At 34.7% G+C, this 55,326-nt stretch overlaps 3 long non-coding RNA genes and 1 pseudogene across 4 annotated transcripts; 2 read left to right on the top strand and 2 right to left on the bottom strand.

The window, feature by feature from the left end:
- Positions 1-4,838: 4,838 nt before the first annotated feature.
- LOC128207893 (uncharacterized) lies at positions 4,839-12,928 on the bottom strand. Of its 2 annotated transcripts, none has more exons than XR_008256772.1 (4): positions 12,743-12,928; positions 9,577-9,688; positions 9,155-9,278; positions 4,839-7,567 (listed from the first exon to the last, which is right to left on the bottom strand). It is a non-coding gene; the product is annotated as an uncharacterized LOC128207893 (long non-coding RNA). The 2 variants fall into 2 exon arrangements; XR_008256773.1 differs by having other exon boundaries at positions 9,606-9,688; positions 12,743-12,927.
- A 2,375-nt stretch (positions 12,929-15,303) lies between these two features.
- On the bottom strand, positions 15,304-16,813 carry LOC128207894 (uncharacterized). Its single transcript, XR_008256774.1, has 2 exons — positions 16,641-16,813; positions 15,304-15,767 (listed from the first exon to the last, which is right to left on the bottom strand). It is a non-coding gene; the product is annotated as an uncharacterized LOC128207894 (long non-coding RNA).
- Positions 16,814-16,829: 16 nt separating this feature from the next.
- LOC128207892 (uncharacterized) lies at positions 16,830-26,451 on the top strand. The gene is made up of 5 exons (XR_008256771.1): positions 16,830-16,971; positions 18,052-18,128; positions 18,462-18,543; positions 19,333-19,463; positions 20,511-26,451. It is a non-coding gene; the product is annotated as an uncharacterized LOC128207892 (long non-coding RNA).
- A 1,388-nt stretch (positions 26,452-27,839) lies between these two features.
- On the top strand, positions 27,840-42,779 carry LOC128208517 (uncharacterized; annotated as a pseudogene).
- The last annotated feature ends 12,547 nt before the right edge of the window (positions 42,780-55,326 follow it).

Genomic DNA, 55,326 nt, shown 5'->3' with positions numbered 1-55,326 from the left:
GAATTAAAATTATTGCACATTAAAATTAAGGTCTAATATTTCTGGCCAAACTTGGATTTGTATTCCGTCTACCCATGACCTCCCTTGGTCAATGGGGATAAACAGGACATACATCAACTGCTTATCTCCGGACGAGGCAGGGCTAGTCACATATGCCTGGCCATCAACGGACCTTGATATTGCAAAGTTGCAATCATTTAATATAGTCGTATACGATAAGTAATACAACACTGTGAGAGTATAAATTAACTTATAAGCGTCTATGTCATTCGAACTTAGTTATAAAATCTTTCAAATGGTAAAATAATGAAATTTTAAAAGTTAAACCTAAACCAATAATTGTAGTTTGTATTTTTTCACAAATTATAGAAAATTTCTTAAATATTTTAAGTTGTTTTTAAATTTATGACATTTTCACACACCTTTTCAGTGTTCGTATAATGAGGATATAAATAGAAGAGGTAATGTAAATTCTCTCAGCTATGTACCAATCGTAACAACTCGGCCATCTCCGGCAAGCTTCGGGATAGACAATTACAATTATATGATGCATAATTATGTCCTTAGTAATTGCAAATAAGTTTAAGATCATAAGCTCTATAGTGCTGTTTGCAGATGGACAATTATGTAAAGCACATGGTTAAGTCATTCGGAACTCCTCGGCCATTTTTTTCAAAAACAACCTCGGATGTATTTGGACGGTTTACATACTAAAAAAGTGGTACGTTTAAGTCCGCTGCAAGTAGATCGCGTAGTAATTTTATTTAGCAGTTAAACTTTGTGACTTAACTCTTGTGATATTTAATTATGTTTGCAATAATACAATTCAATGGCAATCAATTTAAACTTAGATCAATAAATACAACTCTAACACACTACATTTAATTAATGATATAATTCAAAATTTTACGAACTACTTCAACTGATATACCTGCATACATCCGAGGTTGTTTTTGAAAAAAATGGCCGAGGAGTTCCGAATGATGGTTAAGTCAGTAGCGGATCGGTGTTTTATACATGTACACAATTTTGGGGGTCGTATCAAAGTTGATATAACCTGTCACAAAAATGACCTTTTTTGGATTTGAGCGAATTTGGTGTTTATTAGACATCTAATTGCGTGCACATGAAGTAGATCAATTAAAAAATAATCATTTAGCAACTGCCCAAATTTGATGGAATGTCTTATGAATGTAGGACTAAGTGAACTATTCCCAAGTGAACCAGGACTGAGTGAACCACTTGGTCGAAAGTAGTGAACCATCTATATGGTTATATAGGGAATATTGTCTAAATGTTGTATTATATTTCAGAGTTTTTCTTGATTATAAATGATTAAAAGGTGATATGAATACATTGTTACTCTTATCATGATATAACAATATTTTGATTTTTTTAAATCTGTGTTTGTTATTTACACCTCAATCATGTCATAAAAACAAATAAGTCTGGATAAACAAATAAGTCTGGATGTAAACTACTGTATTTAAACGGTGATAATTACTAGTGAGTATCTACTACTATACTGTATATGTGGTTCACTTGGTCCTAAAATGGTCCTGAATAGGACACTGTGACTTGACATTTAAGAATTATGTTGAATTTAATCCTAAGGCAAAGCAACTGAATGTATAAAAATATAAATAAAAAAGGAAGACATAAACAGAAAAATAAAATATTTGTCAGTGATTTTAAATTTCCTCTTCTTGTTAGTTATTTGTTAACAATACTTATGTATACACATGCTGTTAATACATCAGCATATATACAGATACAGGAAAAGGATTGAAGAGATAAAGCTTAGAACATCTTCTCTCCTTAGGTTGATATTAAGGTGATAATCATTATGTTGACTGTTGTATTTTTCCTGTTTACACCTATATTGGTAATTATCATTTATTCTGTCAAACCACTTTTAAGATAAAAAAACACAATGTAGAATCAGGCTGTCAACTAACTTATTGCCCAAATCATAAATATAGAAGTTACCTATAACTTGCATACATACAAAATGAAAAAAGTATACAGTGATGTTTCATGCAAACAATGAATGAAAGACTATTTTTTGTGTTAACGGCATTAATTGTGCAAACCAGAAATGGAAACAAATTCAAACTATAGTATTATATAGTATAATACAAGATGAATGTTGCATGATACTGATACAAAATGCTGTAAAATGCTATACACTCAATATTTATGCGAAAAGCTACAGAAACAAGCTCAGCAGCATAAAGTTTAAACATAACCCCGGTTTAATGGCACTGTGTAAACGCCAGAGACATAGAACATAAAAAACAAATCACAAACAAGAAACATGGAAGAACAGCACAAAACTCCACAAACAGCAAAGTGCATACATACTATATATATATATATATATATATATATATATTATGTCTTCCTCTCCCTTTTCAAACTGTCGCCCTCTTAATATTGGTTTCCATTTTTGACCTCTTCCCCTGTCAGGACCTCTTCCTCTTTCAGCCCCCTTCCTCTACCCCCCCCCCCCTCTTCCAGCCCCGGCCACTTTCTCATCACTCACAGAGGTTGGTTATTCCTTTAACAAAATAATCATGTTGTGTATTTCCAGAACAAAGACTCCGTCACATTAGAAATTCCAAATACTTAGCTCAATGTTGAAAACTGCTCAGATATATTGAGCATAATAACTAATATATTCAAATATATTAAACAAAGTCTTCAGGTTAAGATGTTTTATAAGTTTTCCATCATGTCTATGAATTCAGATAGTATATTGTTTTCAATAGTTCTATCAAAACTGCAAGTCCACGTTTGATAATATATGAAAACTCCAAGTACATGTTTAAAAAATGTAGAGTGCACAAATAGTTATTCTTTTATGTTGATACTACAGAGAAATCGATTATAATAATGATCTAAAACTTGGGCCACTATAAAATGTTCATTGCCAAATCTAGTTTCTAAAACCACATGACCCATCCTGGTTCAAAGTATTTCATTATGAATATGCTGTAGCAAAAGAAATAGTTCCAACATCGAGACTACAAGTACAAAAATCACTATCTCTATGTGCTACATTTGAAATAAAAATATTTCATTTACTGAATAGTTTGTAAAATTTAAAATGATAACATTGTATTTTTATACTGGTCTGCAAGAATGTTAGCATGAACTTGAGAAAATTGTTTACCTTAGTTTCATATTCTTCCAACTCCAATGACAATCGAGAACGTTTACGTCTAAGTTGCCTTGTAGACCTTGGCTGTTCCACTTCTTAAGATATACACTATAATAAGTAATTGATAAACAATTGGCAGAATATTTAGTTTGTGGAATAAAAAGTCTATATTTCACAGAATCTAAGTAATATTGATCAATATGGGTGATGTCCATTCTTTACTTGTTTGAAATAATAGTATGGTCAATTCTGCAGCAACACATATATAAAATTAACTAAATGGAATGAGTAGTTTTGACATTTAAAGCATTTCAGCACTGAAAACTCAAACTTCATGTACAATTATTTTTTTTCAAAATGTTTTGAAATGGCCCCTTAACTTGAATAACGCTACAAATTGTTACAAATGCACACGATAGCAACATTTTCAGAAGAAAATAATTGGAAATTTTCTTAGTATCTTTTACTGTGAATAAAAACACACATGCAAAAAAGAAACAATAGAAAACATCAAGTAAAACCAATGGTGCTCGTCACATTGCCTGGATACAGTTTTTTTTATAAAAAAAATATTATTTTTTTTATTTTAATTATTATTTATTTTGGTCAAAATAGTGAATATATGTCATTTAAAAAATTATTCCACAATTTTTCATGAAAGAAAATTAGTATTATATATAAATAAATATAAGGTAAACATGTGCAAAAAATCATCGATTCCAAACGGACCAAATCAATAGAGCATAGTTCCTAAAATAACTGAAACAGTGAATTATTTGAATCTAGAAAAAAATATTAAATCTAGAATGCTTAGACCAAGTTGAGATTGAGATCTTAGATGTCAACGCAGTGCATAGACCTATACACTATATGGATATGGACGATATACCGTGACAGTACGTACATTGGCGTTATATTCTATACCAGTATATACTGTGCACTATATTCTATTCATTTTCAGAGGTGTTGAGTGCTTCAACACCCCTGTTCTCTATACAATGTATACAGCCAGAGATTTTGAAGATTTACTTCAACTCCTCTGTTATAGTCTATATACATTGTGGAAGCGTGCACTATACTCTATTCATTGTTAAGAGGTGTTGAAGCAGTGCTTCAACACCCCTGTTCTCTATACAATGTATACAGCCAGAGATTTTGAAGATTTACTTCAACTCCTCTGTTATAGTCTATATACATTGTGGAAGCGTGCACTATACTCTATTCATTGTCAAGAGGTGTTGAAGCAGTGCTTCAACACCCCTGTTCTCTATACAATGTATACAGCCAGAGATTTTGAAGATTTACTTCAACTCCTCTGTTATAGTCTATATACATTGTGGTAGCGTGCGCTATACTCTATTCATTCTCAGAGGTGTTGAAGCAGTGCTTCAACACCTCTGTTCTCTATGCAATGTAGATTTTGAAACTTTACTTCAACTCCTCTGTTATAGTCTATATACATTGTGGTAGCGTGGACTATTCTCTATCTGTAGATTTGAACCCCTGTTATAGTCTATATACATGGTGGTGACGTGCACTATTCTCAATTTGAATAGAGAGGTGTTGAAGCAGAGTTTCAACACCTCATCACCTCTATTTATTCTTTGTCCAGTGAAAATGAAAAATGGGAGAAAAATGCTTAGATTTTTTTTTGTTGGTTTTGTGTTATATCAGACACCACATTTAATATACTATAAGTATAATACAATCACATTGTACAAAATATAATTTTTGGGCAAAATGTTTTAAAAGTTAAATGAAAATGAGAATTTCTGGACTTAGCCAAATTTTGCAATAAAATTACCAAAATAACTTTTTAAAACAGATATTATATAACATTATAAGATACTTGAAATATACAAACTATGTATTTTGTAAAATATGATTTTTAGGTAAATTTGTTAGAAAAAAAATGAAAAATTCTGCATTTTGCCAATTACTTTGTCAAATTTTGCAATAAAATTACCAGAATTACTGTTTTTAAATATATTTTATATTACAGTATAATAGACCTTAAGTAAAAAAACTACATACTTATGTGAAATGTGCTTTTGGGGCACAATGTTTGACAAATGAAATGAAATTTGGTCACCTAGGCATCAATGAATTTTAAGTTTTTATATTGCAGATATTTACCAGTCACGCAAAATGCACAATTGCAAACAACATGCAAAAGCACTTTGTAACCAATATAATGAGACAGGCGCTTTGGTTTGCCAAGCCTTGCCTTGCAAACATCTACATAAGCCTAAAAATGTCTGTCTGAGATACCAGGCGTGAAGCTGCATATAACACTAGTATGCGGATGAATCCACATGATTCTGATAAAAACATAAAAAAATCAGCCAAAGTTGCAGTTTGCGTACTTGACTACATGATCCTTTAAATGCCATTTTTATTTTCCAGTACAAAATAAAGCACCTCAAAACGCCCAGAATGCACCATGTTTTTCAAAATATTCTGAGGGGGCATGCCCCGAGACCCACCTAGCAATTATGAATCCACATATAAAGGGCTAGCTAAGCCCCTTACTTCTGTATGCAAAACAAGACTACATGCTCATCTTTTCTCTACCTATTCTGCCTGTTAATTTGCTTGTAAGCTTATGTTAGTCAACAATATAATAACATTAGCTGGGCCAAAATACAAAAGTCTCTTCTTATGTTGAGAAAAATTCGAAAAATTCCGTTACTGTTTAATTTCTGTGAATGTTTATTATTCTTTTGCAGAGGTATGCAATTATGATTGCCGGGTTTATATGAAAATACGATATCAGGAATGGTCTGAAACAGGCCTAAAACACACAAAAGCCTTAAATGAAACAAACATATATTATATATTAAAGAGAATTGGAGTACTGTCTATAAAACATACACCTTAAAACACAATCTATGAACAGTTTTTGCAAATGTCTCTTATAAAAAAAAGCTACAACAAAAATATCGCTGGAAGTGATGGTACTTCCCATATGCCTGTTTTCTTTGAAAAAGCAGAACTTGTAATTCAATGTGCTAGTAGAAGGTAAATTGTTGTTGCATTATTATACACAGTTGGAAATACCATTTTTAATAATTGTTTTCATTGTTAATGCTGCACTCTCACAGATATATGAATTTTTATTATTTTTAACTTGGAATGAAAAACTTTTGTGCACATGTCTGATAACAGTTATATGAGACTGCATACAAAATCACAGTTTTTCCTATTACCATTTAAAACTCTATGTTTAATGGTTAGTAATGCTTGAGAAGAAATGAAAATTTTGGCAGTTTTTCAGACAATTGAATTCTGTTTCATTGAGAGTTATCTTATATGACTGGATTGAAGGCATTCATGCAAAAGTCAGACTATTTTAATTATTTTTTTTCAAAGCAAATGTGAAAACTATTAATCAGTGACAGTGCAGCTTTAACATCCTTTTAGATTTAATCACTATGATTTCAAAATTATCAGACAAACATGATACTAGATGTATACTGTCTTGTTTGGAATTCTTCCCCTTATTCAGTATTGGTTCAATCATAGCAGTATTTATTTGAACTGCCTCTAGGTTAAAGTGTGATAAAATTCATAAGATGTCAAATACATAATTATATAAGATTCACAATTCTCTGAAGGAATGAACTCCTGCTTACATGTCATATGACAAATTATGGACAAATACAGAACCTAATCCTAATAGTTTTTCTCCAGAATTATCAAAGGAGTCACTCTTAACAAAGATCTAGTATAAACTTAATAATAATTTCTTTAGTTTAACAATGTTATAAAATCTTGAAAGGCCATAGGCAGGTAGTTTTACGTTCATACCCTTCAAAACCTTTGACAAGAGGCATGTCTATCAAATATAATTATGAATTACTGGTGTAAATGGGTAGTGGGTAATGCACATGTCAATTGTAACCACCACCACCCCCGTCTGGGGGTATACTGGGTGTGAATGCGGTGGTTTTGTCTTACCAATGGTATGTTGGATGCGGGGGAATTTGGCAGGGATTTTAGTTCAGGATCAGTTCAGGGAATTTAACCTGGGGTAGGCTGGACCAAAAGTCAAAAGTCCCCGGACCTGGGCGCGGGATGTGGTTACAATTGACTGGTGCATTATGCTATTCATTTTGTTGCCCACTCTTTTGTTTTTCTTTGATAATCCATTGCACACAACTATAGATCAGGATCTCAAATACTATATATGTTGAAAATTGACAACTTTTGACATCAATGTTTTAGTTATAGTTATGAATAATGAGCGTTCATTCATTGCTTTTTTATCAAATCACAATCATAAGTGTTAGCAAAGCACACCACTTTGTGCAGTAATGTTTAATGCTGTGGCTCCTCTTATCAACCAAGCACTTGGGCTGTTGGTGGATAACCATTTCCCTAGTTTCCTCCCTGTCTGGTCACCTGTTTGAAAATTAAAACATTGATAATATATAATAATGACAAAACTTGAAAGTATCCAGAATTGTACACTATGTTTATACATTTGCTGAATTAAATGAATAAGCTAAGGAAATGTACATTCAAAACAAAAGGGCCAGCATGGCCCTTAATTGATCACCTGATTAAAATGACCATGAACAAGTCAGTCAGGTAACAACTGGTTATGAAAGGTGTTGCTATTTGCTTAGCAGGTTAGTGGTTGCTGTGTTATTTGATGGTTGATAAGGACTCCTCAAAGAAGGCTGCTCTTTGTTAACAGAAATGAGAAGTATGGTAAGCTGGTTGTTCCCATGGTCAATGGATGTTACGGTAATGAACCAGAATGTTGCTATGGAAGTAAATGATTACTTAAGGAAGTAATTGGTTGCTATGAATGTTGGCTGTTGCTCAGGAAAAAAGTGGTTGCTAAATAAGGCATTGGTGCCTATAAAGGTAGTTAATGGATGCGTTGGAAGGAATTGGATGCTAAGGAAGTCATTGGTTGAATGGGAATTCATTTGTTGCTATGGATGAAGGTAGTTGCTAAGGCAATCATTGGTTGATAAAGAAGCCAAGGATTGTTTAGGAAGTCATCATTTTTTATGGAAGTCATTGGCTGCTGTAAATGAAGTATTTGATAAGGATGTCCTTGGTTTCTTATAAAGTGGTTGTTAAGGAAGACATTGTGAGTTTGGATTGTAGGCACTAAGTCAGACAAGTGGGTTCCTTAAGGGTACTACGAGGTCTACGATTTCCTCAACAAGGCAAAACCTTGCTTAACATCCTGCCAAAAGGTGATTATTATATTGTTGTAACAACTTGTTTCATAATCTTTGAAACTAAATACCTTTTAGTTTAGACATCAGTTTCTAAGGAATTCATACATTACTGCAGAAGTCATTGCCTGATTTGAATGTGTATCAATTTTTGTTCTAGAAGTCTATCAGTAACAGGGGAACTCTGGTTGGGACAACTTTGACCCCAAGGACGAAACTTGAACAACATTCATAAAAAAAACACTTAACAACAATCAGTGATTTTTTATGAATTCTTTTTACTGCCTGTACAATGTACCTCGCAAATTCGGTAAAAAGTCAACTTTGGGAAAAATACAAAATCAGGCTAAAATTGCTTATATAATGGCAAATATACATTTTTTAACTTTTTTATGCATACCTTATGCTGTGAAAGAGTAAGACTTGTCAAGATTTTGTTTATAATTCAAGAAATTCATTGCTATTTTAATCCGGAATGTAATGTAATTTTTTTTAATTTTGGGGAAAATGGAGTTTTTCACAATAAAAAAATCACTGACAATGAACTACAAACTCCAACATATAAACACCACATACACAAAAACAAATTGATTACATATATAAATTACTGAATATTCACATGGTCTTATGATATTATTGATGAATATTATAATGTTATTTTTAGATACCAGTTACGGGTAGTAGTAATGAAGAATACCAGATTACAAAATCAAAGTGGAAATTGGAACTATTAGAGAATCACTTTATTTGTGGGTAGGTCACTTAAATATTCATTGAGGTGAAAAGAAATTACCATATGATGTATTGCATATGTTTAACCGCTGTTGCACAATCATCATTTCCAAGTGACTGTCTTCATGTCCAGTACTAGCTTACATAATCCCTTTCTAGATAGTCAAAGACTTCATCTGATGCATCTTAAAAAGGAAGAATACAACACAATCATGAACACAATAAATGCAAATAATGTTGGGTATGCTTTAAACATGATTCAAATGCAAAACATCTTGGCAATTATTTCTAGAGCAATCTAAATGTCCTACATGAGATTTATTCTCTTATGAAAAAGTGATGTTTATGTACAAGCCAAATATACTAGAAATGTGTCAAGTGGACATTAAGTCTTGTGTTGCTTGGTGAATTGCATATACTGTGAATGAACATTATTAACAAAAAAACAGGTATTTCTCATAATATGACAAAGTTTTTTTTTACCAAGTTTGGTAAAGATTATTGAGCCATACAATGTTTTTATCTGGACTGCATCGTCTTTTATTCTGGGCAGCATAATATGGAAATCCAGGCCATGTATACATCTGGGTTTTATCTGTAATGGACCACATTTTCCAAAATGTATGTAGGCAAATGAGTTACATGGAAATAAAAACTATCTATACATAATAATAAGTGATTTGTATACATGTCTTTACCCTGGTATTATATACCCATAGATATATTATATGACATAATATTGGGTTAATACAAAAAAAAATGAAATAATATATAATTAGGTTAATGATAAATCAAGCAAATTTAAACTAACACAAACAATTATATGTATATATTTACATTATTTCACAGTAAAATATAATAGAAATTTATAAAAATTGGCATAATGCTTAAATCAGGTATCTATTTCAAGGCAGTTGTCATTAAATCATAAAATTTAAAGCTGCACTCTCACAGATATACCATTTTTACAACTTTTTTATTTTTTGTCTTGGAAAGAGCAAATTTTTGCATAAATATCTGCAAACCAATGATATATGATTGCTGCCAAAAAATCAGATCGTAGATTTCCATATTTCCGTTCGAAAATTAATGTTTTATGGCTTAAACCATTACTAATGGTTTAAGAAAAATGCATAAAACATTACTTTTTAAACTTAAATATAAAAATCTGCTATCTAATTTTTTGTCAGCTGTCTTAAATAACTGGTTTCCATGGATTTTCGCAAAAATTGCCTCATTCCAAGACAAAAAAATTGTCAAAACGTTCAATCTGTGAGAGTGCACCTTTAAGGTCAAAACAACTAGAAAATGGAACTTTAAACAATAAACTTAAAAACCATGAATTATGGTACAAGTATTTCCACATCGGAGCGGCTGGTTCTTACACACTGACAGTGACACACAATACACTCCACTCCTCTCCATTAACCCTTTATATATATATTACAGTCGAAACTCGTTGGCTCGATATCTCATGGCTCGATATCCTCGTTGGCTTGAACCAGATTAAAAGAACTGATTTTGTTTAACTCTTTGTTCATATAAATTTCAATGCATCCTGATATAACTAATAAGCTATGTTTTTGTTACCCACTGTTTAAAATTACTTGTTTGTTGTTTTCGCATAATTTTTATAATTAATAAAAACAATCAAATAATATTTTCTAAGTATCGAATAAGTGATGTTACGAACTTTACGAGGTGTAACTATGTCCAATTAATACTCTTCTCTTGCGGAGATAGCATAGCCAATAACAAACGAGGTAAACAAGACTTTTTGTAACGAATAATAAAAAAATAACATTCTGTAAGCAATCCCGCTTGGCTCGATATTCTCGAGGCTCGAAGTATTTTGGCTGGTCCCTAGAATATCGAGCCATCGAGTTTCGACTGTAGTTTAAAGCTGACGGAGGCACTCCTGCCATGTACCACTGCCACCATTTAAGTAAACCTGGGAGGAGAAGTGCCCCAGTGTGGAGCTTGAACCAACAACAACTGCTGGAACACTATCATGGCGCTGTAACCAACTGAGCTAACTGAACGGCTGGTTCTCATCGACACGATCTACATCTACAATAACTTTACAATGTACATGAATACATAAATAACTAAAGCATGAATGCAATGTATTCATGTACATTGTAAAGTTGATGTCTACTGTTCTACTTTAAAAGACACATGCATGTACCCCAAAATTAGTTTTGACAGGCATGACTCACTAATGCCAGTTGTGAGCTTGGTCCTAGCTTCGATCAAGATATTTCTGTCTGAAAATGACATTAAATACACTCTAAAGCCTAAAAGGCTGTAAAATATGCATTCAACATCTTGATAAGCAACTATCTTAAATAAATTAAAATATTAGGATACAGAATGATGTGAAAGAGACTTTAAAAATATCGCTGCATTGTTGGATGTTGGTGCTGTCATCTGATGATCTGTCAGCGGCAATGATTGAGGCAAGCATCAAGTATATTTAAATAAACATTGCACTTTAACAGATTAAATGTTTTGACAACTGTTTTATTTTTTGTCTTTATACAAGCCAATTAATGCATAAGTGCAAGAAAAACAGTGACACAAGACTGCTTAAAAAAACATTGGATTGCATATATATTTAAGTTAAAGCTTCACTCTCACAGATATACCATTTTTACAACTTTTTTATTTTTTGTCTTGGAAAGAGCAAATTTTTGTATAAATATCTGCAAACCAATGATATAGGATTGCTTACGAAAACCCAGATCATAGATTTTCATATTTCCGTTTGAAAATTTATGTTTTATGGCTAAAATCGTTAATAAACGTTTTAGAAAAATGAACAAAACATCAATTTTTGAACTGGTATATATAAAAATCTGTGATCTATATTTGTCAGCAGTCTTATAAATATATATACCGTGCTTTTATTTTAATAGACCAAGTGTGTTTAAACTTGTGCAACTATTGAACACTAGCAAGAAGACTTTGCTACACATATTATTAGATATTTATTCTTAAAGCAAATGAACATAGAGATGCTTATTTAAACGTTCCGGGATAAGAAATTTACTCTCATGAAAATTATGTTAAAATATGTACTCTAACTTTGCTAATATTTGCTCAATTGCTTTTTGTTTACTCCATTTATGTTATCATATGTATTGTATGTGCATGCATTACTAAATATTCCTAATGTTTATGATCATAAGCTGTATATGCTTGTATCTAAATAAATATTCTGTTCTGTTCTGTATAAAACTGCTTTCCATGGATTTTCGCCAAAATGAGTACATTCCAAGACAAAACATAAAAAAGTTGCCAAAATGTTCAATCTGTGAGAGTGCAGCTTTAAGAAAATGATGTTTTAAGCATTTTTCTTCCAACTGTTAGTAGCACTTTTAGCCATAAAACAATTCTTTTAACGGAATATGTAAATCTGCGATCTGATCTTTTGTCAGCAGGCTTATATCACTTATTTGCATATATTTACACAGAAACTGGCTCATTCAAACTACAAGACAAAAATAAAAAATAACAAAGTTGTCAAAATACATGTATGTGAGAGTGCAGCTTTAAGGAGTACTTCGTTATATCAATTAAATATACTCGTTAAACTGTGACCTTTGAACTAGAAAGTGTTATATTTTCAAAGAAAATAGCCATTTACCTCTGTTCAGTGTCGGTCTAGTCTAAAATATTAGACGTGTAATACGGGATTCTTCCAATCCCTTTGCCATATCAAAAATCTAAAAAAAATCCGTCAACGTACAATTATTTGGACTAAGTGTCGGTCAAATTCGATGTTTTGAATCTCTCTAGCGCGTGCTAAATACTAAATTCTCGACTTTCCAATAGACCATAATCCTTTGCGGCATGGTGACTTCCGGTTTATTTCCGGGTTATGACGAAGTACAATAACAGCGATAAATACGGACAATTTATCATTCCAGGTTTGTTATAATTTATTTATTTTTATTAGATTTGTCATTTTAATGAGTTTATATTACATTATTGTGATATTATTTGAATGTCATGAGCTATAAATCGCTCGACTGTTTACTTGGACAGTTAGTTCTGGTGGGTGGGGTAGATGGTTCAGAAAAGACTGCAGTTACTATTCTTATTGGAGTATTATAAACAACAAATTCTCATCTATTCTAAAACATTTGTTTTGAAAATTAACACAAATAATACATTAGTCTGTTTTACTATCTGACAGTCATAATCTAATGAGGAATCTGTATGTACATTACCAGGTATAACTAATAGTCTTATGAATGAACATAAATAAATCATCATCAATATAAATTATGATATTTATACTGCTGTGTGTATTTTATTACTATGTAATAAACATTTTACATAGAGTAATTATGTCATGCTGTCACCTGTGTAGTCTCCTGAATGATTTGTTATTTTCAAATATTATGATGGCCACCGGACTAGTCGCATACCCCCAGGCCTGGAATTAAATCGGTTTCCAGATTGTCTTAAAACCCATTCATAAATAAGTCTGAGAGTAACTTACTTTTTTATAAAAATATGCTTTTTATGTTCCATTCCTTTCTTTACAGATATGATTCAAATATGCTGATGTTACCTTCTGAGATCATTACTTTCAATGAAGAACATCACTACAATTGGTTGGGCTGCTAGATTGGTAGCAACGTGATGGACAGCTAGTACCTGACATGCTATTGTTGGTTTGGCATCTATTGCTTACTGGGCCGCTATATTGGATGGACCATACGTGTTGGTTGAACAATTATAAATGGTTGGACTGGAAGTGTTGGTTGGACCACCAGTGTTGTTTGGACTGCTTGTTGGACAGAATGTGTGATAGACAACTAGTGTTATTTGAATCACTGTTAGGTCATATTGGTTTGATTCCCATTGCTAGTACTTGTTGGATCTCTTTTGTTGGTTGAACTGTTGTTTTTTTACTGTTATTATTGATATTCATACATGTATAATATGTTAAGTGCTTAGTATTCAACACTTATTATTATTATTGTTATCATAAGAAATAGTATTACTAGTATTCAAAAATCATATAAATATATAAAATTAAATATTTTTTTATGTCCTTGTACTTTAGTTATGTTTTACATCTACAATGTGCATCATAATGTTTTATTATATGAACAACTCTTTTTATAGATATTTAAATAAACATTAATTCTGTACAACCATTTTTTGTTTCTTTTGCTACAATTTGTATGATAGTGTCAGACATTTTCTACAGAAATGATAAATTTGTCATATAAAAACACAGCAAAAAAATCAGAGCTCATGGTAACTTCTTTAAATGCTGATTCTCATCAAAATGAATAAGTTGAATTGCATCATTGAATGTATGATTCTTCATTAAATTTGATGAGATCTCCTGCCAATTGACCTTTAGGGACATGCACCTTTATAACTGCAATCTTACAGATTAACCGATTTTGATATCATTGCCTTCAATTCAGTCAGTCATATAAGATGATTCACAAAATAACAGATCTCAGTTGTTTGAAACACTGTCAAAAGACTCCATTTTCTTAAAGCGTTAGAAACGCTTTTTAACCATAAATATATCCATTTTCAAACAAAGATGCGTACAAATGTTATCTGATCTTCTATCAGCAATCTTTTATCACTGGTTTTCAGACTTTTTTTGTCAAAACGGTCAAGATAATTCTGTAAAAATGTTTTATGATCTTCCATCAGCAATCTTATATCACTGGTTTTCAGACATTTTTTGTCAAAATGGTCAGTCTGAGAATGCAGCTTTAAACTTGAGCACTGTATTTACAATGATGAACAATTTTAGTTATGAAAATTAAAATACATAGGAGCAGATGTATTGAATCATTCAAGTCTTGAAATATTATGTATGATCTTGCTGGACATGAGCCTATTGTTTCTGGAAATTTGCATGTGTACCAAGTTTCATTTAAATCTCAAGGCTGTTTGAATTTGGGCCAAGAAAATATTCGGCCTACAGTACTGCGCTAACGACACCTAGGCTTATTGACTATAACAATACTAAAGTAACATGATTGGAAAAAGCTCGAACCAAGGGCTGCCAGAAAAAGCACGGTGCTCCTACAAACTAAGTTAACCAGGTGGCTAGTTATTGCTCACAAACGTTGACTCGATTTTATGTCTTTTTAATATTAACCATGGGAGTTTACACAGTCATTGGAATAAAAAGATCATAGACAATCATATTAATAACAACGGTATTTTTTACAATTTAATAATAACATTAAACATGATATAATTCAAAAACAATAAATTGTCCTTGGTATGCAATAATCCCTTTAAAGGTTCATTTGCCAAGGGTTCAAAAACAAAATCTTGCTTCTTTTTGAAAAATCTCTTGTTGGACTTTTATTGGCGATAGTGTTGTTTCACATCCTGTGTCATAATTTTAAGTTCTACATGTCTACTTTTTGTACCAAACATTTAAATTTATGTCACTTGTGTGCATTTCTTTAGTCCTTGCAGTCAGGGAAAGTTTTCATTCATATTGACACACGTCATTTATTTTATCTCAGTTCTTGAACCGATTCCGTCTCTTGTGTTTTGCACAAATTTTTCTTGTAAAACCACTGATATAGCAGGTGCTATCAGATCAATGGTATCAACTGCCTACTCCTGTTGAGCATCAACTTGGCGGAATCAAACATCCAGAATGGACATCTCTGAAATAAAATAAATAGTTTTATCATCATCCAACTTAGCCAGAAAAAATAAAAATACAAAAGACTCTTAACTGTTAAAGCTGCACTCTCACAGATATACCGTTTTGACAACTTTTTTTATTTGTTGTCTTGGAAAGAGGCAATTTCTGCGTAAATATCTGCAAACCAGTGATATAAGCCTGCTGACAAAAAAATCAGATCACCGATTTTCATATCTCCATTTAAAAAATATTATTTTATGGCTAATTTTAACGGTTTAAGAAAAATGCATTAAAAATTATTATATTTACTTAAAAATGAAAATCTGCGATCCAATGTTTTGTCAGCAGTCTTATATCACTGGTTTTCTTGCACGTTTGCATAAATTGGCAGTCGAAGACAAAAAAAACAACAGTTGTCAAAATGTTTAATATGTGAGAGTGCAGCTTTAATATCAGTCAGATATTTAAATAGTTACAATTTACTAGTACAATATTAATAAGCTGTTATTTTAAGACCTGCATATTTGTTTACATACAGCACAGCAGTCAGTATTTAAATGCCCTTCTTAATCACATTTAAGCTTCATTTACTTGACTGTTTTGAAGTTGCAGATTTTAACAATTTCACACTAATTGCAACATATCATTCATTTAATTTAATAACAAACTCAACAAACCACAATTGAATGCATACTTTATAACAACCAATATGTATTTGAAGTCTTTGAGAACTACTATGAAAGTCTTTACCATAATATGTTATTTTACCCCACCCACTTAAATGTGTATTGAAGTTGGGTATAAACGTCAAAAACTTCATTGACATTTACAAAAAGCGGTAGATATTTATAGAAGAATGTATAACCTGATGTTCCTAACATGTTTTACTCACCTATCGATCTATTTTGCCAAGTATGCTCTTCCTTTCACTCGTATCGATAACTAGGAAATTGAATACGGAAATAAACCGGAAGTCACCTTTGTCGCAAAGCATTATGGGCTTCTGGAATAAGGGAAATGACGCAATGTTTTGGACTGGTCTTCATTTTCTTCGATACAGGCACATTCGAGCGTAAATATTAAGCGAGAAAGTCTAGTGGAACGATGCAGGGTTCATTGGGTTTGTTTACAAAAATTCAAGCATCCGGTTAAGAAGACGACAAATAAGAATGGTATTAAGTTGGTAGAATGGAACTCCTTCCTGATTCCTGCACATGTAAGTTGTAAGTATTGACTATATCGGGATACCATACAGGACACTCAAGTGTTATTTTATATTTTCTTAGTTATCATGCAAATGAAAATAATCACTATCATTTAAAAGTTATTCAGGGATAGTTGCAAATGGTTTGTTTACATTAATTAGTTTTATGAATTTAATTGAATACACAAATTTTTATTAGAGCTTTGCACCAAATTAAATTCAGTTCATTTTACGGGAGTAACCCACACTAGCGGATACAGAAAGGGGGTGGGACCCCCCCCCCCAAAAAAAAAAAAAAAAAATTCTGTAAAGAATCTCAGGACAATTATTCAAAAAATCTTTTGATCTTTGATATCATAATGGTAAAAAAAATTAACCAAAATGTAAAAAAAAATATCAAGTCAGAGAATGGGTTGGAACCGGTGTCGCCAAAATTGCAGTCCAGTGTTGTATCCACTGTGCTATGAAGGCTTATCCTAAACAGTTGGAATATTTAATCTTTATACCTAACTTGTAATATATTGGCGAATTTTTTTTATTGTAAATTATGTGGTACTTCAGTTAGTAAGTTTTAATGCATTGTACACATAGATACCAAGTTTATGTCAGTTTTCGTCAATTTTCTTTTTTTCCGCTATTTCATTAAACAGATTACAGCCCCTTTTAAACAAGTCTTTGGGAGGAACTGTTGGGGATTGTTATTCAAGCTGCATTTTCACAGATTTACCATTCTGACAACTTTTTTTTTCATCATGGAATGAATCATGCAATGTTAGTGCATAAATTATGTCCGTGAACTATGATTTAAAACTGCTGAAAAAATATCAGATAGCTGTTTTTCATATGTACGTTCATAATTGTTGTTCTGTGACTTAAATTTGAACACTTTCAGAAAAATGAAATAATAAGCAGATTTCTCAATACATGACATCTGTTTTATTGTTAGCAATTAAAGGCATTGATTCTCTGAGATAATAATAATGTTAAAACAGTCAATCTGTGAGAGTGCAGCTTTAAGACTCATTTTTCCTAAGATCAGCCAAGTTAGTATTATAGCTAATTTTAGCTTAAAAGTATGTGAATTTTATATTTATTTCAGACCAGATACTCTTGAGGGACCAATTTAAGGGCAAACAGACAAACGTTTTAATGCAAAGAAAGCATTGGATTTGAAAGGTAGATTTTTAACACATATTTACATGTACTCAATGTCATTTACTAGTATAACATAATGTATTCAAGTATAAGATATTTCAAGTATTTGGTCAGGTTGTTAGGTTTAATTGAAACTGTTAAGCAAATAAATGAAAGTCCATGCAATTTTGCATGCACATGTTTGTTGCATGCAGATTTTACTCAGATGGCATAGGGTACAGTTACTCTTGTAACTTGCTTAAAATAAATGCAAATAATTCTGCATGTGTCTGAAGTCATGTTTTATTTTTCTCTACAAATTGTTTTAAAAAATGCAATTGTTTGATTTCCTTTCTTATGTGTTATGCATTGCAGTTCCTATGGAGAAGAAAAATGGAGAGATTCTAAAAGTATGAAGATACTCCTGTGTATAATGAGGAAATCGTGTCAGTGAATGGTAAGTTCTCTTTGGATTAATTCTATGTATAACAATATAAATATGAGGTAAGCCAAGAAATGAGAATTAACATAATTATTCTGTTCAAACATACATTGACATATTAAATATAAAGACATATGTATGATTTGTCTCTGCTATTATACTCCTACAACTTGATGGTTAGGGTTCATTTGGACAAGTCTTCTTTTATCCATAATTCCAAATGCTTCTGAGATTTCTAACACATATTAAATATGTTGAGGAGAAGTGCTGTGCAAAAAACATTTTTGTTTATGGTATTTTAGAGTTATTGGTCTTTGATTATTTTTCTTTCACTTTTCTATGTTTTTGAGGTATTAACTTCAAACTTCATGCACATATTGGACGTGATAAGAAAAATAGCTGTGCATATGAATCATTAAATTGTGTATGGTAGTCAAAGAATTGTAAACCTTTGATAATTATCTTTATATTTTTTTTTTTTTTTTTTTTTTTCTTCTCTTCATAATTTTTTTTTTCATTTTTTACTTTAATTTAACAAAACACTACCTATTCTGTTTTTGGTATATTAAGGATTATTTTCTTATGTTTATTTTGTGCTTGGCAGTTTTAAAATTATTGCCTAATTGGTTACTGTATGCTTAAAAGCAAACATCACTCTCAGTGAAACCTCTTATTACAATAGGTGATAGCTGTAGTTTTTCATGGAAACAAGTGTTTGACAGTATGAGTAATTTTTTATTAGCAATATATTATGTACATTTAAGGTATAAGTTCTCTTTTGCTAATTGTTCAGTTGTTTTTCAGTTGTTGCAATTGTGGACCAGGCCAGAGTTGTACTAAACCAACTAAGACACAATGAGATACAGGAATGACACAATGAGAAACAGGAAACAGGAATGTGATGAATGATCGCCACCTGTTACAAATTCATCTAGGTACAGTTTTTATTCCAGATTATGTTCATCATGTTTGATTAAGACCGTGATGATGAGGACTAATCTATTGATTATCCCTTGCCAAAAGGCAAAGTGGATACAGTAATTGTGTAATTGTGCACGTGTGTGTGCGTGTGCACGGAATGTAATCTTGAGCATAAATCCCCCAGGTATTAACTTCAAACTTCATATACAGATAGATCCCTATTGAGAAGAAGTGCAGTGTTAAGGGACCATAACTCTGTTTACAGTTCTTTTTGTAATAACCCTTTGTTATATTTCATACTGAGTTTTTGTCTGCAGCAGAACTTGAAAAGTCTTTGAAGTGTTGATCTCAAACTTCAAATATGTACAGATAGATCTCATTTAGCAGAAGTGCAGTGCACAGAAACCATAACTCAAGATTTTTTTTGTAGTAGTTGCCCTTTGTTAGTTTTCAATGTTATCCTTTGGTGTAATGCACAGTTGTGATCATGCTCAAATATGCTCATTCACATTAAAATTAATTGTCCAGGTTCAAATCCTGTAATAGAAACAATTATTTTCTTTCTGTGTTTAGCAAAGTTTATATGAACTATCTATCTATCAATGTAAAATAAACTAAGATTTGTGTGTTTTTATCATTTCTTATTTATTTGTATATTTTTTGTTACATATTTTTATGTGCATATATATAAAATCTATATCACAAAAAGTGTGGCTAATTTTCAATATTAAGATATAATATGTATAAGAACTATCATATTTCAAAATCAACCATAGAGCTTTTGCAAGATAGATAATAACTTAATGTATCTGATGAACAATAATGTGATTTTGGGATGCCAGCAATAACTTTTCAAGGTGAAAATATGTTCTTGTCATTGATTTTACATATAAGTAATCAGTATGCAAAGCCCTTTCAAATGATACTTATATGGGGTAACTATCAAATTTTAACATTGAAGCCAATGGCACAAATGAATGAAAAGCTCCTTAATAGTTCAATATTTGAAGCCAACAATGGAACTGTGTTTATGTATTGCTTAATGTTCCTTTTTCTTTCAGAAAACTCCCCACATCCAACAAGAGACAATCTGACTTCAAAATCTTCATTGAAGGCAACTTAATGGACAAGACATCCGTCACATAAAGATTCACTAAAATTGGAATGATATACCAATTTTAACTTTTAACAGACAAATACATTATAAATTTGAAAATAGATCACCCTTAAATAAGTTGGATGATTAACATTTACCTCAACACAGTACAAAGTGCTCATGTTGAACTATTGTGATTGATCATAGTCTGTCCTTCATTTTTATTAACAGTTTCATACAGTGTTAACACTTTAGTATGGGGACTCATTTTTAGCTCAACTTTTCGAAGAATATGGAGAGCTATACTACTCACCCAAGCGTCGGCGTCACCCCTTGGTTAAGGGTTTGCGTGCAAGCACACATAGGTTAATATCTCAGCAACTACTTGAGGCATTGCATTGAGACTTTATACAATGGTACTCAACCATCCAACCTACTTAATTAACCAAGTTTGATAACTCTACTTTGCATTTAATGCCAATAATAGGCCTTTAATATTTGACTTAGAAATTCTGGTTAAGGTTTTGCATGCAAGCACACATAGGTTAATATCTCAGCAACTACTTGAGGTATTGCATTGAGACTTGATACAATGGTACTCAACCATCCAACCTACTTATTTAAACAAGTAAGATAACTCTAGTTTGCATTTAATGTAAATAATAGGCCTTTATTATTTGACTTAGAAATTCTGGTTAAGGTTTTGCATGCAAGCACACATAGGTTAATATCTCAGCAACTGCTTGAGGTATTGCATTGAGACTTGATACAATGGTACTCAACCATCCAACCTACTTAATTTTCCAAGTTATATAACTATAGTTTGCATTTAATGCAAATACTTGCCTTTATTATTTCACTCAGAAATTCTGGTTAAGGTTTTGCATGTAAGCACACATACATGTAGGTTAATATCTCAGCAAATACTGGATGAATTGCATTGAGACTTTATACAACCACCCAACCTAATTGAATAATCAAGTTAGATAAAAATTCTGGTTAAAATTTTGCATGTAACCACATTTATGTTAATATCTCGGCATGTATTGCATTGAAATCTAATCTAACAGTGATCCATGCATGTTTCGCCAAAACTTTTCAATCCTTACACTGAAAAGCAGCGGAATAGTCGAGAGCGCTGTCTCTGTGACAGCTCTTGTCTCTTTGGTCTTTATTTATACTGGCCAGAATATGTTTACCAAAAAAATCTTAGTAGAGATTGATAACTGTTCAGGTTGGACAAAAAGCATGTAGGTTGTTTGTTCTAATAATATAAACTGTAAATGCTTCAGAAACTATATATATAATTTTTCATGATATTTGTCAGTATTTATTCTCGTCAACATTTAAATAATATTAGGTGAAACTTGTTTATTGGTCAAAATGTGTTTGATTAGAGTGGCCTCAAGTTCCACTTCATATGAATGAAATTTGGTCAAGTTTTAGAAAAAAACTATGTTCTAGTTTTATAGGCCATATTCTCTTCCCAAGCTTTCCTTGAAGAATGAATGTAGGTAATATGAAACAGGAGTCACTAAGTCAAGTATTAAAAACCTTAAAAGTTGCTATTCATAGAGGTATTGTTTCCTCATCATAAATCACAACTTAGCCAGCAATACTTTTCAACAAACAAGGCATAACATGTAAAAAGTTAATACTTAGGCACATATTTTAGTGAATAAAAGCTTGTGAACATATTATTGAAACAAATAATGTGTCTGGTTCTGAGGGGAGCAATAAAGCACATTGCTTAGTAACAATTGAGCTAGCTCATTATTAAAAGTTTGTTTTAAACTTGAATTAAATGAATGCAAATCATATATTATTATTTTTAATCTATATTTTTTTTTTAGTTACCTTGTTCTGTTGTTAATTTCCATACTGACTTGGTCAATTATGGCTAATTGTCTTATTATATTTTAACTTCTAACCTAAATGTTTCATTGTACTTTTGAGTGTTCTGTTAACTATATTGCACATTACCCTATATGACAGTATAAATTCAATAAAACCATGGTTATTAAGTTCCATACATATTGGAGCACATGGTAAGCCTCTAGAAATGTCACTTCTTAAACCTAGATTCTTGATCTGTTCGCCACATTGTTTTGTTAATTTTTTGTTTATAAAAACAAATGATTGTTTAATGTCAAGGAAACCTTTTTAAAGTTAAAATGTAGATGTACATAGATAACTGTCAAATATTATTTACTATTTAATAACTGTCTAAAGGCAAAATTTCCATTCATTTTTAGCTCACCTGTCACATAGTGACAAGGTGAGCTTTTGTGATCACAATTTGTCCGGCGTCCGTCAGTCCGTCCGTCCGTAAACTTTTACTTTAAACGACATCTCCTCATAAACCGCTTAGCCAATTTCATCCAAACTTAACAGGAATGTTCCTTGGGTGGTCCCCCAATTGTTGAAAATTTTTCAAAGAATTGAATTCCATGCAGAACTCTGGTTGCCATGGCAACGGAAAGGAAAAACTTTAAAAATCTTCTTCTCCAAAACCACAAGGCCTAGAGCCTTAATATTTCGTATATAGCATCATCTAGTGGTCCTCTACCAAAATTGTTAAAACTATCCCCCTGGGGTCAAAAATGGCCCCGCCCCAGGGGTCACTTGTTTTACATAGACTTATATAGGGAAAAATTTAAAAATCTTCTTCTCAAAAACCACAAGGCCTAGAACCTTGAAAATTGGTACATGTGTATGTGTCATCATGTAGTGGTCCTCTACAAAATTTGTTCAAATTATTCTCCTGGGGTCAAAAATGGCCCCGCCCCAGGGGTCACTAGTTTTATTACATAGTGTTATATAGTAAATCTTTAAAAATCTTCTTCTCCGAAACTGTAAGGCCCAGGGCTTAGATATTTGGTATACAGCATCATCTAGTGGACCTCTACCAGATTTGTTCAAATTATTGCCACAGGGTCAAAATTGACCCCGCCTAGGGGATCCTTGTTTTTACGTAGTGTTATATAGTAAGTCTTTAAAAATATTCTTCTCCAGAACCGTAAGGCCAGGAGCTTAGATATTTGGTGTACAACATCATCTTGTGAACCTCTATCAAAGTTGTTCAAATTATTGCCACAGGGTCAAAATTGGCCCCGCCCTGAAAGTTATTTGTTTTTATATACAAATGTAGTCTTATATAATAAAACTTTAAAAATCCTCTTCTCCAAAATATAAGACCTAGAGCTTTCATATTTGGTATATAGTGTTACCTAGTGGACCTACACCAAAGGTATTCAAATTATTGTCCCGGGGTCAAATTGGCCTTGCTCAGGGGTCATTTGTTTTTACATTGTCTTGTCACTTAAAATCTTTTCCTCTGAAAGTAAAGGTCAGAATGACTCCATACTTGATATGTAGCAGCCTTACATGGTCCTCTCTCAACTTTGTTCAAATGGTTTTGTTTGGCCCCTTTTAGGGGTCACCAGAGCAAAAAATAGAAAAACCTTTAAACAACTTGATCTTATTAACTGCTTGATGGATCTTCAAGTCTGAAGCATCCTAGCATGGGCCTCTGTCAGGTCTTTTCAAATAATTTTGTTTGGCCCCTTTTAAGGGCCACCAGAGCTAACATTAGTAAAAAAAACTTAACATTTTCTTCGCATGAACCCCTTGATAGATCTTCAGCAAATTTGGTTTGAAGTGTCCTTGCATGGACCTCTCTTAAATTTGTTCAAATAATTTTGTTTGGCCCGGTTGACATGGCAACCTAAAGGAAAATGTCAACAATTGGTTACAATCATCTTCTTCTCCTAAACCCCTTGGACAATTTTGATGAAACTTCATAGGAATGATCCTTGGTTGGTGCTTTTTCAAAATTGTTCAATGTCGTGTCCGCCCTGTGACTTTCTCTTATATGGACAGATTTTAAAATGACTTGCCATATGTTTTCGACATACCAAGACAACGTGTCGTGTGCAAGACCCATGTCCCTACCTCTAAGGTGAAAGATACACTAAGTGTTTATTCACAATGGAATGCTGAATATGGGGACATAAAGAGTGTTGGCTGTCATTTAGTATGATTGGGGTTTTTTCTATGTGCAGAGGCAATTTAATATAACTTGCAATATGTATTTGACACATAAAGGCAAGATCAACTTTTTATGTACTTGTTCATAGATCAATGTCACATTGGGGGGCATTTGTCACATACTTTGACAGCTCTTGTTCAATATTCTTTGAGAAACAAGCTATGTTAAACTCTTTTACTCAGGTGAGCGATTTAGGGCCATCATGGCCCTCTTGTTATATTTGATTTGGGTCCCTAGGGTCATGGTCACTGTAACTACAAATAGAAAAATGCTTGGTACTGAATAACTTCAGTTTTAATACATTTAAAACTGAATCTCACAATAAAGGCTGAAGTTCTTGTTGCATTGCAGCATTTCTAGTTAACTTTTTAATTTGACTCTTTTTATTGCTTTCGACAGGCACATATTACATCATTATTGTATTCATTTTTAAGACAAAGCCTCATTTACTTGAACGTGCTGTCCAAAGACAGCTCTTGTTGACATAATTATAAGACACCTTATGTTATGGTTTATATGAACAATAGCTGTTTCTGTGTATGTTTTAGAAGAAACTTCCATTTCTTATCATATTGATGGACATAGATATGCATACATGTACGGGATTATTGACATCAGATTCTTAGGATTAAATTTACTAATGTTCTGTTCATGTTCAAAATAGATACAGTTATGGTAAATGCATAGTCTTGTTTGTTTATAACATAGACAACCATGTCTTTTGGTTGTCCTGGTCTCCTGTCCTGTTATGTGAATTGGGTTTTATGGACATCTTCGATATTGTAGGTCCAATTCTAGTGTCTACGTGGAAAAGTATTTAGCCTAGGGAGACCTTAGTTTGGGTTATCATGTTGGATATGTCTAAATGTTGGCATGTCGGGAAATGACAATTTTAGGCTATGACAATTTAAAAATGTAGAAGTTGCTGGGCAAGGCTCCACACCCAAGTGACTGTCGCATTATATTCTTGAAAAAATGCCTTGGGCTTTTGGTTTGTTATGAATTTTGCGAGTCTGGCAAATATCTGCATTATAATATTCATCGACATACAGGTGACAAAGAAAAAGGTCAATTTTCAATGATTTCAAAAGATTTATTAACTAAAAGGGGATCATCATAAATGAATACAGAGAACAAGGTTAATTGATTTGACAGAGGATTGATGCAGAGCTTCAAAAATTAAGGAGACAATTTCAGAAAAATGCACATAAATGATTTTTGTTTATTTGTGTTGTTTGATAACTGCTGTGTGTCGATTTTTATTTAATTTCATTTTACCCCCCAAATCACACTTCACACCATACATGGTTTCTACACTTTAGGTTTGTTATACTGTATTATAGTATCTATTGAATACAGTAAAATTTCTGGTCATTGTATTGCAAAATTTGTGCTAATAATTTGCAATTTCAGAAACTCTCATTTTTATTTAATTTTTCAAACATTTTCCCCAAAATTCACATTTCACAAAATTACATAGTTTCTTTACTTTTGATATATTAAACTGTAATATTTATGAAATACAGTAATTCTGGTCATTCTATTGCAATATTTGAAAAAGTTATTGGCAAATTCCAAAAATTCTCATTTCCATTTAATTTTTCATACATTTTACCCCGAAAATCATATTTAAAAAAAACCCTGTGTTTCTATATAATATATAATAATGTTAAATGATATATATTAGCTGCAGTAGTTCTAGTGTTTTTATTGCAAAATTAGGCCGAGTTATTGGCAAAATTCATAAATTGTCATTTTCATTTAACTTTTCCAACATTTTACCCCGAAAATCATTTTTTGCGCCATATAATTGTTCTATGATTTAAGTATATTAAATATGTTGCCTGATATGACATAAATTCATCAAAATTATTTTTGTGCAGTTTTCTTCATTTTTTGTTCAAAAATCTCCGTTTGTATACATTGAATAGAGAACAGAGGTGTTGAAGCACTGCTTCAACACCTCTGAGAATGAGTAAAGTATAGTGCACGCTACCACAATGTATATAGACTATAACACAGGTTCAAATTTACAGATAGAGAATAGTGCACGCCACCACAATGTATATAGACTATAACAGAGGAGTTGAAGTAAATCTTCATAATCTCTGGCTGTATACATTGTATAGAGAACAGGGGTGTTGAAGCACCGCTTCAACACCTCTTGACAATGAATAGAGTATAGTGCACGCTTCCACAATGTATATAGACTATAACAGAGGAGTTGAAGTAAATCTTCAAAATCTCTGGCTGTATACATTGTATAGAGAACAGGGGTGTTGAAGCACTGCTTCAACACCTCTTGACAATGAATAGAGTATAGTGCACGCTTCCACAATGTATATAGACTATAACAGAGGAGTTGAAGTAAATCTTCAAAATCTCTGGCTGTATACATTGTATAGAGAACAGGGGTGTTGAAGCACTGCTTCAACACCTCTTGACAATGAATAGAGTATAGTGCATGCTTCCACAATGTATATAGACTATAACAGAGGAGTTGAAGTAAATCTTCAAAATCTCTGGCTGTATACATTGTATAGAGAACAGGGGTGTTGAAGCACTGCTTCAACACCTCTGAGAATGAATAGAATATATACCGTGCACAGTATATACTGGTATAGAATATAACACCAGTGTATGTACTGTCACGGTGTATCGTGCATATCCATATAGTGTATAGAGTCTATGCACTGTGTTGATATAAGATATCAATCTCAACTTGGTCTAAGCATTCTAGATTTAATATTTTTTTCTAGATTCAAATAATTCACTGTTCTGAGAAAATCTAATAATTTTTACTGTTCTGATAAGGTAAGATTCCCATCTACAAGAAAAATATAACTTTTATGCTAGTAAGATTGACCTTTACGGCATATCCCAACAAAATGCACCGACCAGAAACTGAGATTCGTCATTACGAAAGAACCGGGAGGTTGAAAAACAACGGATTCCCCCCCCCCCCCCCCCCCTAAAATACGTTAAGAAAAGACTGACATGCAAACAAAGCGCATGCATTACAAAGAGAAGCTTAAAATATCGTTCCTACCGTTAAAAACTCGTTGAATAAGACGCGTATTTATCCAAAATCGAACGTTTTTTGTTGCAGTATTTCTACTTTCACTTTGGACCACATTTGAATGTTTTTCCAATTACGTCATTAAAACAAGGAAAGTCGATGGTAGCCGTCCAATGAAAACGCTTCGTGTATTTAAGTCATAGCCGAGTGCGCGGTCTTAGAAGATGGATCGTGAGGTGACACGAAGATCCGTATATATTCGGATAATCATGTAAAATGATGTAATATTGGTTACAAACTAGATCGTATTGATAATTATGGGCTTATTTCGATGGAATAATGTATATGCCGTTTTTATGCCGATTTTAGGACCATCTGGCGCATAGCCCCTTTAAACAGCCGAAAGTCTTCCGTTTCATATCGACTACTGTGCGCACTTAAAGCTGTTCACTTGTTCTAGGAATTTGAACACAGGAACGGCCCTATGCGAGTTTAGGGTACATTGCTAGAAAGAATGTTATGTGATATATCACGAACGCACAGGCTGCATACATGAGACATGTTCATTATTTATCATTACGCGTGCAGGTATTAGTTACTGTACAGTTTTATTTTATGTACGTTCATTTCTTTCTGGTACGGCATTTTTTTCCACAACAAAAAACACGTTTTGGTCAAGGATGGAAAACGTGTTTAGACGTAATTATTATGTATATACTTATACAAATAAATACAACCCTAGGTGATACCGCCACCTATTCCTAGAACAAACCATGTTTGGACACCACCCTTTTTCAGACCTATACGCGGAGTACGGATTAACAGAGCGGTAACCGAAGAAAGAGGCTGCGTTTCCAGGAGCCAACATCATCTGCTCGAACTTTGGAGCCGTGCTACAGGTAATAAAGCGTTATTATGATGAGGGCCACAGGGATTTAATTTCGAAAGTATGCTCCTGACGTATATGGTATGAATAGAGACACTCGGAATGAAAGATGACGTAAATTAAAATTTATTGATGTCGTAATTGGAATCAAAACGGCACATGACGTCAGTATGAAAAAATATCCTCAAATATCGTGCCCGACTGTAAACTCGACGGTCGTCCGACGTCAGAACCCGACGTCGAACAGACATTGTGGGCCGACAGGGACAGGACTTTTAAACACATTTGCCACATTTGGGGTGTGGTTTTCGTAAGATGCGTTTTCATTTATGGCCTTGACACGAACTTGTGTCTTAAATGGAATAAATATATCCGTAAAACGTATCAGTATCATTTTTCTATACAGAAAATAAAACTGTCATGCTGTTTGTGTTGAATTTTTATAATTGATAACAAAAACCGGGCAGAAATAAGTACACAAATGCACAAGTCAATTGTAACCACGGCCCCCAGGTACGGGGATATACCGGGGATAGCGGGGGAAATGGGCCGTGTTTTTACCTTTCAGGTGGGCCCGCAGTGCCGAGTGAATGCGGTGGTTTTCTTTTCGCCCCGAAAATAGCGGGGAATGGGCCATACCTAGGTATCCCGGGTTGCGGGGGCATTTGCAGGTATTTTACCAACAGTTTGTTCCCGCGGGGCGGGGATTTTACCCGGGATTAGCTGGACTGAAAATCAAAGTTCCCGCTATTCCCCGGACCTGGAAGGCCGTGGTTACAGTTGACTGTTGCATAATTTGATAGAGAATTTCCATTTCTCTTCGTTCAATACATCGATCCGAGATGCCAAGATAAGCTCCGCCCCCTTAGATATTGTTACTATGCGCCCCAAGCGTAAATTCAAAATGGCGGCTCACGCGCTGCTACGATAGCATCAGAATCCGATTCTCTCGCGAAGATTTCGGACAATATATCAGTTAAATATTTACCAGATCAAGCCAAATTATCGGGAAAGGTGTAAGAAAAGGGATTAAATTACTTTCTACAAGGTTATATTCATGACATTAAAGTTTTGGAAGAGGAAATATCTGCCATGTTACCGCGAGATGCTGGTCTTCAATGAGAAAAAAACGACAAGCATCATATGTTAAGTGTCGATGTGGAGAGGGATTCCATACGATATAGGTATTGCTCATGAAAACCAGGGTATGTGAATTTCCAATTGTATTTAACAAATGTTATTATACTAGTAATTTTATTCTTAAATATACATTGTGAATTATAAGCAATTTTGGATCGCCATGTCTTTTACATTTCATGCCGTAATACGGAATGCGGAAAAAATATTTTCAAGTCGTCGACTAGAGAAAGAAGTAAGATACTGTATGTTGTATTTCAATTTATTGGTTTTCATATTTCTAGTTACTGCCTCGTTTTAGACATTTAACATCTGGAAAGTCAAATGATACTTCATGGGTCAGTGTAGGATAAACACATGCAAATATCACAGCATGATATCATGCTTTTGTTTTGATAACTTGTCAACAATCTCTGTTTTCATTTTTTTATAGATTGAGCGGTCATTGTTCACACGTGGTTGGCTTAATCAAATCACTTCAGGAAGTTGCACAACTTCACCCATGTTCCTGATCAACAAAGTTACACAAGTATTCCCCAACAATGGAATGTGCCAAAGGGATCAAAGATCAAGCCAGTTCCAGTGAACCAAGTCATAGTAGTACAGTCGGAAAAGGAAACCTGTCCTTTGCCAGATAGATACACAGACCAAGTTTACAAATTTTAAATCTAATTAAATAAATGAACTACAAACACACAATTCACTTTACAATGCTTTATTCCAAACATGAATAAACTAACAGTTATTCAATTATATCAAAGAAGCAGAAATAAAATCATATGATTCCTGTATAATATTTAAACAAATTTTAACTATTGCTTCTTTGAGCAGAACTATATCGACATTTACAGTTTGTTTAAATTCCCACCAGTTGCTTTAAAATCTGAATTTCACAACACTTTGATGAAAGTGCAGACTGTTATTCTTCAACTTGGACTTCTTTTTGTGACAACTGTTCTTTTAGGGAAGCATTTTGAGCGGTAAGTGCAAACATCCAAAGGCGACGTCCCTGAAAATAAATGAATAATAAATTTTACATTTACGACAAGATGTTTAAAACTGACTCCTACCATTTCTCAAGAGTGTGGGAATACCTCTGTTTGAAATACAGCACCTATTGATTTACCGAAAGAGTTCACACCGTTAAATACCACACAACCTGTGAAGACCCAAGTAAAACAGAACTGACAACAAGATCATAGGCATTGTTAGAGTGTTGGTTTCACTTACATGGACATTCGGTCTGTGTTTCTACTCCTGGTACAGTGTCTGCAGGATCCTGGACCAGCTTTTCTCTGAAAGAAATTATTGTTATGTTGATATATTTATATGCAAATTTACACACACAAAAAAAAACTGTGTAATTTTCGTGTAATAATGTTTTCTTCAGTTCTTTTGAGTGTTCTGTGATATGTAACGTTTGGATTTTATTCAGGCGTTCAAGGAGCTTTGATGTAACGAGCGTCCACTTAACATAATGGAACAGCTGATTGGTCCAGACATTGCCGGAAATCCCGCCTGGAACCTGCGTACTAAGGTCCCGCGCAACATCGTTACTACTGTGCCCTGGCACCAAGGTACACCCGATTGACTTTCATAAAGAATTAGCTTGTTGCCGGAACAGAGATAGTTATTTGCTGATTTTTTACAAATAAAATCCGGCCCGACGGAAACCTGCGTTGCCAGGTAACGAGGCTTGCAGGTGCCATCGGGTCGGATTTTTCTATACGGAAACGGAAACACATGACAGATATTATAAATCTGGCATCCAAATGCTAGAAGAATCACGCGCTGTGACGGAATTCTTTTTATTATACCACCTTTCATGAAGAAAACAACACTTCTTCAAATGAACAATCACATATGTTGAGTATCATAATCTTGTAATGTTTGGGGCAACTTCTTTACTAAAGAAGTACAGTTAATTATCTTATTGTTTAACAGTAAAAGGTCTAATTTGATGGTCAAACTTAGAATTATTATCTGTCCACCCACGACCAGCGCTGAAATTGTCCATTAGAAACCATGCTTAACCACTTCCGCAAGTTTCTTCATAACACTTTCACTGAAGGGCTACAAGCATTTGTCTGACCAGCAACGGACCTCGATAGTGCAAAGATGAAATTATTTAATATAGACGACTTCGCTTAATTGTACAACATTTTGGGAATATAAATAACCTTATTAGCTTTACAATCATTTGAATTTGGTTTAAAATCTATAAATAGTAAAATGCTAATTTTTTTCACTTGAAACTTGAACAATTAATTGTAGTTTGTATCATTTCTATCATTTTAAGAATTTACTTAGTTTTTACTTAGTTTTCAAATTAATGACATTTTTAGCACCATTTCGGTGTTCATTTATTTTTAATGAGGATAAAAATAGAAGCAATATATGTACATGAATATAAATGTGGGTTTACCATGTATCGTGACAAATACAGTTTCAAACAATGACGATACAAAATGTAAGATTTATCACGTTGAATTTGCCACTCACACAGAATGCGCCAACAATGATCAGCAAAATTTGGCTATGCTTTACGTTCCGTTCATAAGTTGGGTAAGGAATAAAAAGCAAAACTTTCAACATTAAATCAAGGTACTTATAGTCTGTCGGCAGGAAACTGTGTATGTGTACATATTAGCTAAACTGAGTGCGTACAATTAAGCGTACATTTCAGTTTAACCAAGTGCTAACATTTCCGTTTAACATAGTGCTAAAATATCAGTTTAACCAAGTGCTAACATTTCCGTTTAACCAAGTGCTAACATATTAGTTTAACCAAGTGCTAACATTTCCGTTTAACCAAGTGCTAAACTAAACCAAGTGTTTAACTAAGTGTATACATTTCAGACGTGTCTTATCTGGACAACGACAAGTATCGGATGTTGATCCCGACGGCATGGATCACTTTTGTGGACGCCACGGAACAAAACGGATGTCTCGAGGTATGCCCCACCCCCTTCTCACCACGCCCGCCTTGGTGTCAACTTGTTTTTATGTGTCTTCATCCTGTAACAATGTGCAGAGTAGACGAAAGAAATATTTATACATGATAGAAATATCGTTTGGAAAGAAATTGATTCAACGTATATAATAACATTCATTGAGTGTATAATGAGATATTTACATTCAGTCGAACCTCGTTGGCTCGAACATGCTTGGCTCGAATTGCTCGCTGCCACTATGGGATGTTAAGGACCGATATCTATGTACTGAAGTTAAGCGTTTCCGCCTGGCTCGAATTTTTCCGAGGCTCGAGGTATTTTCGCCGGTCCCTGGGAGTTCGAACAAACGGGGTCCAACTGTAATCTTAAAGGCCTAGTTTAAGGAATGTTTGGCATGATAATATCCAACTGTGCATCTCCTGCTAATTGCACTGGTGTCATAGTAGGGGCCAATTTCCTGTGTTTTCGTTTATTGGATCAGGGCCACTTAGGGTCCATTTCTATAATAAAACCTCAGAAACTGCACAGCAGGATTCACAGATCGGAGATCTGATAAGAGGGATCAAGGCAAAGATATTAAAATCAATACACAGAGGTTGTGTACTGTACACAGATTGGAGGGGGGGTCACTTATAGAAGGCTTATACTAGGCCTTTAAACCCTAAGATACCGCAAAGAAATGTTATATGATGTTCCTAATGTTTGTATTGTACAGATTTTCACCAAGTTTCCAACTAAAACAATTTATATTTGACATATATTAGCGAAAAAAAGATTAAGTACAAGGTTATGCTGATCTGAGACAAGGTCACTCCTAACATTAAAGGTCGTGCAAAGCTTGGTTCGTTTATCTAGATTTCTTTGAGCGATTTCATACCTTAGCCTATTTCAAACAGTGCAGTATACTTGTTTAAACTCTCTGCTAGGATCGAAATCGCTACATGATCCTTGATAAAAGGGTTCCCTTTATAAAATATTTTCTTCTGTTAGGTTGCAGAGAATGGGCACCGGTCGGGAAAGGTGGCCACGCACCAGTGTTGCTGGGGAGACACCTTCTACACCATCCTAGAGGAAGACGAGATGAAAAATACCCTAGGTGCATCCCATTGACACACTGCCATCCACTATCCGTCCGTAAATCAAACTACCCCCAACACACCCACCCAAACAAACTACCCCTCCTTTACACCCACCCACACATGCTACCCCTACCCCCTCCCCCTCAACACACACACACGAACGCACGCACGCACGCACGCACGCACGCACGCACCCCATACAAACCCACACACAAACTATCCCCCTACACACCCACCCACACAAATTGCCCCCCCCCAAAAAAAAAAAAACAAAGAAAAAGAAAAAAGAATAAAATAAAAATAAATAAATAATGCAGCTGCCTCGGTGTTTATAACAATTTCCATAGCTCTAAAAATAACTGTTTTCGACTTACTTCATTTGCCTCAATGTACACAAACCATTGACAAATCCGTGGGGGGGGGGGGTCTGCCTCGGTGTTTTTTTAAGTTTGGCTACGGCACTGCTAGCAGATCATTTTATTTTTCAAATTAATATTTTAACTATGTAGGCATGTTACTACGTGTTATTTTGGTGTACAGTTTGTTGTGTCTGTACTTCAGTGACAACGTGCTGCTTTACTGGAAACAGATTATTGAAACCGTTTTTTGCGATTTTATAATGTTCTTATTCGTTCTAAACAGGTGTCGATTTAGACCGTGATAAAAGGGCACTTCCGGTTCGCAGTGGCGGCTTGATCTTGTTTAATAACATGATCCCTCACCGAAGCCTTCCGAATGTGTCTGACGGTATCCGTTGGAGCATCGATCTCCGTTGGCAAAGGGCCACTGACCCCGCGGGACTTTGGGGCCTCAAAAATGGAGTCGTTATGCGTAAATCCTCTGACCCGAATTTTAAGGTGGATTGGACAGAATTTGATTCCGTCAACCGACATATCGTGCAAACAGAATATATTAAGGGAGACAAGGCGGTAAGTGATCCTCGACAAAGTCCACTTTACTTGAAAAATAACAGTCACGTGTTTGAAAAATCCAACACATTTGTTTGCTCTTAGGCTTCGATCTTTTGTAAGTTTTGTTTCAGTCAAAACAGTTTTTAGTTCCACATATTATTAAAAAAAATGTATTATTTTAAATAACCCAAGTTACTTTTTCTTAATCAATATCAAACCTGTTTCTATTGATTTTTTTTATTCGGCAGTCCATTGTATAATTGAGTTAAAGTTAGCCAATATATTTTTTTGATTTGTCAATATCTATCCAATAATAACTGTTGACCAATCAAATTGCTTCTATGGTGCAAACTAGCCAAAATGTAAACTGTTGACATGCATCCAATTGTATAAAACTTGGAAAGGTTGGGTACGGGTTATCTTTAGGCTATTTTGCATATTTAAACGATTTGATTGGTTAATAGTTTCTTTTGGTTAACTATGGACCAATCAATAAACATTTTGGCTTGCCTCAACCAAACCAATACTTCAACCAAATCAAAAATGTGAACTTGTTTTATGCATTTGCTGCTGTGGGGTTCAAGTCAATAGTATGCAGTCAATGGGCGCATGCAGACATATACAAATTCTTAAACAAAAGGAAAACTTACCCAGTTTTATAATTCTGTCAGAACCTGGCAGAGGAGGAGTTTGACACGACAATCCAGGGTCCGTGGATGAAGAAGTGGGAAATAGTGCACATGAACAAGCACGTGGACAGGTTCTTAGAGCAGGAGGCCGCATCCAAGGGAGATAAATCGGTTTCCACGTGACCAAATACCACGTGACTCATTCGCACCACGTGGAATTGACACGGAAACAATGGGAATGCGTGGTTGTCAGGAACTTTTGGTGGGTGGGTTAGTGAGTTTTCGAGGTTACTTCATAAGGTTATGAATAGATACACGAAATCGCCTTTTTGTAACCCCCACAATATGTGACCCCTGTACACAAAAACACTCCTTTTTGACTTCTGTATTCCTTTAAATTATTGTGTAAAACTGCCAGATTAGTATGCCCTGGGCATATGTTTTAGGCACTGTCACATTTCTTTAAAGACCCTTTCTGGTATTATACGGATGCCCCTTAAAATCCCTTTTTTGAGACTATGGCATAGGAAAAATATCGACAATGTTGTTTTAGTGACACACAACTTCGTATTTGTTTTTGTCCAGAAATAACGACACACCCTTAATTTGATGGGCTTGGAAAATATCATATGACAAGAAACTACTCTTTCTAAGTTCCAATTCCTAGTTCGAATAATACATTTATATCTCAGAAATCCTTACCTCATAAGTGATGCCTCAAGCCATTGAGCCAACCTCTTTCTACCATCCCCTTCACAGCAAAATACTTTTCATCCAAAGGTGTTTTCCATACATTCCATCATTTATATTAAATTGACTAGCCTTAGATATATATTTTCATCATCGTCAATAAAAAAAACTCTATTAATATTAGACAAGACTGCATTGACGCGTAGTGATGCAATTGGCAATGAAATTTCTTAATTCATGGAATATAGTTCTTACTTTATTACAAAGTCCAAATATTGGCCAGTGTATATGAGATATACTTTATGAAAATGAAAAAGTTTCATTTCTTTTATTTCTACGACTAGTTTTGTAGATAAAGGCTTGACCAACATATTCCAATCGATGTTTATAATACAATGGCGAAGTAAGTTAGACATATACTATAATTCATAACAAATCTTTTGGAAGTACCCTGGTAAACGCCATAAGACGGGTTTTTATTTGGATACTGTTATTTTGCTTGAATATATTTATTATATAGACGGAATCACTAACATGTTCATATGTATCATTTAAAGCCTTATATGAATGTGAATTGTTACATACTATTTAAAACCAAGTTTTGCGTAAATATCTGCAATCCAGTGATATAAGACTGCTGAAAAAATATCTGATCGCAGATTTTCATATTTCCGTTCGAAAATTAATGTTTTATGGCTAAAAGCGTTACTAACGGTTTAAGAAAAATGCATAAAACATCATTTTTTGAACTTAAATATGAGAACCTGCAATCTGATTTTTTCAGCGGTCTTATATCACTGGTTTCCATGCATTTTCGCATAAATTGGCTCATCCCAAGTAAAAAAATAAAACAGTTGTCAAAACGTTTAATCTGTGAGAGTGCAGCTTTAAATTTGTGCACATTGATTTATGTAATTAACTATTATTTTATCACAAAGAAATTCTACATTAAAGACTTTAAACGTTTATTCTATATATTATTATTCAGAGTATATTTATAGTTATGTCTCCCCCTCTCTGGGGGAGACATATTGTTTTTGCCCTGTCCGGTAGTCCGTCCGTACGTCACACTTCGTTTCCGATCGATAACTGGAAAACCGCATGACCTAGGATCACCAAACTTGGTAGGGAGGTTGGTCGTGAGGTGTAGAGGATCCCTATTATTTTTGGGGTCACTAGGTCAAAGGTCAAGGTCGCGGCGACCCCCAATATAAAAACATTTCTGCTCAAAATCTTGAGAACGGTTTGACCTAGGTTCACCAAACTTGGTAGGGAGGTTGGTCATGAGGTGTAGAAGATCCCTATTATTTTTGGGGTCACTAGGTCAAAGGTCAAGGTCGCGGCGACCCCCAATGTAAAAAACATTTCCGCTCAATATCTTGAGAATGGTTTGACCTAGGTTCACCAAACTTGGTAGGGAGGTTGATCATGAGGTTTAGAAAACTCCTATATTTTGGGGGGTCACAAGGTCAAAGGTCAACGTCGCTGTGACCTCTAATGTAAAAAAATATTTCCGTGCAATATCAGGAGAATGCTTTGATCTAGGTTCACCAAACTTTGAAGTGAGGTTGGTCATGATGTCTAGTTCCTATTGATTTTGATTGAAATCAGTAGGTCAAAGGTCAAGGTCACTGTGACCTTGAGGTGAAGAAACAGTTTCTGCTCAGTAACTAAAGAACGCTTGCACCCAGGAACTTCATACTTGGTATGCTAGTGGGTCATGACTAGAAGATGACCCCTATTGATTTTGGGGTCACTAGGTTAAAGATCAAGGTCACCCTGATCTTGAGGTGAAGAAACTGTTTCCGCTCAATAACTAAAGATCCTTGGGTCTAGAAACTTCATACTTGGTATGCTAGTTGGTCATGACTAGTAGATGACTCCAATTGATTTTGAGATCAGTAGGTCAAAGGTCAAGGTCACCCTGACCTTGAGGTGAAGAAACGGTTTCGGCTCTATAACTAAATAACGCTTGCACCCAGGAACTTCATACTTGGTATGCTAGTTGGTCATGACTAGTAGATGACTCCAATTGATTTTGAGATCAGTAGGTCAAAGGTCAAGGTCACCCTGACCTTGAGGTGAAGGAACGGTTTCCGCTCTATAACTAAATAACGCTTGCACCCAGGAACTTCATACATGGTATGCTAGTTGGTCATGACTAGTAGATGACTCCTATTGATTTTGAGATCAGTAGGTCAAAGGTCAAGGTCACCATGACCTTGAGGTGAAGAAACGGTTTCTTCTCAATAATTCAAGAATGCTTACACCCAGGAACTTCATACTTGGTATGCTAGTTGGTCATGACTAGTAGATAACTCTTATTGATTTTGCGATCAGTTGGTCAAAGGTCAAGGTCACTGACCTTGAGGTGAAGAAACGGTTTCTGCTCAATAGCTCAAGAACGCTTACACCCAGGAACTTCATACTTGGTATGTCAGTTAGTCATGACTAATTGATGGCCCCTATTGATTTTGGGATCAGAAGGTCAAAGATCAAGGTCACAATACTGTGAGGTAAAAAATGGTTTCCGCTCAATAACTAAAGAATGCTTCCACCCAGGAACTTAATACCTGGTATGCCAGTTGATCATGACTAGTAGATGACCCGTATCGATTTTCAGGTCAGTAGGTCAAAGGTGAAGGTGACCTTGAGGTAAAATAACAGTTTCCGCTGATTTACTAAACACAACTGTGGCCCAGGAACTTCATACTTGGTTTGCTAGTTGGTCTTGATTATAAGATGTCCCCTATTGATTTTGAGGTCAGTAGGTCAAGGTCAAAGTGACCTTCAGGTAAAAAACAATTTCTGTCACCAGTACGTACGTCACACTTCTTTTGGCTCAATAACTTATGAAAGCTTGGACCCAGGAACTTCATACTTGGACCCAGGAACTTCATACTTGGACCCAGGAACTTCATACTTTGTATGCAGGTTGGTCATGACCAGTAGATGACCCCTATGTTTGTTCGTCTCCAGTCCAAAAGTACAAATTTCATGTCCATCATTGATTATTTCTCACCTACGACCACACAATGGGGGAGACATGCGCTTTTTCAAAAAAGCAATCTCTAGTTGTAATGTACAAACTTTTCAATTTTTTATATGAACATGAATTGATGTACATGTATCTGCATACTTGTATGCTTAAGAAGTTGATTTTAGATGATATATATTTTATCTGTAATATAATTGTTTTTCTTCTGTTTTTATTTTAAATTGAACAACTGCATGAATATTAAGATAAATATAAATTTGTTCAAAATCTTTTTTAAAAGATTTCTTTTAAATCTGTGCAATATATGACCAAGAGCAATTCTGTTAGATTTTAATCACTGTCATATACATATTGTGAAATACAATAAAACATATAAATGTGGGTTTACCATGTATCGTGACAAATACAGTTTCAAACAATGACGATACAAAATGTAAGATTTATCACGTTGAATTTGCCACTCACACAGAATGCGCCAACAATGATCAGCAAAATTTGGCTATGCTTTACGTTCCGTTCATAAGTTGGGTAAGGAATAAAAAGCAAAACTTTCAACATTAAATCAAGGTACTTATAGTCTGTCGGCAGGAAACTGTGTATGTGTACATATTAGCTAAACTGAGTGCGTACAATTAAGCGTACATTTCAGTTTAACCAAGTGCTAACATTTCCGTTTAACATAGTGCTAAAATATCAGTTTAACCAAGTGCTAACATTTCCGTTTAACCAAGTGCTAACATATTAGTTTAACCAAGTGCTAACATTTCCGTTTAACCAAGTGCTAAACTAAACCAAGTGTTTAACTAAGTGTATACATTTCAGACGTGTCTTATCTGGACAACGACAAGTATCGGATGTTGATCCCGACGGCATGGATCACTTTTGTGGACGCCACGGAACAAAACGGATGTCTCGAGGTATGCCCCACCCCCTTCTCACCACGCCCGCCTTGGTGTCAACTTGTTTTTATGTGTCTTCATCCTGTAACAATGTGCAGAGTAGACGAAAGAAATATTTATACATGATAGAAATATCGTTTGGAAAGAAATTGATTCAACGTATATAATAACATTCATTGAGTGTATAATGAGATATTTACATTCAGTCGAACCTCGTTGGCTCGAACATGCTTGGCTCGAATTGCTCGCTGCCACTATGGGATGTTAAGGACCGATATCTATGTACTGAAGTTAAGCGTTTCCGCCTGGCTCGAATTTTTCCGAGGCTCGAGGTATTTTCGCCGGTCCCTGGGAGTTCGAACAAACGGGGTCCAACTGTAATCTTAAAGGCCTAGTTTAAGGAATGTTTGGCATGATAATATCCAACTGTGCATCTCCTGCTAATTGCACTGGTGTCATAGTAGGGGCCAATTTCCTGTGTTTTCGTTTATTGGATCAGGGCCACTTAGGGTCCATTTCTATAATAAAACCTCAGAAACTGCACAGCAGGATTCACAGATCGGAGATCTGATAAGAGGGATCAAGGCAAAGATATTAAAATCAATACACAGAGGTTGTGTACTGTACACAGATTGGAGGGGGGGGGGGTCACTTATAGAAGGCTTATACTAGGCCTTTAAACCCTAAGATACCGCAAAGAAATGTTATATGATGTTCCTAATGTTTGTATTGTACAGATTTTCACCAAGTTTCCAACTAAAACAATTTATATTTGACATATATTAGCGAAAAAAAGATTAAGTACAAGGTTATGCTGATCTGAGACAAGGTCACTCCTAACATTAAAGGTCGTGCAAAGCTTGGTTCGTTTATCTAGATTTCTTTGAGCGATTTCATACCTTAGCCTATTTCAAACAGTGCAGTATACTTGTTTAAACTCTCTGCTAGGATCGAAATCGCTACATGATCCTTGATAAAAGGGTTCCCTTTATAAAATATTTTCTTCTTTTAGGTTGCAGAGAATGGGCACCGGTCGGGAAAGGTGGCCACGCACCAGTGTTGCTGGGGAGACACCTTCTACACCATCCTAGAGGAAGACGAGATGAAAAATACCCTAGGTGCATCCCATTGACACACTGCCATCCACTATCCGTCCGTAAATCAAACTACCCCCAACACACCCACCCAAACAAACTACCCCTCCTTTACACCCACCCACACATGCTACCCCTACCCCCTCCCCCTCAACACACACACACGAACGAACGCACGCACGCACGCACGCACGCACGCACCCCATACAAACCCACACACAAACTATCCCCCTACACACCCACCCACACAAATTGCCCCCCCCCCCCAAAAAAAAAAAACAAAGAAAAAGAAAAAAGAATAAAATAAAAATAAATAAATAATGCAGCTGCCTCGGTGTTTATAACAATTTCCATAGCTCTAAAAATAACTGTTTTCGACTTACTTCATTTGCCTCAATGTACACAAACCATTGACAAATCCGTGGGGGGGGGTCTGCCTCGGTGTTTTTTTAAGTTTGGCTACGGCACTGCTAGCAGATCATTTTATTTTTCAAATTAATATTTTAACTATGTAGGCATGTTACTACGTGTTATTTTGGTGTACAGTTTGTTGTGTCTGTACTTCAGTGACAACGTGCTGCTTTACTGGAAACAGATTATTGAAACCGTTTTTTGCGATTTTATAATGTTCTTATTCGTTCTAAACAGGTGTCGATTTAGACCGTGATAAAAGGGCACTTCCGGTTCGCAGTGGCGGCTTGATCTTGTTTAATAACATGATCCCTCACCGAAGCCTTCCGAATGTGTCTGACGGTATCCGTTGGAGCATCGATCTCCGTTGGCAAAGGGCCACTGACCCCGCGGGACTTTGGGGCCTCAAAAATGGAGTCGTTATGCGTAAATCCTCTGACCCGAATTTTAAGGTGGATTGGACAGAATTTGATTCCGTCAACCGACATATCGTGCAAACAGAATATATTAAGGGAGACAAGGCGGTAAGTGATCCTCGACAAAGTCCACTTTACTTGAAAAATAACAGTCACGTGTTTGAAAAATCCAACACATTTGTTTGCTCTTAGGCTTCGATCTTTTGTAAGTTTTGTTTCAGTCAAAACAGTTTTTAGTTCCACATATTATTAAAAAAAATGTATTATTTTAAATAACCCAAGTTACTTTTTCTTAATCAATATCAAACCTGTTTCTATTGATTTTTTTTATTCGGCAGTCCATTGTATAATTGAGTTAAAGTTAGCCAATATATTTTTTTGATTTGTCAATATCTATCCAATAATAACTGTTGACCAATCAAATTGCTTCTATGGTGCAAACTAGCCAAAATGTAAACTGTTGACATGCATCCAATTGTATAAAACTTGGAAAGGTTGGGTACGGGTTATCTTTAGGCTATTTTGCATATTTAAACGATTTGATTGGTTAATAGTTTCTTTTGGTTAACTATGGACCAATCAATAAACATTTTGGCTTGCCTCAACCAAACCAATACTTCAACCAAATCAAAAATGTGAACTTGTTTTATGCATTTGCTGCTGTGGGGTTCAAGTCAATAGTATGCAGTCAATGGGCGCATGCAGACATATACAAATTCTTAAACAAAAGGAAAACTTACCCAGTTTTATAATTCTGTCAGAACCTGACAGAGGAGGAGTTTGACACGACAATCCAGGGTCCGTGGATGAAGAAGTGGGAAATAGTGCACATGAACAAGCACGTGGACAGGTTCTTAGAGCAGGAGGCCGCATCCAAGGGAGATAAATCGGTTTCCACGTGACCAAATACCACGTGACTCATTCGCACCACGTGGAATTGACACGGAAACAATGGGAATGCGTGGTTGTCAGGAACTTTTGGTGGGTGGGTTAGTGAGTTTTCGAGGTTACTTCATAAGGTTATGAATAGATACACGAAATCGCCTTTTTGTAACCCCCACAATATGTGACCCCTGTACACAAAAACACTCCTTTTTGACTTCTGTATTCCTTTAAATTATTGTGTAAAACTGCCAGATTAGTATGCCCTGGGCATATGTTTTAGGCACTGTCACATTTCTTTAAAGACCCTTTCTGGTATTATACGGATGCCCCTTAAAATCCCTTTTTTGAGACTATGGCATAGGAAAAATATCGACAATGTTGTTTTAGTGACACACAACTTCGTATTTGTTTTTGTCCAGAAATAACGACACACCCTTAATTTGATGGGCTTGGAAAATATCATATGACAAGAAACTACTCTTTCTAAGTTCCAATTCCTAGTTCGAATAATACATTTATATCTCAGAAATCCTTACCTCATAAGTGATGCCTCAAGCCATTGAGCCAACCTCTTTCTACCATCCCCTTCACAGCAAAATACTTTTCATCCAAAGGTGTTTTCCATACATTCCATCATTTATATTAAATTGACTAGCCTTAGATATATATTTTCATCATCGTCAATAAAAAAAACTCTATTAATATTAGACAAGACTGCATTGACGCGTAGTGATGCAATTGGCAATGAAATTTCTTAATTCATGGAATATAGTTCTTACTTTATTACAAAGTCCAAATATTGGCCAGTGTATATGAGATATACTTTATGAAAATGAAAAAGTTTCATTTCTTTTATTTCTACGACTAGTTTTGTAGATAAAGGCTTGACCAACATATTCCAATCGATGTTTATAATACAATGGCGAAGTAAGTTAGACATATACTATAATTCATAACAAATCTTTTGGAAGTACCCTGGTAAACGCCATAAGACGGGTTTTTATTTGGATACTGTTATTTTGCTTGAATATATTTATTATATAGACGGAATCACTAACATGTTCATATGTATCATTTAAAGCCTTATATGAATGTGAATTGTTACATACTATTTAAAACCAAGTTTTGCGTAAATATCTGCAATCCAGTGATATAAGACTGCTGAAAAAATATCTGATCGCAGATTTTCATATTTCCGTTCGAAAATTAATGTTTTATGGCTAAAAGCGTTACTAACGGTTTAAGAAAAATGCATAAAACATCATTTTTTGAACTTAAATATGAGAACCTGCAATCTGATTTTTTCAGCAGTCTTATATCACTGGTTTCCATGCATTTTCGCATAAATTGACTCATCCCAAGTAAAAAAATAAAACAGTTGTCAAAACGTTTAATCTGTGAGAGTGCAGCTTTAAATTTGTGCACATTGATTTATGTAATTAACTATTATTTTATCACAAAGAAATTCTACATTAAAGACTTTAAACGTTTATTCTATATATTATTATTCAGAGTATATTTATAGTTGTAATGTACAAACTTTTCGATTTTTTATATGAACATGAATTGATGTACATGTATCTGCATACTTGTATGCTTAAGAAGTTGATTTTAGATGATATATATTTTATCTGTAATATAATTGTTTTTCTTCTGTTTTTATTTTAAATTGAACAATTGCATGAATATTAAGATAAATATAAATTTGTTCAAAATCTTTTTTAAAAGATTTCTTTTAAATCTGTGCAATATATGACCAAGAGCAATTCTGTTAGATTTTAATCACTGTCATATACATATTGTGAAATACAATAAAACATATTATGTACGTATTAATTGTGATTCTTTTTCAATTCGAGTTCATAATTTATGCTATGTTTTCGTCAAAATATATAATAAAACTAGCTTTGCAAATAATTGTTCAAAAAACACGTTGGACCCCTGATAAACCGCGTTTATAAGGTACGACCGGGGTAGTAATTCAAACCCTAATTTCAACTATCGATAATGCAACAATCTTTAATCAGTATGATTATAATTTCTATAAATTTTCAATCTTCACCACCCTTTTGCCAATATGTTCCTATAAGTGTTTCACAGACGGACTGACAGACGAACAAACAAGTGTACACCAATAAGCTTCTCCCCTTACAATAAGAGGCATTAAAACACCAAAACAAAGAGGTCTATATTGCCCAAACAGATATTGGATTATTTAATTCTGGGTTCCATAACTTTAAAACTTTAACAGGCCTATCAGCACTATATAAACTGTTCGATGACGTTCTTTAGCTATGGATTATTCTGCCGTCCAGAATCACAGGTGCTCGCGTCACATTGCCTGGATACAGTAATATATTTTTTATAAATTTTTACATGTATTTTTAATTTTATTTATTTTTTTATTATTTTTTTTGTCAAGATAGTCAATATATGTCATTTTAAAAAATATTCCACAATTTTTCATGAAAAAAGTATGTATATAAATAAATATAAGGTGAACATGTGCAAAAATTCATCAATTTCAAACGGACCTCATCAATAGAACACAGTTCCTAAAATAATGGAGATAAATGCTAGTTAGATTGACCTTTACGGCATATTCAAACAAAATGTACCGACCAGAATCTGATATTTGCCATTACGAAAGAACCGGGAGGTTGAAAAACAACGGATTTTTCTCCCCTAAAACACGTTAAATACAGACTGACATGCAAACTTTGCGCATGCATTACAAAGAGAAGCTTGAAATATCATTCCTACCGTTGAAAGCTCGTTGAGTAAGACGCGTAATCGTCGAGCGTTTTTCGTTGCGGTGTTTCTGCTTTCACTTCGTCTTGCAATTTTGACCTTGACTGCGCACTCGGCTATGTCTTGATTGCAAGAAGCGTTTTCATTGGACGGCTACCATCGACTCTTCTGGTTTTAATGACGTCATTGGAAAAGCATTCAAATGTTGTCCAAAGTGATAGTAGAAATACCGCTGCTTGTTTGTATCTCGAATCCACGACCGCCTATACACTACCAAATTTATTCATTTATAATTTGGTCTCACCAAATCTGTCAAAACCCATGATTGTCTGGAATTAATGAATTTCAACCACCGCAAATTATTACCTACCACACTCTTAGTGCTAACCCAAGGCTTAAACTGAAAATAAAGTGTAAAATGTATACTACTTGTGCCTTTTGATTTTTTTATGGTGAAGCTTCTGATGGTAGACACCACTCGACTCGACAGTCTGTCAATTGATTGTAACTTCTGAAAGCGTTAGTATCACTTTTAGCAATAAACCATCAATTTTCAAACGTCAATATGAAAACTGCGATCTGCTCATTTGTCAACAGTCTCATATCACTCTATGGTTTCCAGATATTTACGCAAAAATGGCTCATTCCACGACAAAAAATAAAAACAAGTTGTCAAAACAATAAATTTTTGAGAGTGCAGCTGTAAAGTATGTACGTTAAAGTGCTTTTATTTAAGGCACTAAACATTCTTAATAGGCTATGTACCTTGAGGAGCATAAAAACAAATCATTATAGAGTTGATTCAGCATTGATTAGTTATAATCTATGACTAGACAAAAGATAAAATGATGCATAGGGAACAATTATTGTGAACACATCTGAATGTTAGAATACCAATAACAAAGTAAAACATATTATTAAACATCGACACCACATAACGCATAACAATACAAAAAGTACATCAATATATATTCCTCGACGCGAGGGCATCAATATCAAACCATCCTTCTCGGCCAGTGCCGACGATCAATTAACATGATCAGTATATGAATCCACCCACATGTAACGTAGCCAAGCGAATTCCAGTTGCTGTTTAAGGAATGAAAAGGTGATGTTCTTATCGGGGTATGAACGCAATTGGGCTGGTCAAAGTGTGTGGAGTAACAAGAGCAGTCATTTCCATGTATATTGTTACGCTATAAATTGCAACTGAACTTTTCCGAAGATGTTGCGCTCATCGGATGATAACCGCAATTGCCGAAAGGCAGTTCATTTAAGAAATGGAAGTTGAGGTGTAAATATTAAAAAATGAACGTCTTGAAATAGTATGTACACTAGTTTTGACATAAAAAAAATAAAATCTTAAAATCTTAATTGTATTGTAAAATTACCCTATGTGTTATGAAAAGCATGTATAACACTTGATTTGCGTGTGCGTGCGTGTGTGCGTAAATGCTCCAGTATGCGTGCCTGTTTTCTGAATTTCTCCGTAGTAGTAGTAGTATTACAATAACAATCATTACACTGAAACTAATTCTTTTCCTTTCTACACATTAAAACAATCACAAAATTTATAAACAGAGACACACTTCCTCCCTTTGTCCACTCTATAATTCATTATCATAATGTTGCACTTAAGTGAACTATCGACATCAAAAGGTCTAATTTGATGGTCAAACTTAGATTTTTTTGTCTGTCTACCCACGACCGGCAGGGGAAAGTCTTTCGAAATCAACTCCCCGGAAGTGATTAAGGTACTGCAATTAAGCGACCTAAATCACTTCCGGGAAGTCTTTTTCGAAAGACTTTCCCCTTTCGAGCTACAACATTTGTCTGACCAACAACGGACCTCGAGGTTGTGAAGTTGAACTTAGTTTATATAGTCGCATACGATAAAAGATACAACGCTGTGGGGGAATAAATTAACGTATAAGCTATACTGAGGTTTGAATTTAGTTAAAGAATCTTCCAAATGTTAAAACAATAAAATATGTAGAGCTTATCCTAAATAAATAATTAAAGATTGTAATGTTTCCCAAATAAAAAATAAAATAAAAATTGTAAGTAGTATTCAAATAAAAGAAAAAAATTTACACACAATTTCAGTTTTTGTTCATATTTATTATGAGGATATAAATAGAAGCGACACTGATAAGGGGGAAAAGGGTAGTCAAGCTGCGATATTATCACTAAAGAAGCATGACACATATAGTTTTAATCATTGACAATAAAAAAACGAAGATCTATCAAGTTAAATTTTGCACACAGCCATGATTAAAATGCTCACGATATTCAGTAAAAGCCGTTTCAGTAAAGGTGTTTTCACAATTTAACTTTCTATATACCGTTCTCAGTTCCTTTAAGTTGGATTAGGAATATGAGGAATTTAACTAACACAGTCAACATTAAAAGAAGTAACACATATGGGCGTTTTTGTTGATACCAAACCAGTTTCAGATTTGGTATAAATGGTTTCAGCAGCTTCGAACTAGGTTTTGATAGTTTTGCTTGAAGTAACAAATGCATGGTTTTGTGTACAGTTTAAACAACATGGCGGAGCTACTGCATCTGCATGTAGCCATTATTTTATTGGCTGCATTATGTTTACAGTCTCAGGCATTCGTAGGTCTATTATTGTTACACATTATTATATTGTACAGACCAAATACCAAAGTTGCTATTCAACCTTCTATTGTAAACACGATCTCTTTAAAACGCAACAATATATTATCAGTATGATTATCCTTGTATGAATTGTCTATCTTCACCCATTGACAAATATCACCGTGGCTATAAGCATTCACGGACAGACAGATGTACGGACGGACGAGTGTAAATCAACGATCTGCTCCCCTTTCAATATGAAGCATTTAAACAACGAAAAAGAGGTCTATAATGCCCAACCAGATTTTGGATTATTCATCCATTCAATAACGTGAACCGCATTTAACCGGAGACTCGTGAATTCTCACGAACGGTCTAGTCCCTCGGTGCTGTCTAATCACTCGGTGATAGCAGGAGGGAGTAGGAGTGTATTGGTACAGAAATCCGGATATCTGGCTAAGCGACGGACCTCTAAGTAAGATAAGCGCTGGTAAACAAATATATTCTAATATATATGTCGTGGGTATAGAGATAACTTGTTTCAATCAATTTGCATATATATTTATAAACGCGTATTCTTTGGTAAATCGACGTGTTTCACTATAAATTCGCCTTTGCTAGATAAGAGTTAACAATAAAAAGACTATATCAGTAATTAAAACAAAGCCAAAACCGCTATTTGTTTGCTGAGCACCTTACCATAAGGAAACATTTTATAACCACAGTCTTAAGAAGGGAATGCACTTCTCTTTCTTTTAGTGTAATTTATCGCTTTCGGTTAATTTTTTGTGCCATCATACATTAAATTATGCATTTTGTTTCAGATTTACATAAGAACTATCACCTACTACCGACCTTCAATGACATAACTATTCAGTATAACATTAAAGAATACCAAAGCTTGGCATGTGTCAGTTCAAGCGTAGTTTACCGCAAAAATCGTACTCATTGATTTCGTCTTTACATTACTCGGAAAGTGAACCAGTAGGAGGCGCTTAACCGTTCAATATTATCATGCGGATACTTCAGAACGTTATTCATGTATACTCACGCTAGCAATTGAACGTTACCATTGGCAACATGGTACAATACAAACACTTTACTTGTTACCCTCATGTATGAAGCTAAACATTCGGTTAACAATAGATTAACAAGTAGGCGGAACTTAAAGGCCTAGTTATATCTTTTTATAAGTGACCCCCCCCCCCAAAAAAAAAAAAAAAAAGTCGTGTATAGTACACAACTTCTGTGTATTGAACTTAATCTTATTGCATAGTTGTCTTATCAGATCTCTCATTCGAGTGACCTGCTGTGCATTTTTTAGGGGTTTTATTAACGAAATTGACCATAAATGGCCCTGAGCAAATAAAAAAAATACACAGGAAATTGGCACTGTGACACCAGTGCAATTAGCAGGAGATGCACAGCAGGGGGTTGTCATGCCAAACATTCCTTAAACTAGGCCTTTAACTGTGCAATATTATCGAGCGGACACTTAAGAACGTTTTTCACGTATACTAACACTAGCTGAATCGTTTCTTGTATGATTTCAATAACTCTGGTGGTGTGTGCAGTAACTATTACGTTTATGACAAGTTCCAATATTTATACAAATCACACAAATTACCAATGTGCCTTACACATTTCATTACAAAAAAAAGCTCATAATCATCGCTCGTATATAATAAACGAAAAAAAAACACACAAAAAAAAGAGTGTTATTTCCAGTGTTTCAACATTTTGAACGTGTACAGGTTAATTACTAATGTTAGAGGTCGTACTTTGCTAGGGACCGTTTTATCAAATATCGTTGGAGCGATTTCAAACTTAAAAGCGAATTCATACCTTTGCTATACTGGACACAGAACAATTATACTGTTGAAAATATTTCCTAAGATCGAAATTGCTCCTAGAATCATTGATGAAAAGGTCCCTATTTGATATTTTGTGTTTTATCTTTTCCTAGATTGGGGAGAATAGGCTCCGGTCAGGAAAGGTGGCCACGCACCAGCGTTGCTGGTTAGACATTCTACACCATATAAGAGGAAAACGAACACCCCCCCCCCCCCCCCCTACCTCAAACAAACACACGCTCACACATACTAACCTCGACAAACACCAACCACCAACTCACCAACCTTATGTCCCTAGACACACACAAACTACCCCTTCCCGCAAACACAAACTACCACCAAAAGTACACGCAAACACCCCGGCCCCCTTCCGCCACCACATACGCAAACTTCTCCCTCCCAAACATAACTCAAAATCCCCCCACCCCTACACACCCCTACACAATCTACCCAAACGGACTCAATAGCCAGTAATGATGTATGCAAAGTTCCAGGTCACATCATACCTCTGAACTTTAAAGGGTCGTGATATGAAACGGAAAATCTTAATTTGATAGTAAGATTATTTTATGTGTTATAAATCACACGCATACCAATTTATTTGCGTATGTGTGTTCGTGTGCGTATATATATATATATATATTTGCTTGCGATTTCGTTTGTATTTTCTGTATGTTTTCTTATTTTTCTCTTGTTTTTGTTAGTGAATTTGAACTAGGGTATCACCGTCGTCATACAAAGTGTTTGCCTTTGGCGATTAGTACATGGTGGGTGGTGTTAGTAGTTTATACTCCGGGTCCCGGCGTGAGCACATTAAAGGGTTCAACCAACGCACACCTATCCTGGGCAGAACCAGTACTAGGTGCCTTCACCTCTGCAAAAAACTGACAACTTCTGTACATGCCAGGGGCACTGGTACAGTGCGAATGGTCGTAGAAAGGATTTCATAACCAATCACAACAGAAGTGACCTGGTCCTAGTGTTTGAAAATCGGACCCCATTTGCTATCGATAATCGAATCGGGCCAGGCATATCGATTTACTATCGGACAATAATCAAAAAATCATGATTTCAGCATGGAATACATTCTTTATACATAGTATCACAATGAGCATTGAACTGTTTAAACCTGGAATCAGTACGTGTGATGCTATAGTCATGCTTTTTACAATAGTAAGAAAATTTCCATAACCTTTTTCTGTGTTTAATAACCTTACGAAAAAACATAACAACACAACACATACTTAATAATTGCACGTCAACTGCAAAATGATGCACAACGCATCAAGTAAGTTATCTTAGCATTTGATCAATGTAAAAGCATATTAAATATTTGTGAACCAGCTTAACATTCGATAACCTGTCATATTGAACATTTCATTGGAATATCTTAATTTCATAAAATATCCACAAAGAAAAGTAAATTAGTTAGTTACAAACGATACCAAAAACGGTTTCAAAAACAGAATGCATCGAGCCGGGATTTTCGGTATTTGCAGGTAAGACCGGACCCACTTCACCATAGAGACAGGTTTTTGAAGATGGTTTTATGAAATATATCAAATATTAAAAACAATTTGTAATTTTCGGAAAGTTTGTAAGTGTATAAGCCAAGGTGTTTACATTCACACCATTTGTGTAGGAGAGTGACCTTCCTTTTTAAAATAAACTCAACGAGAATTTACCTAAAAGAAACATTGACATTTACTCGACTTTTACAACAAAACAAAAAAATACGTAGTTACCGGAAGTAACATTAGCGACATCGATTTTAGTTAGACAACCACTATAGATTGTCGCCGACATAGCGTTGTCAGCGACGATTAATCGATTTTAATCGATACTCGTTCCATCACTACCTGGTCCGCCCGGGAATCGACCCGGGTTGTCCGATTCAGAATCTAACGCTCTACCGATTGAGCTAACCGGGCGGACCGATTAGTACATGTAAATCGAAATCATGTTATAAATACCGTCACGTGTCTCAAAAAAACAATCATGCAATTTATCAAGGGGGTCCGTGGTAGATAGATCAGTGTTTATAGGTGCGTCGTTAAGATACCAACTCGAAGTGATTCAACACCACAGATCGAACGACGGACATAATGCACCAGTCAATTGTAACCACGCCCCCCCCCCCCCCCGAGGTCCAGGGAAGAGCGGGGACTCTGACTTTCAGTCCAGCCAACCCCGGGTAAAGTCCCCGCCCTAAGGAAACGAACTGCTGGTAAAATCCCCGCTACATGCCCCGCACCCAAGTGACCTAGGTAAGGTCCATTCCCCGCCATTTTTGGCGCGAGGACCAAACCTCCGCATTCACCCGGCACTGCGGCGCAACCTGGAAGGTAAAAACACGGCCCATTTCCCCGGCTATCCCCGGTATACTCCCGGACCTGGGGGCATGGTTGCAATTGACTGATGCATAATGTTCCCCGTTCATACAGAATCACATTTTTCTCAGATTTACCAACCTATTATGTTTTTCATGTCAAGGTTCTGTTTCGGACAACTTTCATTTACTAAAGTGAAATATCGTATAATTATTCATTAAAAGGTCTTATTTGATGGCCAAACATAGATTATTTTATCTGTCTACCCACGACCCCCAGGGAAAGTCTTTCGAAATTTACTCCCGGAATAGAACAGTATTAGCGTTGATACTCTTCATGCCGCTAAGGAAATTTCGAAAGACTTTCCCCGAGGAGCTAGAACATCTGTCTGCCCAACAACGGACCTCGAGATTGTCATGTTGATATCATTTCATATAGTCAGTTACGCTAGATAATACAGCACTGTGGAAAGATATACATGTATTAACATATAAGCGTTAATTTTATTTAAGTTAATTAATAAATCTTTCAAATGAGAATGGTGAGTCGTATGAGAATGATTATCATAAAATGAATCAAGTTAAATTAATGTTCCGGCTTTCTGGACCTGGCTCCAGCTAGTCTTGAAGAAGGTATTTGTCGCGAACTTTGCGAAATGCAAGATTGTTACTTTAAAATGATATGAATAAGTAAAATATACAGTACATGTGACATTGTTTCTTAGTTACATAAATATGGTTTATCATTTGTTTAAGGTATAATTGGTTAACATGTATTTTATTATGTGCTCCAATCTTGTTTTAAAAAAGGGCTGATAAAGTTTTGAAAAGGGCAAGCTGCATAAGCCGCATAGTGGCGAATAGGGGTGGGTGTGTGAGGGGGGTAGCGTATGAGGGGGGGGGGGCTACCCCCTCCCAAATAGGGGGGAGGGGTCTCCCCATTGACATTTTTGGTTTCCATACCCAATTCAATGCATTTCCCTCATTTCTTAGTTTTAAAAATGTTCTAGTTGTAGAAGGGTGTCTTCATATTATAATTAAGATGTGTTTTCTCTGCGGTAGGGCCTAAAAAATTGTTTGGTTAGGGTTACATCCTTTTCAAAAATAGTTATGGTAGGTAGGCTTTTTATTTTTTTTATAAGGCTTATATAAAAATGTTATTTTCATCATTGGAGAATGGTGTTAAAGTTATCTTCTAGATAAGCATTTAAGGTTTTAAACTACATATTGAAAAGCAATTTTAGTTTTTCATTTTTTTTGTTCAAACTTATTATTATGCGCCTATTCCGTAGGTAGGGTCGGGTAACCCGAACCAAATGTATTTTTTTAGGCCTAGTATAAATGTTCTTGTCTGGAGTCACCTTTTTAAACATGTCACCCTTTTCTCCTAAAAAGCATCTAAATTTAAGAAAAAACTAAGACAGTTAAACATTTGAAACGGTCAGTATGGCATAAATACACCAAAAGAAATATGATATGGGCGACTCTTAGGATAGGGTACGACCGGGATAGGATACGAATCTTACATTCAGTCTGGCTGTTACTTTATTGTCTTTGGTTAAATAATGTTTAATATGCTGATAATTAAAACCAAATGACATTTCATATCATTGACAGTTTGAAAAAATATCACTAATTCAAATTGGAACATTGAAAATCTAAACCTCATCCTAAATTGTTCTGACAGAATAGCGATCACGCCGATTCTTCAATTGTCTGACTAGATCGTAGACATTACAGGTAAATGCTTCATAAAGCATTAAAATGTTTTTGTGGATAACAAAGAAAAATTTCATCATTAACATTTCACAAATAACTTTCAAATCGGTTTTTTAAAAAGTTAAATATTTGATTGTCTTAGCGGCAACTTACAAATGTTGACACGTTTACTGTGACCGCCAGCTTCAAAGTTTAAAATGGCGTGTCCGGTTTGGACAATCATTTTATAAAAAATAAAAGGTTTCTATCTCATTTTACAAACTGTCATCATTTAATGGCATAATTCTCAATATATAATATGATTGGCTGGCGTTTATTAGCACCGCCTACTGGCGGAATTTCACTACTTTGCTGTTACTTAACCAATTATCGCATTAGGAGATTACCGATTATGAAAACACGGGTCATCTGCTCATTCCACAACAGCCTGTCGTATGACAATATCAAACCGCATGGGAAGATGAAAGGGCAGCACGTTATATACTCGGCAGTCAAAGGGACAGCATGGTGTTGGAAAGTGCTCCAAACACAACTGTCATGAGTAATGCACACTTATGACAGCGGATTATTAACGGTGATTGGCTAAACAGAAAATCTAGAAGAGAGAAGCATTGTCCACGCGTGCGTTTACGTCGCTAATCACCTAGCTCTGAAACTGTGACATGTGTCTGTTGTGTAAATTTATGTAAGAGTGAAAGGCTGCAGACTGTCCATTATGTCAGAGAAAGAAGAGTCCGAGGCACGCAGGGCTCAGGATGTCACTTCGCTGGCCAGTTTGAGGTGTTTCACTTCAAACATGTAAATACGAGGTCTAAATCATGAATTTCATGGCGCTATTGTCAATTTATTGGACATTTGAAACACCATATGAAAGAAATTATTATGCAGATCTTTTAGGCAAAGCAAACTCATTTACGTATACATATGAAGTCTGATGAACAATTGTTAGAACTGCAGTCAGCAGTTCTAACAATTGTTCATCAGACTTGAATTGAATAATTTATATGCGCTTTATTATACATGGGGAACGCCGTCAGAGTTAAGGGCTTTAAAGTGGCACAGAAGTACATATAACTCTTATTTAATTAAGCTAATATCTGTGATTCAAATAAACATGATATTTTCCTAAGCTTTAAATTTCTCGTTTAGGGTTTATCTAATCGTTTAAGGCTGAAAAAAGACTTAATCTAAGATAAAAATGTATAAATGAAAGCTACAAACGTATACATTTATTCATGTATTTCATTAATATTGTTTTTATATGCACATATAAATGTAAATAAGACATTAACATGTCAATAGTTTATACGTTTCAAGAAGATATTCACGCAATATAATACATGTATAAATATGCTTATGCTACAGAATAAACTGTTTTCTTATTTCAAAAGCTTCATTCAACGTGACAATATTTTAGCCCATGAGGCACGCACCTGAGAAAAAGATAAAATTTACATGATCTAAGT

The sequence above is a fragment of the Mya arenaria genome, chromosome 11, assembly GCF_026914265.1.
Source record: "Mya arenaria isolate MELC-2E11 chromosome 11, ASM2691426v1".
In the NCBI taxonomy this organism is placed as follows: domain Eukaryota; kingdom Metazoa; phylum Mollusca; class Bivalvia; order Myida; family Myidae; genus Mya; species Mya arenaria.
This window is presented reverse-complemented; position numbering and strand designations above follow the sequence as displayed.